General features: G+C 46.0%; 1 protein-coding gene across 1 annotated transcript; it reads left to right on the top strand.

Annotated features, from left to right (window-relative positions):
• Nucleotides 1-20,791: 20,791 nt before the first annotated feature.
• LOC129783368 (radial spoke head protein 9 homolog) lies at nt 20,792-38,094 on the top strand. Its single transcript, XM_055793353.1, has 2 exons — nt 20,792-21,149; nt 37,852-38,094. Exons 1-2 carry the CDS (start codon nt 20,933-20,935, stop codon nt 38,010-38,012), a joined length of 378 nt encoding a protein of 125 aa, XP_055649328.1. The 5' UTR covers nt 20,792-20,932; the 3' UTR covers nt 38,013-38,094.
• The last annotated feature ends 33,794 nt before the right edge of the window (nt 38,095-71,888 follow it).

Raw genomic sequence — 71,888 nt, 5'->3', positions numbered from 1 at the left:
TGTATGCCAGTATAAGTTAAGGGAAGCTGGAAAAAATATTTCACTGACCTAATATTTAAATGAAATATTCTGAGTTAGAGCTGATTTCAGGGAAAAACTCCAGGCACCTCTGTGGACAGCACAGTGCTGAGAGAGAAAACTCAGTGCAGAGCAAAGCGAAGCCAAAATAAGATGTCGTGTATTAAATAGGTCAGGAATGTATATATCACCGTAACAATTCCAAAATAAATCAGCTATGCATCCCCACTTTGAAATCAGTGTTAAGTATGGTCACTTCCATAACAAAAGGGCAGAGAGGAATAGAAAAGGCAGAAAAAACCTGGCACCATAATCACTGGGACAGTGGAGGCTGTAATGGGAGAAGGGAATGAGTGAGCAGGACAGTTTAGCTTTATGAAGAGTTGAGTCAGGGGAGAGACTAACATAATGAATATCTAATTTGACCTTTAATAAAGTCTCTTGTCACCTGCTGAACACCCTTCATGACTTGACATGGATTATAATCTGGGAGTTACACAACACCTGATGTAATAAAGAAAGGAAATGTAATTTTATGATGCATAGAATTCTGAGATAAAAAGAATTGCTGAAAAATGTCACCAAGGCAAGTAGCTGTAATCATAAAATTAGTATTAATAAAGTTGGTGATGGTGAAAATCCGTCAGTTCTTGTGCCTCTTGTTTTAGGATTTCCATTCAGGTTTGTGTGGCTCACTGAAGCTGAGATTATTCCTGCTGCTCTTTAAGCACAGCAGCATCCACATGGTGAAATACACTTTAAACACGGAGAGTTAGAGCTCAGGATGGAGAGCCAGAAAAAGCCAGTGTAATCCTGGTTTCTGGCACAAAGGCATCACTTAAAAGAGTGCAGAGTTATCCATTCCACAGCTCTCATGCGGTTGCAAATCTCTGTCCTGAAGACACTGGATGGTTTTTTTAAAGCTGCATCTTCTCTCTGGAGTAACCACCTGAGGGCAACATCACAGATGCAACGGGACACACAGGGTTCCTGTGCCTGGAATATTGCGCTCACTTTGAGTAACCCCATTACCAGAAAAATTGTGGTGACTGGGAAACAGCTCAAAGAACAGCAACAAAGATGATTAGGAGGCTGGAGCTACTATGCAGAAAAAACATTACAAAAGCAAAATCTAGTTTGCCTAAGGGATGACTGACTAGGAGCAGGATCCTGGCCTTCAAATATTTGAAGAGTGAAGAGAAATTATTTAGCATAATAAAGGGAGATAGAACTACCAGTAACTGGTGGAAATGAGGCAAGGAAAATGTGCCTGCTCTTCCTCTTACATTTTTCCTACCTGTGAGATACTGGGTTGTGAATTGGAAGTATTCATATTCTGACTCTCTAATGAAAGATCAGGGTGAGGACAGTGCGGGCCAGGAGCACAGACCCTTGGTCATGGAGATCAGCTCACAGTCTACGTGACAGTCAGGAGATGACTAGTGAGTAAAGCAGACCACTGTTGTGTGGGCAGGAAGATAGGGGTACCACGAAGTAAGAAATTATTTACAAAAGAGAAGTCATTCCTTCAAGAAAGTCCCAAGAAATCCAAGCTGTTCTCCCCCATCCACAACTTTCAAAATACATATGGCCCCAAGAAGGATCTTTCTTCTTTGCCAGCCTGCGACATATTTGTGGGGGTGCTCTAGAGCAATACTGTTTTCAGGACAGGGATACTTCACCTTCTCATGCCTTTCCAAGGAAGCAGGTGTTGGGGCCCTTGATCAGGCATGACAGTGGTTGGAGGCAGCCAGTGGGACACATCACCATATGCTCTGATTCTGGACAATTATTTTTCTGGTGGAGAGGGTAGTGGAGGCATCCTGCCCTGTGCAAACACTGAGCTGGTGCTTAGAACACGGAGTGGAAGGGAGCGCTGAATTTATAGTATCGATGTGAAATGCCACCTACGTGTGCAGAGAGGTCTAGAGAGGAGACAGAGAAGTCCTGCCTGCCCTGCAGTCCAGGTTTGGCTTCTTCACTGCATGGGTTTGTGTACCATAGCACAACACTGGCAGAGCCTCATGGCAGTGGCTGATGAGGTGTCCAGGTGAACCAGGAGCAAGCTGTGGGCTGGAAGGGCTTTGCTGGAGGGACCCAAGGGGACTGGGAACTGGGCACTGTGCAGGTGCACACAGCTGAGCACCTCCAATGGTCCACAGGATGGCCGTGATGGAAGTCGTCCAGCCTGGTCCCTCCTCAGGGGCAAGCAGCCCTCCCCAGCTGCCTGACCAGGTGGGAGGGAGGCACAAGGAGTCACAGTAAGGGGCTGAGAGGGATAAGGCAGGGTGAGCTGGATGCACTGGGCAAGCTAGCAGAGCTGTGACACTGCGAGCCCTGGTGCTGCCTGAGCCTCTTCAAAGAGCGCATTTAGCAACCTGAGAACATACATAGTCGGCAGGATCATGCTGTGCCGGGGCTGAAGGCAGAGCTAAGCCGCAGAGCTAAAGCTGTGGCACTTGGGCATAGGTTAGTATCCATTCTTTGCTCGGGAAGGGAAAAGCTTAACGCAGTGTTCAGGGGGAGGGGAGGCTCTGAGTGTTGCTGTAAGCACAACACGAGGAAATGGTGCTAAGACAGAGGCATGACCCATCGTTTGGTAGGAGGTGCCAGCCTGCCCAGGCTAGCAGTGCTCAGTAAAGCAAGTGTGACAAACCAGGGCAGTACAGGGGTGGCACCTCCTGTCTGCTTGTCCAAGCCCAGCCTGTACTTCTGCCATATCCTTCTCCCTTGTGGCACCAAGTGGGTGTTTTTGTGCAGGTTTTGCAGTTACTAACTCTTACCACACCAGCTTTCCTGCTCTGTTCCCCTCTCAGTATCCCTTGCTGGTGAGGTCTGAGGGACACTGGTATAGCTGAGAGACATCTCTTTCCCTACTTTTCCCTCTGCCAGCTGTCAATCACCCACCTGGCACTCAAATTCAAACCTCCCCATATCAGGCTCTCCTTTTCTTCCCTTTCTGTCCCTCCATCTACCTCCTTTAGCCAGTGATGGGACCACACCAGCCCCTGGAACATGCCAGCATGAAAATGAGCTTTTTGTGCAGAGCTTCCTGCGTGGGTTTGGGTTTCATTTGCTTAAAAAGCACAGAGCCAAAAACTTCAGGGTGATCTGGGGCCACTGGAGAGCCCTGAAAAAGGAGCAATTCTGGACCTGTCCAGCATGTGGAGTGCCCTGTTATACATCAGGACTTTGCAGAAGGATCCACAAGATGTTTCTTATTTAAAATGCAATTGGAGAAGGGAATGCTACACCAGCAGACTCATCTAGCCCCAAGTCATTGGGATGCCAGCTGCAGTGTGGTCTAACAAGCTTGCTCAAGCCCCTGACTAGACTTGACTGGCCTTCCTGAAGTCTGTCTTGCTGTTACTTCATCCTTGTTAAGAGTTTAAATACAGTTGCTACGCTGCAGTTAAACACTGATGCTGTGGTAGGCATGCCCTAAGTGTGATGGAGCCTGAAAATTTGGGAAGCAAATCAAGCTCAAGTAACTACTCCAAACGGAAAGCAATAAAAGACAGCAACTCCTCCTTCCCTTCACAGATCCCCTACTTAAAAAAGAAAATCCTAATTCTTCTAACAGTCCCATTATAGGACTGAACTGCACCAATGATGACAGGCCTTTAAAAAAAAAAAAAAGATTGGCAAATCTATTGTCTCCTCTTAGAAGGCTTATTTGTAAATACGGCTAACCAGATCCTTTTCCTACAGTCTGCAGCAATATTTTTGCCTGAGATCGAGGAGTTAACACTCAAATACATCAGCCTATCTCAGACCCTGGAGGCAGACTAATGCACCATCTCTGCTAGAGCATTATCCCTACCATCCACTGTTTTCAGGTTCCTGTTAAAGATTAATGATCAAAGAGCAAACAGCTTTTGCTTTGACTAATTCTGATTCAAGCCTGAATCTCTGTTTAAGCAAAAGCAAACCAAGCGAGTGTTCATTTGTTTTGAGAACCACTGGTTCCCAGGAAAGAGGACAAATTTCTTTTTCTGTCTTCTGGGTAGTTGGTGTGGGCAGCTCTGTGCCTCAAAGGCTTTCCTGCCTCCATGGCACAGCAGCTGGGACCCGGTGGAGCACATAAACACGTAAGACAGGTCCCTATCCTGCAAAGTGAGGAGATGTTAGGAAAAAAAAAAAGTTATTTTCCAATAGAGGGCACTAACTCATGGCTTTTGTGGCAACATAAAGCCCTATCTGTTCTTTACCAGCACCCTCTGCAGGCTCCCAAACGGGGTATGTCTGAGTTGAGGATGAGAAGGGGAAAGGAGACCAGTACTGAAGTGCTTATGGCTCCGTGTTGGTTTCTAGTATCTTCTACTCATAGGTTCCACTGTTGCAAAGCAACATACAAAGGGTATCTGGCAATGCATTCAAGTACCTGACCTGTGCAGTGACATGAAGAGGGAGATACAAACTATTTTGTTATGGAAGACATGGCAGAGGCTTCCCTAGCTGGAGGGGAAGTCACTGCTAGGAGACTGTTCTGTTTTTTCCTGGCAGTTCCTTCCTGGCTTTGTAGGGTCCTTGCCCATAGGCTGTTTTCCTGGGAGAAGCAGTCAGTGAGGTTCGTTTGATTTCATCATATCCTGTTTTCACTGGCTTCTGGAAAATAAAGCTGTTGTGAGGCTGAAAGAAAAAAAAGGATTGCGTCCTTGAACAATGACCTGTGGAACAGCAATAGCTTCCACACCTATATGTGCTCCCCAGCCATAACAACCCCCCCCTGCTGCACAGACTCTGAGGGAGGAGGTGTGAGAAAGTCCAGAATCCTCCCTCTAGCACAGAGATGGGGACAGGAAAAGGTGTCCAAATATCCACTGGTGCATCACGAACAGGTCACGGCCATTGCTGGCTCCTGCCTCTTGGACACATGAGCAGGTGTCGTGGTTTAACCTCTGCTGGCAGCTCAGCCCCACACAGCTGCTCGCTCACTCTCCCGGCATCAGGATGGGAGAGAGAATTGGAAGAGTAAAAGTGAGAAAACTCGTGGCCTGATATAAAGACAGCTTAACAGGTAAAGCAAAAGCCACACACGCAGGCAAAGCAAACCAAGGAATTCATTCACCAGTTCCCATCGCAGGCAGGTGTTCGGCCATCCCCAGGAAAGCTGGGCTCCATCACCCGTAATGGCTACTTGGGAAGATAAATGCCATAACTCCAAACATCCCCCCTTCCTTCTTCTTCCCCCAGCTTTACATGCTGAGCATGATGTCACATGGTATGGAGTATCCCTTTGGCCAGTTGGGGTCAACTGTCCTGCCTGCGTCCCCCCCAGCTTCTTGTGCACTCCCAGCCTGCTCGCTGGTGGAACAGTGTGAGGAGCGGAACAGCCCCTGACGCTGTGTAAGCCCTGCTCAGCAGTAACGAACACACCTCTGCATTATCAACACCGTTTTCAGCACAAATACAAAACATAGCCCATGCTAGCTACTATGAAGAAAATTAACCCTATCCCAGCCAGAATCAGCACAGGAGGGCAGCAGCACAGCTTTCCAGGTGTTTTTTCGCTCTTTTACTTTAGCTGCAGAGTGCTGTTATCCCACACTACCCCTTTTTGACTTCAAGAGGAGGAGAATGCGTCCACCAAAGCAAAGACACTTGCCAGTGTGAAATTATGTTGGTCTAGGAAATCTGAAAGAGCAGATTTCCTCTTAGGCTTGGAGGCCTCATGCTTCATTCATCCTCCCTTGCTCTGAGTTTTGGGAATATAGATCCAGCCAGCTTTGTCTTACAGCTGGACATGGAAAAGGGTCATTTCACAATCCTTTGGAGCTGCTCTGGGGTTTCTAGCCTCCATTATCTGTCCCATTGTGTATTCCTGACATCCCTTTTCCATCTGAACTGCTCTTCCATGCGCAATATTGCCATCATTACTGCTTCTGAGTGCGGCACGCTGTCGTGCAGAGGCTGGTGCCTCACTGCTTCAGCCAAGTTCCGTTCTGTGTACGTTCCTCTTGCTGGTGATTTCCTGGATGACAGGCATTTGCATGGATCCTGGCCCTCATGTTTTGAAAGGCCCAGAGGTGGAAGACGGTTAATACTATCCTCCTATGCTTCCTGACCTGCAGGAGTTGCAGGACACCTCAACCACCAAGGCAGAAGGAAGTTATCTAGAGTTTCATACATTCTTTGCAGAGAAAAGCACCTCCCCTCCTGAAGTCTGTCTAAATCCTTTGTATCACAAGCCTTCACACTCCAGGCTGCTGCCCTGGATGCTGCTTTGTGAGTTCCTTCAGCAGGGGGTTAAATGGAGAAAGATGCCACAGAGTATCTGTGACTGCTTTTCTCAGCGGGAGAATGTCTTTGGCTCCCTTCCCAGGGTCACAGTGAACTTCTGGAGGCAGTGGTGGAAGCAAGACCTTTGTGGAAGACTGTTAGTATATTATTCCCCTCTTTCCATTTCTCCTAACACAACTGAGTATGTTCAGTTCAATGCATAAGCATGAGGTTAAAAGTGTCAGTAGCTCCAGGCGAGCAGACCCTGCAGGCGCAGACACTAACTGCATAATGGGGTGTGAGTGAAAGGAAGCCCTGGAGGTTGTCCTGACACAAACCCCTTGTAATCAAAACAGCTGGAAGCCGTGACATGAAGGGGAACTGACTTACACAGTTCAGCCTCTTCCTCATGGGGTCTGGTAAGCCCTGGGACTCCTGCTGAATCTGGTGGGGCAGGAGGAGCTGGGCCATCAGGAACACACTTGAGTCTGTAGCCTGCGCTGTCTCCTGACGCATCCCAGCCTCCGAGAGCTCTTCACTCCCAGCAGCACTGCGTGCCGGAGGAACCACTGTCCAGGAGAGTGGCTGGGGATGTGCCAGAGCATGCAATTCATTTCATTACACACAAAAGTGCTACACCAAAACATAAAGGAACAAGAGATTAAAGGGGAACAGATGTTGGCTGATCTTGCCCACCCTACTCCTGGGAGGCAGCCCTGGGCAGCTGCTGTCTGACTCAGGCTCTGCTAGCTCAGGGTAGCAAGGCTGGGATCTTTGCAGTCTTGCATTGCTCTTCAGAGGACAGTACTAAGTATGGCACTGCGGGTACCCTTTTCTGCTGTGGCAGCTTGTTTCATGGGGTGCCCTTTCTGTAAAAATTCATTTAAATGAATCCTTGTCATCATAAGGCATGAGCATTTAACTGTGGAATGCTGGGCCCCGCTGAGGTGAACCATCCAATCCATAATGAGAAAGGAGATCTGAACCACTGGATCATTAGTCCCAAACCAGGTTAAACCTCCTGTGGTGCAAAGCTTGCCCATCAGAAAAGCCAGAATGGGTTACTGACACTGCCTGATTCTATACACAGTTCAGCTGCCAAAACTCATTTTTTTCACTTAGTGCATAAGCCACATTATTCCCCATTTTTTTATCTTTTTCCTGCCTTCCTTTCATTGTCCGTAGCCTTCCTTTCAATACTCTCTCTATCCCTGCCTCCCTTACTCTGCACTCTGCTGTATCAAGCCACCACTTACTCATATAATGGCTGGACTCCCTCTCCTCATATTCTCCTTGCCCAGCCTCTCTTTTTTTCTGAATCTGCACAGAAATGCTGCCACTCACACTGACATCTCTAATAGATGTTTAAAGGTACGTCAGCCAACTTCTAAGGAACTTATGCTCCTGTGTCACTTAGCACAAAAAGGCCCAGTCTTCAGTCATTTAAATTTCTTTCTCTAGAGGGATGAAAAAAACAACTAACCAAGAAGAAACAGCCCAAATTGAACAGTTTATTCCTTTTTTAATATTCTCAATATTCTCCCTCAATATTTCTAAGCCCTTTTCACTGTTCAGTGACCCCTTACTTCTGCCAGTACCCACCACTGGGAGCTATTGTCCGCCTAATGCAGAGCAGAACATGCCAGCAAGCTCCAGCCAAATTCAAACAATTAATTGTAACGTGCCCACCACTACAGTATCTGCAAATAGCTGTGAAATCCCAGAGAATTAAGCTTGAAGACTTAATGGGTGAAACTGGCCTCTTGATTTTTATTTGCATGTAATGGCTCACTCATACATGTTTGGTAACTGAGGAACTGCAGCTGTAACCGTGCAGTGGAGCTCATTGCCTTCCAGCATTGTTTTTTTTTTCCTTAAATTGCCTTGCAGCTTTTCCTGCAAGTGTGTCCTGTGTCCTCCCTTCCACATCTCCTATATAGTCAGAAACAGGAGACGGGGTCAACCTTGCTGGTGCACCTCTTGGACTGTCTGTCCCCTCTCCTTGCTGCACGCTCCAGGCTTTTGCGCTCACAGGGCTATGCTGAAACCCAGCGACACGGCTACAGCTCTGAGAGTGCACCGTGCCTTCCCTGCAGGGCCACCTTAATAGCTCACTGCATACCCCTGCTCACAGATGGGACTTCCCCAGCACCCAACACCACCAACAGCACCTTTCTGTGTCTCTCCTGATACAACATCATATGCTACCTGATCCTTGCAAAAAAGAACATCTTTCTCAGCAGGTGTCCTGAGCCACCCAGGAAGTGTTTGCTCTTCTCTGTTTGCAGATCTCATTTATCAGGCCAGCCTGGTCACTCATCACCTCCTGATGTTAATGCTGGGAGATAGGGCCACTGAGTCAAGAGTGGCAAAGCTGTCATGCTCCAGCTGGGCAAAAGTGGAGCCTCACTCAGTAAATATTGACACGTCATCAAGCAAACAGAAGGCAGCTTTCAGCAAGCAGCTCTCTGGCTCCCTGAGCTGATGCTGGACCAGAGACACTTGGTGCTCTGTGGTTATGAGCTGCTGTTTACAGGATACAGGAATGGATCTCCAGCAGCTGTGATGACAGTGGCAAATTGATGGGCTCACAGGAGCCACCAGCTGCGTGCCCGCTGCCCACCTGCAACACAAGAAGTGGCTGCAACCACTTCAGCCCGTGGAAAAACAAGCTGTCTTTTTCATTCTGCAGCAGCTTCCAGGTGGGATTTCTTCAAGAGGATATTCAGGACAATCTCCATTGAAAATAGATAGGATAGCACAAACCAGATTTTTGTTCCAAGTCTTTATTTCTCTGGTTTTCCTGTTCCAAAACAGCGTCCTTAGCATTTAGGTGGTTATTGCACCTCCTGTAAATTGTTAGATTTAGGCAAGTCACAGATGCAAGTGAGTATAAACATAGAGATAATCTGATTGAGTCCTTCTTATGGGTGCATGGAATTGAGTAGCCAGTCGTTAGCAGCATCAGTTCTTACAGAAATCCCAAAGTTTAGTTCTTATACCTTATTAAAACTAACTTGCATCCTAAAATGGGAGATCTATGCCCCTTTCAGACTATTGCCTGTTAGCTAAGTGACCACACTCCCTACACAGGTGGAGTAGAGTTCTTATGCAAAGAGATGGGATTGCAAGCGAGGGCTCATGATGGATTGGGTTCACTTCCTGGCTCACCCTTTCTATGACTTTGGGCAGGTTATTTGACCTTTTAATGCTCTAGTTCCTATCCATGAAAAGGAGGTGATAATGCTTTCCAGCTCTTTCTTTCATCTGCTTAGACTGAAAGGGACTTTGCTTTTTCTGTGCTTCAGTGTTTTCTGTTTGTATTATTCCTAGAACAATTAGATTCTGATCCGCTGCAGAAGTTCCCTGGCACTGCAGTAAATGCAAGTAATTATCTGTTCTCATTTAGAGCCTGTGGGCACCATCAACAGCCAATAAACAAGAGGATGACTCAGATCCTTAACTGACACTGTGTGGGTCTTAGATAGGGAACTACGAGTGGGACAGTAATTTCAGCAGTAGATCCCACAAGTCACCATGCCATTAGTCCCTAGTCCCTTTCACCTCCTTTTCTGAATGTCCAAGCTGTTTCTTTACATTTGTTTTCCACTCTCTGGTTTGTTTCTACTACCTGCCTCTCACGTGCAGAGTGAAGACAACAGTTAATCTCCATTTCCTTTCCCCTGCATGAAATAAACACTAAGTAATGTGTGTGCTTTGGAGACAGGGCAGATCCCTGCCATGAAGGACATCTCTCTTCTTCCTTACTCTCTATTGCCATTTTTCATTTCTAAATCAGACTGACAGTTTCTTAGAGCAGGGACATTGTCTGTGTCAGGGAGTAAGCACAGCATGCCTAACGCACTGCAGTATGCTTGACAGGCCGTTGGTGTAGACCGTGCTAGGAAGGGTTTCTTATGTATTAATTTCCTAGAGCAAATCAGTCACTGAAAGTTTTCTGTCAGACAGCTCCTTTGCTGAACCAGGTGTTGGGTGATGACAGGTACCAGAAGTGTGAAAGAGGATGGTGGAACTGCAGCCTAGGGACAGTGGAAGAGCAACCAAGGATTTGGTTGGTGCAAGACCAAATGTCTCTGCTACAACTACAGCCCAAGCGCCATGCAGGGCCAGAAAGCACCTAGGCACTGCTTCAACAGCACTGGTCATCTGATCCAAACCTCAACTTGTACAAAGCAACTGTTTGATAGTAAATCGTTTCAGCTGTTCCTCCCCTTCGGCCATCCCTGCTCTGTGGGGCCTCTGCAAAGCCCCATAAGGAAACCCACAGCTCCGGGATGGGGTCATTTCTTTTGTCAAGATCACTGGAGATCGTGCCAAAGCCAGTGCCAAAACTGCTGTGGGCCTCCAGCACTGGCAAGTCTACCAGTACAAATGAATTACAGGGAATGAACGTAACAAGACACATCGATGGAGATCCAGGGGAGGGACAGAGACAGGGGAGGGAAACATGGCAAAGGATGAAAAAAAAAAGAAGGGACATAGCAGACACAAAATGGATGTAAGGGTAAATGAGAAAGGCAAATTGGTGATACCTTTTGTTAAATATTCATTGAATAATGGTTTGCACAATTACAGCCAGAAGCAACATTAACAGCAGGCAGCGAAACTTCACTGTGCTGGCAAGCTGCATTCCTCTTCCAGAAGTCACTGATTCCGACCACTGCAACAGTATCAGTGTAGGGCTGTCAGTACATGCGATGCCGAAAATTTTCTCAGGCAAGTTTTTCCTACAAACTCCTTCCAGTATAAGAACATACAGGTGGAGAAACTACACTGTATGTCACCTATGCATGGAAGACAAAATGAAGAATCCTGTTATTTGTGGCTGGTCTCCCCACTCAATGCTGGGAAAAGCTGGATTGCACTGCACCTCTGCCTTCCATGCTTAGAAGAGCATGAGCAGTAAATAATTTATCTGGAAGCTTTTTCTGGCACGGACAGATGTGTATAGACACAGAAAGGAAACCCTGCTTGTTAGAAGGTCAGCATATATTGGTTATGAGCACAGGAATGTTCTCACAGGAAACACTGAAGGCTGTGCAGAAGTAAACATACCTCCAGTGTGGAGTGGCACGGTGACCCAGCTGAGATTCCCCCCCCTGGGGACTAGATTCCCAGGGATGATGCACAAGGCCCTTGGGGTATTTACACAGCCTGTTCTCTAAAAACCAGCTGCCATTCAGAACAGTTTATCTTTTCCTGATTATTCAGCCTGTGTTCTCTTTGCTCCTCCTGGCTGCTTTTTCCTCCAGTTCCTGGAACTGTGAGGAACTCAGCCTCTATAGCACCTGTGTGTGCATGCCAGGCACAGCAGCTGCCGCATCCCCTGATGCTCAGTGCTGCCTGTCCACCACACACATTTCCACACCACTGGGCAATAGGCTACTTCCAGATCCTTCCCATGCAGGTTTGTTTCTAAGACCAGAAACTTTGTATTTTCCTTGAGCATGAAAACTCTGTTCTTAGCCCTAGGCACCTCTGCATTTTGTGTTTCTTTAGATCAAGAGGACTACCCGAAAAGATCCACCTTCTTGCCGCCAAAATTAGGAGAGACAGTTCCAGCTTGTGACAAGCCTGGACGAACTCCAGTAGAGGCAGAGGGAATAAAAAGAGCGAGGGCCTCACTGGATTCCTGCATTTAGGTCCTGCAAAAGGCTCCAAATTCCAAGAGCCTTTCAACAGAAACAGCATTTAAAGTGGACACAGTTCTAGTGCTTCTGCAGAGGGTCAAAGCCCTTCTTTGTCTCTGCTGGCAAAGGCTTGTGTGTCCATATCTGCTAGATCTCCCTGCAGGGACACAAAAGATGCTCAGATACTTGTTGTGGTCTCCACTTGGGCTGGAGGAGCACTGACCTCCACAGGATTTCCAAACACAGAAAGATTAAGCAGGCCAGGCTAAATGGCTGGCATCTCTTCAAATTTTGCTTACTTCTTGCAACAGCAAGGCTCAGAGGGGTGCATTATTCTTTGTGGAACAAAGAGGGTACTATCTACCAAGCTTTTGCTGTATAAAATCAGTTCAGTTCAGTGAAATTCACGTTTGCTGCTTGCATGCTCCCTACTTCCACAGGCTTGCTGTCTCAACTGCCTTCATTAGTCCCATTATTTTTTGACCCAACTGCTGTAACAATAAAAAAATCAACATGAATTGGCCACAGAACACAATTCACATCTTTTTTCTGGAACCCAGCACCTAAAAGGGAGATAGATTTCTTTATCCACCCAGGCTTTATCTAGAGTCATAAGAAAAATGCACAGAAAGAATCCTTATAAAATATGATCTTCAAAAAGAGAAGTACTTATTAAATGTGCAAACAAAAGCTTCCCTTGCTACTTTCAAGTTCTATTAGCACTGAATATCTCCATTTAAGAACAGTGGAGGAGAGGAGAAATGATAATGTTACTATTCACGAGTTGTTCATAGCACCCAAGGATGTGCTGTTTAAACAGAAAAAAGATTTCTTACGTGCTGCCTTCTCCCGAACCAGTTCTTACAAGGTAGGAATGTGTGCCTTGGTGTTCTTACTACTGAGGGACCAGGGGGGCTGCCTTGGTGGGTACGAAGTCTACGGATGTTTACAAGGTAGGATTTCTACAGCATACAAGGGAGCTAGTCATCAGCCAAGGTTACTTCTGGCTTAAGCAATCAGTTCAATGGACTTTAGCACTGTTATAGAACTGTAACCTGAAGTCCTCTGGGAGTTTGAACCATGCTGTTGTGCTCTCACAACAAGTAATTTGTGAGGCATCCCTCCCCTTAGGAGTCCGTATTAGTCAGTAACGTGAAGCAGCTGTGAGCTCTCTTTGGGAGAGAGGTACTCCCAATAGCCAGAACCTAGGTCATACTCTCATCAACTCCCATGATGTTATCTCACAGCTTTTCAACAAAGCATGTAGCCACCTCTTGACCACTTTAACTTTCTCATCAAGTTCATATTGTAGATTTATAATTTTGTTTCTCCACACAAAACATCCAGGATCATACCCAACTTTACCACAACTCTTTTACTGCCATTTCTGCTACTGCCGTTCCATTGGCTCCTCATTTGCACTCCACAGATGAAATCCTGATCCAGCAAAATCAACGAAAGCTTTGCTACTGACTTCTGCCAGACCTAGCTTTCAACTAGTAGCCTCTGGCTGTCACAAAACCTGTATCTTAACCCAGATACTGTTTCTGATTTCAGATATTTTCACAGCACAATTCTTCTAACCATTCAGCAATACACACATCTAACAGCCCACTTGAGCTCCTATTTCTGCTTACATCAAGTAGATAATGTTTTGAAATAGGCTGCAGCTTTCACCTACCCTCAGCCAAGTTCATACAGCTGTGGCCCATCAGTTCAAAGATAAATGAACTCAAGCTGCCAAGATGTGATTCTGGGTTAACAGGGGCAAAAATAAAGCTATGACCAAATGAGAAGGAAACATTAAGTTGTTTCGTATTTTGAAACTGATTAGGCATTTGTACAGAGAGACCCACTTAAGTCCTAGAACTAGGCATCCAGATCAGTCAGTACTGCCCAAACAGCTCGCTCTCTCTCCCAAAATAATTACACCTTAACTCATCCCTGCTGGTAGTGTGTAGCTGTAAAACAAACGGTGCTTGAAGTTGCCTCGTGGTGGTTCTCTGGGAAAGGAAATTTGGTTCACAAGCACCACCGCAGTCGAAGTCTGCATGTCTCAGGTGCTCAGAAGTTGGCAACAGCCCATCCCACAGCGATTCTACTGTGCCAGGCCAAGCTTTGCAATGTGTTGTTACTAGTCTGAGGTGAACTGTAAGACACACTATGGCTGTCTAAACCAGTAGTCCACCACAACACCCACTCCCCTGCCCTCAGTCCCAGTTTTCTTTTGAATGGAAAGCTGGAAGCATGGCAGGGAAGAGAAGGCAGACCATTACACATCCAGGCTGCATCCTGTCAAGCAACCAGGATGTGACTGCAGTGCGCATCTGGGCCTCTGAGCTGGAAAACGGTCCCACGACTCACAGTTCCAGTGTGCCTCTATGCCTCAAAGGTTGCTGTGAGCATGAAATTGCCCTGTGGCTGGCTATAAAGCCTGAACAACTGACTGTGTGAGACCCACCCCATTTTCCATTGGCATAGTGCTGTGCTGCTGCATTGACAAACTCACGGTGGGGGCTTGGGCATGTGATTTCTCCTGTTGTTGTTGAGGAAACTTCCCTAGTTCAGATCTACAATGACCTCCAGCCCTTGCTGGCCAAGCTCAAGGTTACTGTGTTGCAGGAAATTCAGAGGTAGAGGCCAGCAGAACTAAAGGCACATCTAACAGCAGGAAAGCGAATTGGTAGTCATTATTATGTGTGACACCACTTGTATTCTCATACAGACTAAAGGCCACAAGTGAGACTGGGGGGAGGATTAATTCTCCTAGGTGCTGAACAAACCCAGAGTGACCCTCCACCCTCGCAGTTTACAGGTGTAAACCAGGCTTACGTAAAGGAAAATTTCTGAAGTTGCAGCATTTACTTGCTCGCTTTTTTTGCTCTGAATACTTTCACTTACTTAAAGACCAAAAACTTGAAAAGAGATCAAACCAAGAAAGGCTGGAGTCTGCAAGGAGCTGTGTGGATCAAGCCTACAAATTATGATTTTATAGAGTTAATCTGGTTTTGGGAGTGATGCAGACAATTATAAACAAATCAAGGCAAGAAGGAGAGAGGTAGGAAATAAATGTCAAAAGATCATAACTTGGGTTATTAAGAGAAGTCTTCATGCATGCCCATGAAACCACAGACTGCATTCTCTCTTTAGATCAAGTAGGAGTCTCTAAGCAGACAAGAAAGAAAAATTTCTCCTACCGGAGCTCTGTCAATAAAGAAATGTCAATAAAGGTTCAGCTGATTAAAACAATTGCCCAACACAGAGGATAAAATGAATTTGACAGGGTGGTCTATTACTTCTTTCAGTGACAACCCTTCTCCTCTCAGTTACAAATAATTCCTTAGCTTTTCATTAGCTATGTTGGAGGCACGCATCCATTTAGTATTTGGAATTTTTCACATATAATTCCCTTCTGAATGATCAGTGTGTGTTTAAGATTTTACTAAAGGAATAGGGACAAATTCTGCTCTTTGAAAATTTGATGTAAATCTGAAGTATCTGCCCTAATATAGACTTACCCTTGTCGTTAAATCAGAGTAAATGAGAGGACACTTTGGCCTCGTGGTACCTAGCACAGGGCCAGGAATATAATACAAGAAAGGGTTACTTTCTAACTGCTTGTAAGATTTAAGTCAGACAAATAAATAATAATGGTAAGTCTTTGTTTCTGAAAGGAGATATTCAGTCTACCCAAAGCACCATCCAAGTCATTAAAGGATTCCCAGGTGCCAGTATTTGGAAAGGGTATTAGCTATTCAAACAGTTTAGGCAGAGGTCTCTGCTGTTCTCTCTCCTGGGTCATCTCAGATTTCCTCAATCTCTGCCCAGAACTGAGTACAGGCAGCAAAGAAAGGCTGGAAATTTCAGAGGAGTAACATTTTCTCCAGAACTAGACAGAACATATTTTTCAGTCTTGCGGTAAAAAGGAGGAAACCCCTCCTTTATTAGCGCTAAGCAACTCCAAGGCTGGCAGGGTGAGGGCCATACAGTGCATGTGGAGGGACAGACTCTGCAGCAGATGCTGTGCAGGGAGCCCTCTTTTCCTCCCCTTTTCAGATATAATTTACCTGGTTCCACTCCATTACTGGGAAAAGAAACCACATGAAAGTATCAGCATGATGCAGCTGGGTTGTTCAAACAAAGCAATTCAGCAGCAGATTGGAGGAGTGAATCCACACAAAGGCAAAAGGCTTGCTGAGGAGATGACTGAGCTCCGCTGACAAAAGTCAGTGCCTCAGAGACAGGGATGCAAACACAGCAGAGAGGTCTCTGCGTGTTTGATGCTTGGAGGGTGCAGACAGTCATCTGAAGCCACCCACCCCACCTCAGCTGGTGTCTGGCTCCTGCACATTTTTAAAGATTAATAGTTCTAAGCAGGTGCCTGAGACTGAGCAGAAATTTCAGACTGGGAACTATTTTCCTGAGGAGGAAAAAAAAAAAAAGGTGTTGGAAATGGCAATCACTATAGAAAGTGACATGAAAAAAGGCCAGTGGTCTCTGACTATCTGGCAAAGGGAGGGATGCAGATATCTCCAACGGGAATAACCTCTGCCTAGATAAAAGCAAAGCTAACTAGAAGGAGCATGTTTTCTGAAAACGTCATCTTTAATTAATGAGATCTGCCTTGTTGATTACTCTGATCCCAGAGCTCCCCTGGATTCGCTTCCTTACTTCTGCTCTGGGCTCTCAGGCAGTAGGCCAGAAACACTTATCCCATCATCAGCTTGCCGCATGCTTTTCTCACGCATCACCCAGGTCTTTGTTGCCCCTGTGCTTAAATGGTTTACAGAGGTTCTGCCTGGAGCCATCTGCAAGCTGCAAACTTGTTGGGCTTTCTTCAAGGACAAGTTGACTAAACCTTGTTATACCAAGACTGTGCTTACTGATGGCTGCCGATTCATTCCTCTCTGTCATATGTAATCTTGGTCATGGCTCTGAAAAACCTAAATCGTTCAGGTCCCTGCCACTATAAGACATGCTCTTCCACCACTTTGCTGTAGCAACTGCAGCTTGTAGAGACAAGATGAGCGTCAGTCATAAAAACTGAACTTGCAATGACGAGGGATCATTGTCAGCAAGCTGCTTCCAGGGAATCACTAAAACAATTTGGCAGTATTTCATGCAGTGCCTGTCCTTGCTTAGGATGTCTAAAACCCCCTTTATTATATTGGAGTATATATTTGTGTATATATTAACTGCTAGTGCCGAGACACTAGGATGATGGGCAGCCTGAAATGCGGCTAATACCTATACCAATGCATTAAATCCTGCTGAAGCCTAATCACAGCCAGGACTACACTTACGTAGCAGTTTCTCACCGTCCTGTTTTGTCTTTCCCAGGGTTCCTCAACAGCATCCTCCTACTCAGACTGCTGGCAGTTTGACTGGCAGTATGGTGGCTGCAAGGTCAGAGGGCTGCATCTCACCCCTCTGGGTACCTGAAAAACACAAAGACAGACGTGTGTGTTCAGCTGCCAGCTAGAAGAATCACAGCTGCTCATGTGATGCCTGGGCAAGATGATATAATCAGCACATTAGTACTTCTTACCCCAGTAAACTCTTTACCTGTCCCCTGTGCCAAGAGCAGTCAGGAAGACAGAGGCTATTAGGGGAGTGATGAAAAATACGAAATGAACCTTAAAGACATAGAAAACTTCATGTCACAAAATGACAAAGCGCTTTGGCTCTTGTGCCTTCTTCCTGAGTAGGGCAGTATAACACATAATATCTGCCCCGGATTACGCCAAAGAGAATCTCCAGGGAAGACTTGTCACAATCATCCCACAGATTCCTCTTTTATCTCAGCACAGCTGTTCCCATCCTGACCTACTAGCCTGATTCCTTGCTGCCTTCTTACTGAGATTGCTACTGCAGGGATTCGATTCCAGATGTGGAGGAACCCAGCCCACAGCACACGTTGTACCTTCACCCCTTCCTTTCCGAGTCTCCCAGTGACGGCACACAGCTAGCTCCGGTCTCAGTAATGGAGACAATGGCACTGGTCCCAGACAGGCCAAAAGACCCACATTCTTTGGACAGCTTGTAGTCAAAGTATTCCCAGAGTTTTGCCGTATTCAGTATGATCTCCAAACAAGAGGAAAGCGTCTATATTATACCAGGTAGGGACACCCCTGGTCCCTTCCGTTCCTGTTAAACTGTTACTTGGCTGCAGTTCCTTACTTCATGCTCAGCACAGCTCAAGGCTTCATTTTGCAGCTCTTGAAGTTTGTCCAACTGTTCGTCACCCACAATCTCCTCCCCTTCTGTCAAGCAGCCACCTATCATGCCTTTCTTATTGAGAAAAACTGTACTTTTCCTTCTGGTTTCCTATCTTTTACTATCCTTACACAGTAATGACTTACACGCAGGAAAATGATTCAAACCCACACTGTTTCTGAAGCCAGACAGTCCAAACTTTTGAGTTAACTGGAAGGAAAACCAGACCTTATATTCAACACACCTGGGAGGAATAACCCCAATCTATTTCTTGGTGCATCAGAACCAACTGCAGCCTGTCCCCACCACACTGAAGTGACCTGGATGATGGATAGCAGTATAACTCGTGAGCAGTGTCAGTCTAATGGGTGCCCAGGACAGTGAAACAGTTTGTCCTGCAAGAGTATTTTGAGGGTAGCCTTCTTAATCTGTACCAGCAGAAATGCTGACATGGATTAATAACTATTTTTCTTTCTCTTGAGATCAGGTATACTACAGAATGCAAAGGAAGGTGAGCTAGCTTCCTCCTAAATCACTGAAAGTTTTTTCAAATGTTTTATAAAGCTGCAAGCATACAGGAGTCACTGTGCACTCAGCATTAACTTACAGGTACTTCAGGATTTTTAACTCTGATGCTGTAAACAGTTCTGTGAGCTTCAGTACCTTGCTCAAGATGAGCGGAAGGGAACCTGAGTTTGATTTCTCACCCAAAATGATGCCAGCTCTAAATGAGTGGAGCTGGGAGGAGCTAAAGCTGTTTGGCACACAGGTACACACATGTTCTGTGCAAAGGCAGGAGAGCTCAGTCCTCTGACTGGAGCTGCTGGGCATTGCTGGAGCATGGCACCTTCCCTCCCTGAAGCAGGTGTCCACGCAAAGCTGCCTAGCCAGCAGCCGGCTGAATGATGCCTGGTGCCTCTCTCCCCTCCTGGCTGCCCGAGTGCTGCTCCAGCCTGGGATGGCAACGGATGGGAGAAACTGCTTTCAAACTGTTTAATAACAGTGATGGTAACCTTTGACCTTAGTGAATAGCAGCACTTTTGACCTTTCATTTGTTAAATAATGCAACCACTTACTTCCTGATCCTTATCAGTGTTTAGTAATTGGGGTCAAGACAAAGCAAAGCAGAGTACAGTTACCCACCAGACTTCACTGAACCAGGAAGAATTTCCTTAAGCTATAGATTTCCTTTTTGATAATCTTCAATCAGGACTGGCAAAAACTAGACACTGGGTGGCTTAGAAGATCCATAACAGGCTAAAGAGCCTCTCAGCTGTTAGCAGCTGGTTTGAATCCAGCTGTGGTTGACAGTGGCAGAAAATCACTTAAGATCTCAGGTTGACTCTGACTGGTTTGCAGTTCTGTTTACTAGCCAGATAGCCATAGCATATTAACATGTGATTCTAGAGACATCAGTGATTAAATGAGCTCACAAAGCCTGAAAATGCCAATTCCCATAGAGAAAATCAGACTATGGCACAGTGGTAGGTGACAGCATGGACAAAAAGTTTGCAGTCACTCCTACATGTTCTGCCTGATTCGTGTCTAGGAGAGGTGGTTAATCTTCAGGAATCTGAGTCACTTTTTGTGTGGCGTACATAAAACTAATGGGTCAGATTGTGTGCTGCACAGCTCATTAAAGATTTCACGTGACAGATCAGCAGGTGACGATTGTTACAGGCAGCAGTTCCAGGATCACTGTTTTCCTTAGAAATGAACAGGGAACATATGAAAAAGAAACCCAAGAATTTATGATGTGACAATGGATTTAAATGTAAGTGCATACACATATATTTATTTATATAATGCACACATATAAAAGCTTCAACTTCCTGAAGATGTCAAACAAATTCTGTTTGTTTAAACAGCCACACAATCTCATTATTTATTGCATTTTGTATTAAGTCAGATTGCAGGGGCAGGGACTGTTTCATGGCTGTCTGTATGGGATTCAGCAAAATGAGCTCCCAAAGAGTGACAATCACAAAGAGTGAAAGCACAGAGTGCTGCTGTTTATAAACAAGCCACTTGATTATAGAAGTACACGAGCTAGGTAAGAACTGTAAAAAAAGACACCGCAAGTAGTGAGATTCAGAGGTTTGGATTTTTTAATTTTTTTTTTTTTTTGCTGCCGTTCATGTAACAAATGAGGAAGGTGGAGCCCTTTGTGGTATCCTTTCTGGTGTAATTGTATGCCCTCCTGCTTTTGGACGTACATTTGGATTTGGGCCTCTTGAAATGGAGGCCATTGACCTAGGCAGGGCAGCCACCCCTAACCGCATTCCGAGCGGGCTGCTGCCCCTCAGGGCCGGGGCTGGCTCCCCACAGGCCCGGCACAGCCTGCCCTGCCTGCCCAGGAAGCCCGCAGTGCCCCAGGCCTGCGCACGGCCTCCGGGCCGCGGCCACCCCGCTCCCCTCAGCCCCGCACCGCGTGGGAACGGCTGCCGCCTCACGCCAGGCACTGAGGTACACCGGCCCCGCGTGGTTCCCGGCCCGCCCGGGCCCTCAGCCCCGGCACACCGGCCGCCTGCGCCCGCCGGCGCCACCGGGAAGGTGGGACCCGCCATTGCTGCGCATAGTTTATGTCAGCGGTTAGCACTTATAGCTGCAGTGAGTTCTCTAGATATAGGGTGCAACCAAATGGGCACAGAGGGTTGGTCTCAACTCAGTGCCCATTGCTCAGCTAGGACTGCACTTAGCATGGCGTGCAATGCACATCATTGATGACTGATGCCACCCATTTCCGGCAAGTCTTTGGTCTTCTGTGGAGTCCACTGAAGAAAGATTGTGATTTTTTCCTATGTTGTGGGCATTAGAGAAATGATATGATACTCTATGGTGTGACGAACGTTAGCCTAGCTCACTCTATTAATGGTCATCAATGGCTGTTTGCAGGTCTTTCTTTGATGGAGGCAAAAAAGTTAAGTTCCTATTTCCATTTCACTGAGCCTGTTAACCTGAAGAATAAAACCCTGCTGGAAAAGGCTGACCTCGACCCATCCACTGACTTTCTAGACTCTCTGGAGCATGATATCCCACAAGGTAAAGGTAGAAGAATCAACAGATGCAATGAAAGGGAAGGCAGTCTTGAGTAGTCTGGGAAATGCTGAGGTGACAGGATGCAGGTTACTATGGACTTTGGTATGCTTGTGAGGAGCTTCTGCAAATCTGTAAAGGAATTGTATCCTTTACTAAATATTGTACTTAATTCCCTTCTTAAGCAAATCTAAATGCTTACAGTGGTAGATGTAAGTGTACCAGAGCTGTTACATCCTCACAACAGATCTGACCACATCAGCAGTTAATAACCCCTCTGCCTGAGTGGCATATTGTCTCTTGACTTCTGTAAAGCCTGTGACAGCTGGTGTCCCTATGGGGAGAGATAACTCCACCAGTGATAGAGGGAATTTATGTGGTTTGAAGTATTGAAGAGACCTCTTGTCTCACCCAGTATTGCTGCTCTTTATCTAAATGGGCTCTCATTAACACTAAGCTGGTATCTCTGAGAGGCTGAATTCAAATGTTCCTTTGATAAACTGTGTTAGATGCTGCAGTGTGGAATAATCTGTATTCTAGTGGGATTACACTGGAAGCAGAAAGGAAGATGTGCCTACTGGAATATTTTCAGTTCACATCTCTATTGTTCTGCTGGACAACTGTTAAGTATATTTAAAGCTTCTTCCTCTGACAGGATATTTCTCTAAAGAGATGGGCATGATTTTTATTTGCTTCTAACTACCTTTTGCTGATTTGTTGCGTTTTTTTGGATTGGGCCAAGTGTTTTCATGGCCTGCTGTCTAGAAAGAACAGAAAGAAAGGTTCTTGGGTCATAGTCAGAACTTAAGTTTGCTATTTTATTCCTATCCTGGAGTAGCAGGATAGGATAGTAGGTGACCTGTGCCTGATGGATTTGGCTGGAAGGACAGTGAATTACCAGTGCTCTGACTTTCAGACTTTATGTGTGTGTGATTAGACAAGATATATATATATCTTGTCCAATCTTTCCTTTGACTGAGAAGGAACCTAGTGAGCTCCTGCCTGAATTCTGAACATTTCTGACTGTTCAGAGCATAAACAGTGCTAAAATGTAAACCATTGTTCAACTTACTGGGAGTGTCCTTGCTGCAGTCGTTTTACAAAGGTGTAGTCTGGAGGGACTGCACATTTTTATGTATGCTGGCCCATTGAGCTGGCCCTTTTGACTCAAAAAGGAGTATTGCAAGGGAGATTAGGTCCTAGATACCTCCTAAGAAAATTTTAGCTGCAGTTTTGATGGTAGTTCAGGCATTGCTACTGTTTGCATTCCCTGCCCACCCTTTTTTTCCTAGGGTTTGTGGTAGGGAGACTTTTTAATTTTGTGAGGCCTGAAACCATAGAGCCACTGCAACAGGCGATAAATCTGGGGTGCTTTCTATGTTTCCACTAGAAAACAGGCACCAAGGGCTAAGATCCTGGCGACTAATTTGCATCACAGAGCTGGTTTTAGCCCCCTTCAGCTGTGATGAAGAATGGCACCTTTGAAAGATTACAGATACAATTCTGCAGTGTTTCACATCTAGTTCAAGGGACCAGGCAACTGGCAGGTCATGCTGTGTGTTAGACATGAAGATGGCGGTTTTATTGAAGTCTTTAAATCAAATTTGACTTGTAGTCAAATTTTACACAGTGGCAGATAGAAAGTGAGGCTCAGCTGTGCCACTGTTGTGTTTGTCTTCCTGTCGCAACCTGCGGTCTGAGTAAGTGTGAACCTTTGCCCCGTTCCTGGGAGGTTGTTGCTGTTAGTGCAGATCTCTGTCTCCTCAAAAAAGTTAATTCTCAAAGACTACCTGAGCTCAAGTGCAACTGAGTGCTTCTTAATGGAAGAAAAGAAGATTCATCATGGTGCCTGTGCAGCTCTGGCTGCTCTGTTCTGCTCCTTTTTGGACTGAACCTGAGGACTGATGGAATGAGCTTGTCAGGTGAAGGAAGTAAGGCAGGAACTGGTTACAGGATCAGCAAGGCATGTAGCCTTTCTAATTGCACTCTATCACATGCAGATAGGAGCTCTGACATTAAAGAAAGATCAATCCACCCCCCTTTAACAAGCATTCAGGTTGCCTGAAGTACTGGTTGCTTGTGAAAATGTAGGGGGAAAAAAAAGAACAGGAGGTAGACACAGGCTTTCTGCTGACTTTATCTGCACGGCTCTGCCAATGTCCCTCACTCCAGGTTGCAAGGTACTCAAACTCTGGGTCTTGAATTACCCTCTTTCAATTCTGCCAGTTCATGTTGGTCCTGACCCAGCGCAGACAGTGCTCTTTCTATTTCCTGACATGTTGTTCATAGCTCTGGCCAATCCCCTCATTTTGACCCGAAGCTTTTCTTGTCTTTCTTGGCTAGATCCACTCTTGAACAGTTATTGTCAGAGCAGAAGTAGGAATTCCCAAATCTATTGACTCTAGAATTGTGACCGAAGCCAAAATCATCTCTGCCCTCAATAAATACACAAAAAATTGACCGGGTTGAGTAACATGTGAGTGATGCTCCCAGCGTGCATTAGGATTCTCCCTTAAAAGACCTAAAGAACAGGACTGAGAGATTAAGGGCTGATTTTAACCTGTCTAAAAGTAACAACTCTTTTGGAATAGTTTTCTTGATTAATTGGAAACTGAACATCTGTGGTGGCTGTCAAGGGTGTAACTGTCATCAAATGTATGGGGTGTCATAATAGGAGAGCAGAGGTGTCTTACAGAATGGAAAATTGGAGGCAGAGAGAACATTTTATATGACAGCTGAGGGGTGGGAAGAAAGGAAGTTAAACCAGATTGAATAAAGGAAACAACGGTAAAAGCAGAGAGTTTAGTGCAAGATTGAGGAACCTGGAGTTTTGTAACAAAACTGTCTGCCACCCTCATCTTTATCAGTGATATCTGTGGTGATTGCAGGTTCCAGATTCTGTCCGTGTGTCTGTCTATTGGGTTATCTGTGCACTTCAAGAGTTCAGACTATGTTGCTGCTCCTCCCCTAATCATACTGTGAGTCTGCCTGGTTTTTCTTGGTGTCTCAGCTCCCAGAGACAAGTGACTGTGTAACTTAGATTTTACTTTAAAAATACATTTTTGTAAATGATTGTAGAGAAAAGTGGGAGAATGCAAACCCTGTCTCAAAAGCAAATTCAATTGGCTTATCCCCTCTAAAGTCGCCAGCTCTCTGAGCCAAACTCATGAATTTGAGTGGCCTGACTCATGATTTTTGAACATGGAGGGGTTGTGATACTGATCTTCTGTCACCACAGTATCAGATCATGTAATGCTTCTTTCTGATCCAAGTGGCCAGCTGGCCATAATGTTGCATGCTGGGATCTGTAGGTTTTGCTGGCCATATGTCTGCATTAAAGATAAGCTTGTTTGCTCTAGTCTAAGCAGACAATCTGCTCAACTTTATGCACAATTAGATATAGCCTTTCAGCTGCTGGCAGATTGCCAGTGTGGTCCTTTCTGTTGCGTGGAGTTTGGCACCCTGGGTGGTAGCATCTCAGGAACTAGAGTTGTGGCAGTTTTACATGTGCTTGTAGGTAATGGAATGGTGAAAAAATAGCAGAAATTCCTAGCATGCCTACAGCATTTTCACTTGATGACCTAATGTTGCATAGGTATGAAATAATGGTCACCTGTCAAGCATTGACATGATGGGAAAAGTGAAAATGGAGGGGGAAGGATGATTTTACTGTCACCATAGTATCAGATCAGGCTATGCTACATTCTGCAAGGACAAATGAAAGGGGATGGGAGAAAGCCTAAGGTACTAGCATAGACTGGAAAGCTTGGGAGGAAGTAAAACAGGGGATGCAGAATTCAGGTCTTTGGTGCTTTCAAAGTACAGTTCAGAAAAGCAATAAATTGACTCTGAGTTTTGTTACAGATTGCTGACTCAGATCACTTTGATATGGAGATAAGGGACACCAACAGGTTAAAAAACTGATGCAGTTAAAAACTGATGCGGGAGGGGAGGTATGTTGGAGGCAAAGGAAAAGAAAAATGTGGATAGGAAAAGATATGAGTGGAAACAGGATTTATAAAAGAAGACTTTATTCACAAGTCATGACTCCCAGTCAATAAAGAGCTGCTTCTGGCTGAAAGCCTACCACAGTTCACTGGTGGAATAAGGGTAGGAATTAGAATTTAAAAAGCAATATAAAAGAAATACAGAAAGTTGGGAACAAGTAATGATTGATATAATTTGGAATTTATATTGAGTAGAAAATGACAAGGAAGCCAGGATAACCTGCAGTAGTCCCTGACAACTATAAGGAGGACTTTTTCAACTATATTGATAGGAGAAGAAAGCATAGTAATGGTACCGGAAACTGTCACTAAATGGTGAAGGTAAAAAGGCTGATAAGAAATGTGGAAGAGCAGAAATGCTCAATTTTTTGTCCTGGTTTGTTTTGGGGAAGAATAAGGACTCACATGAAATGAAGACAATAAAATACTCTTTCAGACAGTTTTCAGACTGTTTGCTATGGGAGGGTAGTTAGACAACCTTTACTGTGTGTCAAAAAATGAAAATGGCTGAGCCAGATAAGTTATTGCTGAAATCATTATCTCAGGAGACTTGTGGCATACTTACAATGTTAACCTTTAATAAATCCCAGCATTGCAGAAATATTCCCCTAAACTTATCTTAATTAGTAGTTGTGATTTAGAAATCACTGAACGGGCATATTTCTGGAGAGGGTCAGAAGGGGATTCAGCTGGGACTAGTGCCAGTACTGGTATTCTTCAACTTATTTATAAATGATCTAGGAGTAAAGAATTGGTGGAGAGGCAAATAATGACAAGGGCAGGACAGCTACAGAGATCTGGTAAACTGGGCTTGCTTAAAGAAAGTACATTTTGATGTAGCTACTTGCAAAGTCACAGACCTAAGAGCAGGGACTGGAAGCCAGACTGTGAGTTGTATTCTGGAAGCTGTGGCTCTGAAAGGAAATCCAGGCACAACCCACTGAACATCAGCTCCCAGTCTGATCCTGAAACTTAAAAGGCTAATTTGATCTGTAGATTTATAAACAAGGGTGTAGCAAATAGGAACAGGGAGGTGATTTTTTTTCTGCGCAGGCTGTTAGTGGAATCAGGACTGGATTACTGCACATGGCAAAACTGGAGAGTTACAGAAAAGAGCCACAAAAGGATTCAAGGGCTGGTGAGAGACATAAACAGTTCAATCTGTTTATCTTGCAGGAAAGAACATGAGAATGACTGTATTACACTGTGTAAATACTCCATGGAGTTTAAGTATTGATTATTGAAGATCTATTTAGTATAGCAGAGACAGGCATAACAGGAATCAGCAGCTGAATATTATAGCCAGAAAAATGAAAATGAGAAACTAGGTACAAATTTTAACAGTAAAATTACTACCGGCTAACAAGGATAATGGAGGAATTCGTGTCTCTTGGTATCTTAGCATCATTCCGGATGTCTTCCTGGGAATTGTGTTTTAGCCAAAGGCAAATCTAAGTTGCTAGTCCCAGACATGAGTAACTGAGTTAAGTTTAATGTAGGAGTACAGAACAGGTGATTTCCTGATATGCCTGGCTGTAAACTTGATGACAGCCATAGAGGGTGATTTTTAGTTTGGGCTTCTTCATTGTCAGTGACATTAACGCAAAGGTGGCAATGTGTTCCTGAGACAGCGACTCTAAGCACAGGACTCTCAGTACAGCTGGCTTTACACTCTGAACTATGACACACGAAGGCTCAAAAGAGGACTGAGGAGATTCCTGACATTGCCATGCATTGTGTAGGGTAGACTGGGGAGCTGAGACCTCTCAGATGTAATTGCTCTGGCTCTGTTATGCTGGGATTTCGTAGCGTCATTCTAAACGGGTATACAGTGGCAGGGTGGATCATAGTGGGTCTTGTCTAGTTGCTGTTTCATGATTCAGCCAGAGAAGTGCCTAGAGAGAAGATCGTTTACCATTTTGACTGCGGAAGAAGTGACAGCCACTCAGTCTGTAGCTCCATTTCTTCACCTGAAAGTGCAGTGATTTTGAGGCATTCCTTACACAGCACTGCAGACAATGGGATTTGTGGCTGTTTCCTTGGCTGAATACTTTGGGCACTAGCCTTTCTGCAAACTTGCTGAACAGTAGCCTGGGTTAGAACACTCATAACCTCCTGTTCTCTGAGCTTCATTGGCATGCTTTTTACCGGTTTAGCAACAGCTGGTGCTTAATGGGCCCTTGAAGATAGAGAGGCTGCGTTTCTAAGTGGGAGATAATTTCCTTTGGCCACTCTCAAGGCCCATTTTGGTAGCTCCATCTTGGTTGCCCCAAAAGTCCAGGTGCTGGAAGTAAGGCGGCCAGGAGGCACGAACCTGCTTTATCTCCATGCATTAACACAGCTAATTAACTCCCTTTCGACCCACCCTCCAGGCGATTAATCCTCTATCAGCCTAGTCTCCAGCCATTTGAAGAGTCTGTCTGCAGAGGTATTTACAACCCCCAGCTAGCTAGCAGAGAGCAAGCCTGCCCGTTATCAGGGCTCTAAGACAAATGGCTATCTCCCCAGTGGCCTTGCAAAATCCAGCAGTGCTATGCTGTGCTGGCCACCTACTTTCACCCAGCCTCCCTTCTCCGCTAACATTTCACAGATGTGACCTGAGCCCTCCCCTTTCATTGCTTAACAATAAGCAGCACCTCCCCAGCTCTGTGAAAACTGAGAGCAAAAGCACTTTACTTCTTAGCCTGCCAAGAGCCACACGGGGACAAGGCTTTTCAAGCTGTCTTGCTGAAATTCAAACTAAAAGACCCATAATGAATGAGAGGGTAGTGCTTCATATTAGCAAGGATAAAAAGAGGTAGCCAAAACATAGAACAAAACTCCTAGTGTGGCTCACAGCTATCCTCATTCCTGGTTAGGAGAGGTGATCTGTAGGTCTGGTAAATGTGTGAAACTGAGCTACAGCATCCCATGGAGTTACCTGACATTTATAGAAGTGTTTTTGACAAACTTCATAACACAGTAGTACAGAAGGAGTAAAACAGATTAGCGTGCATCAGAACAGTCGGCTTTTGGATGTAAAAATCGAACCAGTTAGCTCAGTGGGCTATTACTTAAAGCATTGGTACCTGAAGTTCTCTGTTAAAACTGAAGTCATCCATCCCTAGAAATAGTTCCAGGCTGGCCGTAGCTGCTGCTTTCCAGCAGGGCGCACTGTGGTCCAGGCGTTGTCAGTGCTGAGCACAGAAAAGGAGACTATAGAACAGCAAAACGAGAAAGAAAAGCACCGAGAGCAGCATCAAATTGAGGAGAAGGTATGGCCTGAGTTTCCAGGCTGTGTGTGGTATATTGACCTTCTGAACTGTAGGTATGGAGAAGCTACTCTGTCCCTTCCAAGCTTAGGCAATTTCTGGAATGGTCCTGGGGCTTTTCAATAGCTTTCTTCGCACCCTTAGTGATTACAGGCATGCAATGAATGTACACAAATACGTAAGCATGTCTCCTACATCCTTCAAAAGTAGAGACACTCTTCATGTTTTTGGACTGAGGAGCCTTTAAAGGCTGTTAAGGCTACGCCTGCAGCGACCCAAGAGCATTGCCTGGGAGCAATACAAGATGCTGTCCCTCTTACAAGCTGGGGTGCTGCCAGCTCAGGAGTTCAAGATCAGACTGGAACCTCTCCTGCTATGTTGCCACGTGAGGACTCCAGAGCCAGCTGGTATTATAGCTTTTGACTGGCTGTCTGTGGTCTGCTTTGATTTCTGGAAAGGAGTCTGTTTTCCTTGGGCTCTGTGTCCATGGGTAATAAAGCCGTGCATTCACTGCTTTTGGGTCCTAGGTCTGTATCACCGCAGGGGTCTTGCTTAGTCAGAGACCTTGGATGAGTTTATACTGGAGCAGGGCTGCCCATCAACCGAGAGCTGTGGTGGAATCCTTCACTCTCCTGACTGCTGCAGTGAAAGGAGGAGGACAGAAGCAGAGTCTTCCGTAGCAACTTTCCAGGGATTGTATTTGAGTTTTTTCCTTCTCAGTAAAAGAAATCATGGCCCACCCTGTCTCCATTTCAGCTCCTGGTTCATTGGACATGAAAAGGAGATGAACTTCTTGCTGAACTGATGGGAAATGCGGGTGAAGCCTCTTAGAACCAGAAGTTGTAGTTTTATCACCACATCGGTCAGCCTTGGCCTAGCCCTTTCTCTAGGGAATGATGAAAAATTACTTGCAGGGGAAAGCCCAGGGCAGTCTGTATGTCACTGAAGTCACAACAAGTTGAGCTTTTCCTAGGAGTGATCTATTTCTGAGTGGCAGCTCCTGCCTGTGCAGCAGCTGGCATTGGTGCCAGCCCTGTTTATAGCTTTGCTTTGCTGTTTGCTGCCCCTTTGGCCATAGAACATTTGCAGGGAGGAAGTAATGGGCGTTGTCTTGCTTTACTGTATGCAAATGTCATATAGATTGAAATTCTGCAGGCTGAATGGGTGCGTGGCTGGGTGTAGAGGGAAAAGGATGAGACAGTTCATCTATGGGTATATTTGTATGGCAGTTGTGCTGTGCAGGTTGTGCTGTGCAGAGACAGCTAAGATATCCCAGGCATTAGAAGACGCTTAGCCATCTTTAGTGTTCAGAATTAGCTTGAATATCAACACAACTGCACTGTGCTGTGTGGATACGCTCAGTGTGACAGTCTTCTCAGGAACTGGTAAGCTCTTCAGGTAATTCGGGCCAGAATTTAGTATCTAGTTTAGTATGAGAACATCAACAGTTAATAATCCATGCCATCTGTTCCTCACCCTAAGCCCTTTTAACTAGTCCTGCTAATTTGATGATGAGCTAAGAAGTACAACTGGGGGACTGACAGGGCTTGTAGCCTTGCCCCTCCTGCAGGAGAGAGAATTGGATGTCCTCTAAGCATTCGATGGGTTTTGAATCCCAGCATCGACTGCTTTGTGTTCTCTCAGAATTCGGAGATCGATGTGAGGTTCTTTGCCCCTAATCCAGCCCCCGTTCATCATTATCACCTCCTCAAAGTGGCCAGTGCTTTGTTATCAGGAGAGGCAAAATCTTACAAGGTGGCCATAATCTCCTCTGAGAGTCAGACAGATACTCTCCGTGGGTAAGAAAGTGACAGTGACTGAAAGCTCTAGGGGGAAGCAGGCTAGAACAAAGCTGTCCATTGCATCCTTTCATCAAACTGTTGATCTTTCTTTCAAAGACATCACATTTGTTTGGTGACAAAAGCCCCAAAGAAGCTGAATTGAGCCTGAAATCCTGTAGCAAGATTTAGAGGAAGCGTCTTTCATTCAGAGCAGGGAGGGGCGAGAGTCCTTCGTTTTCTTCCTACCAACCAATGGGCTCACAGAAGCCCACGAAGGTGACGGATTAATGCAGGGGCTCCCCAGGTAGATGCTACGTGACTCATGCCACGCTCCAAAAACGATTCCACAGCGACCAGCTGAACAAGAAATACGGAGTGTGACAAGATCCAGCATAAACTTGTGCTTTGGAAGGAGGGTGCTTTGCCTCTCTGAGAGATTTGTAAATTTACTACAGAAGACCCAAGATACAATGATCAGTATTACAGTTGTCAGAATCCAAATAGCACAGATTTTAACCAGTTTTTCTACTCCTAAGTTTTGATTGTATATTGTCTTGCTGTTTCCTCTAGTGCACAGCCCTGTTCCAAATCTTTGTTCTGGATGCTTTCTGTGCAAAGTCTGCATCTTTTTCTCAAGGACAACAACAAAAGTTAAAAGGATTCTAGCTCTATTCTAATTATCAGGTGGATTTAGGACTTAAGGGCAAACTAACTGGGCTATGAGGGAGGCTGTAATTTGATGTGTGTTACTTCTGTGCTAGCTTTTTCAGTCTTTCCCATCCTTTGCTGCTCATTTATGTCTGTGTATTGTCCCTTCTTTTGTGTTGGCATTGCTGGCTGTGCAGCCAGATTTCAGCTGGAAAAATAACTTTATTTTTGGCTAAACTATTTTTCAGCCAGATCGTTCCCTGACCTGGTTCACTGAGCAGTAAATAAACACTTTTGTGGTCTCTGTGATGGAAGAGTGATGAGGAGGGGAATAAGGGTTTGGGGGCAGAGCCTGCTTCAACCGGATTAAGCAGCACTGTTGTCAGATGTCTAAGTACGGCCTCATTTCAGCCAGTACTTGGAGGCACCTGAATACTGTGCTCCTGGGACAACATTGCAATGCCTGGGTCTTCCTTGTCAGCAGGAAACAGGTACTTTGTGCGTAAATGGAAGGCCCAGGGCTGTCTTAATCATTTGTGCTGCAGAGGCATCCCCAGTGGGGGAGGATAATGGAGAGAAAAACCCTCTGAAGCGAGACCATTTTACTTTGAGGTTTGGGCATGGTTGTATTTGTGTGTCAAAGATGTGGCAGGCATTAGGACCACGCAAGAGCCACTTGGAAGCATCTGACTGTTTGTAAACTGTGCTTTCCTGGCTCTGGAGGCTTTTAAAAATAGTACCGAACCTGCAACCAGTCTGTGTTTTTGTTTAATTATTATGAAATAGTTATATGGGGAATTGGAAATATTGACAGCAGTGTTAACGTATGGGGTGCAGGTGGTGTGTCAAGCAAATGAAAGAGATTTAGTTTGTAGCCAGTAAGTGGCATGAAGGAGTCTGAGCCCCACATGTAAGAGCGTTTGGATGTGTGTCCTTATGGCTGGTAGGCTGTGCGTCAAATGTCTGTGCAGCAAAATTTCCTTACAGCTGCTCTGCTTTGCAATTTGTCTTTGTTTCCTATCGACAGCAAATTAGAAGTAGGAAGCTCTTTGCAGTGCTAGATTTTCTGTTGGAGGGAAATGGAAGCTAAATCCCATGGGTGTAGTGTAGCTTTGTCAGAGCTAAGTGCCTGGGGTCACGCAGCCAAGCAGTGGCTGCTTTTGCAAAGGGAAGCGGTTATGTTACCCCTCTGTGGGTGTTAATATTTGTGCTATAACTCCATACTTCACCCTCACTCAGAACTGAACTGCAGCAAGGTAGGTTATAACCTGCTCATGTGGCAGCATATTGCGTTAATGGTAAGAGCAACCATGCTGACGCTGCTTTTCCCTTGAGACATTTTCTCCTTTGAAGAGGAATTGATAATGTCACTTTTATGACCCTCTGTGAGCTTTTGCGACATGGAGCCTCTCTATCAGCCTGTCTAGCTCTTAAAGCTGTTTCTTCTCAAGCTTGTACTGAAACGAGGCATTGCTGAATCACCTCCGAAGCAGCAATGTTATGAGGTCATACTGAAAGTGGACCAGTTCCCACAGGAAAGTTCTGCAAACAACCTTCTTAAAAGGCTTTTGTTTAAAAGCTAATGTCTCACGCACACTGTTGCCTCTGTGAGTTAGAAGATTCAGCCCATAGCTGAGACAGACATGGGGGATGAGACAGGGATTTCTATTGGCAACTGGAAAGGAAGAAGAAGCTGAGAAGTAGGCTGACTTTTGAAATTCAGCTCTGGTGTCCTGGCAGCTGTTGAAGTGCCATAAAAAAGGCAGTGGTTTAACACTGGGTGAGCATCAGAATCTTCAAAGCACTTTCCTGTTTGGGAAAGATGTAAGGAACTCCTCAGAATTCCTGTCTGCGTTTGGAGGGGTGGAGGCTGCAGCCTGCTCTAAAGAGGGAATAGGAAGCTCCAGATCTTCATCCAGCGGATATTTTTCCCATGCTCTTTCCTCCCACACAGCAGCTCCCTCCCTTCCCTTCTGGAGCAGCAACAGGCAATAGTTTCAACACAGACAGTGCTTGGCTTCCTTAGGTTTGCTGGGTGCAGCTTCAGAATTAATTTGCTCTTTTAAAAAAATGTATTTTGAAGAATGGAAATCTTACCAGAGCGGTGTTACTGTTAGAAATCTCTGGTGTGAGAGCAATGACCTCTGGTTCCCTGTACCTTAGCAAGCATGATGAGTGAAGTTAACTCTGCTGTCTGATTTAGGGATAACATAGGCTACAGCTCACACGTAGATGCAAGTAAAAATCAGTATTTAACTCTAGGAAAGCCAGCTTTTACTTGCTGTCTCTTAGTTCTATTTGTATTCCCTCCAATGCAAATAACAGTTCGTAAATTTTTTTTCCTGACAACTTTTATCTAGGAGTCTTGGTGTACCTTACAGACTGATACTCTGAGTTTCTCAGCCTCCCAGCAAGAGACATGTCGTCTGACACAGGGGCAATGAACAGTACGGGGACTGCCATGGGGTATTCTGAGCCAGTATTAGAAAGGATTTGAACCCAGCATCCCACTCCTGCATTTTTATAGTAATAGAGACCTACAGCTACCTATGCAATGATTTTACTCCAAGAACCATTTGTAATAGCAGGGAGGTTTAAAAGAAAAGAAAAAGGATAAAAGAAAAAAAAAAGGATAAAAACAGCATTTCATTTTTGCAGTTCTCAGCTATTTTTATATTTTATTATGAAAATGCATTTCTAAGGCATTTTCTTGAAGGAGGAAAGAAGGCATATTCATTTTAAGCTATTATTTCGTGCTGTTCATTAGCTTCTGATTAAAGTCCTTTTAGAGTGGTTTATGACATCATTATTTCAAACTCCTACAAGAAAGGTGGGCCTGAAAAAGCATTTTTTATTAATATAGTGAGATTTGAGCTGTGATGGAAGAGAACACAATTGTCTTGAAGCTTTCCAGGAGAATAACTTGCTCCGTGTCTCATGAGTTCAAATAATTTTGTCTTCTGGACCATCTCCTCAAATGCTGCTAACGTGGTGAGGTATGGGAAAAAACAGACTGAGATAATGGGCTCTAAAAGGACCAAAATAAGTGGTTAGGTTTCACAACTTTAATGTGCTGCCTCCTTAGAAGGCAAACACCAGCACTGTGTATCAGTGCAGTTTCTGAATTGATTTTGTCTGTTGCAAAGGTCCAGCCTGGAAAAGTATACTGAATAGATCACCTTTGATTGCTGTGTTAGAAATATGTCCCCAGTGATGTGGTTAGTAAAAGGTAGAAGGTGGCATGGCTGCTGCTTTTTTGGCTCTGCAGAATAAAGAGCAGCTCTATGACTAATTCTTGCTGAAAACAGGATCTGAGTGAAAATGACATTACAGTTTCAGACAGTTTCATGTAATTTTTTTCCTGTCTTCAACGAGTGTTGTGTCAGTCCAGGTGGGATTGCCCTGAAGTAACCTGCTTGTTTTGTTTAGGTCCTTATTTCACAGGAAGACTTATGAAGCATCAGCAAAACTTTATTGTCCTTATTTGCATAGAATTAGATGCAGAATCAAGTATCAGAGAAGAGCTAGAAAGCTGTAACAATTTAATATTCCCCAAAGGTCTCACATTTATGAAATGACAAATCTGAGCCCTTTGGGAGTTTGCAGCTTGGACAGACAGTAGGGAAATGAAACAGCTGCACATCACAGCCTTCGGAGATCAAGCATAAAAGTGAATGGAGCTGTCTTCAATTACTTCTGTCCATTTCTGCCAGGTGTGAAGGTACATGGGACGTTCCTTTGATCAGCAGAGTTAACTGCTGATGAATACTCTGCAGAGATAGATAAGCCTGTGTGACACTATGGATCCACGTACTGTATTGCCCCAGAGCATAGATAAGGGGATTAAATCAAGTTGAACTGTATTTACTCTAGCTTTTCTCTGAATTTGTCCAGCAAAAAGGAGTCTGAATCCAGATATAGTTCATGAGAGCATTAATATACCTGTTTTCCTTCTCACCTTTCCCACTTGTCATGCTCCAGGCATTTCTTTTTGTTCTTTGTAAAAAGTTTTGGGCAGAGGATTCATCTGTGTACATGAACATATACACACACACACACACACACAAGCTATCACATGTACCCAGGCTGCTGGATGCTTCCAGTATGTTGGGAGACATTTAGCAAACCAGATAATCCCTAGAGGCTCTCACCACCCAGCAAGGCAAGGCACAGTCCTATTCTTGACAGACTTGCTTCTCAGAGGACTGGTCCTAAATCAAAGACAATGAGAGTTCCTCGTTCCATTAGCTTTTTGTCAGAGAAACTCTTTCAAAAGTTTACAGTCACCCCCCTGCAAACCAATGTGTAAAGCCGCAGCAAGAACCACCAGTACGTGATAAAGGGCTTGCAGATCATTTCTGCAAGCGCAAGCTGCAAGAACCCTGCACTGAAAGCAGAGTCGGTGTTCAAAGGAGAAATGGAAGAAGTTATTTGTCACATATTCAGACCTATTTGCTTGCCACTTGTTGCTCAACTCCCCTATGCATAGTCTAGCTACCGCCACGAGCAAATGGTGAAAATTTTTAGAGGCAAAGTTCAATAAACTGTTTGAAAGCTTGTCCTTTGACAGCAGATGGCTGTAGTGCTTCAGCCACTGGATGATCTGGCTCGTCATGAAACGTTCTTCACCTGGGTTTCCATGCTATCCAAGTAGTGAAGTTTCTTAAGAACATGCAGATTTTGTCAGAGACCCAGTCAGTTAGAATTTGTAATCCCAGTGGCTGAACCATTAATATGTGGTTTTACTCCAGCTATGACCAAGGTCCAGTTCAGTTTGTGTCCACATGAGTAGCACTGGAGAGACTGCATGGGAGACTGGGGTTGCCTTGTCTGTGAAACCACTGTGTGTGAAGACACTAGCTCATGCTTTAACTAGGACGTGTGCAAGGAATGTCACAGTGCAAGGAAGATGGCACACACCTGTACTGATCCTGCTCTGTATGAAGTAGCGCTTTGCTTTACCGAGATTCCAGCTGTTTCTCTTTAGTGGCAACATGGAGCTGAGTGAGTCAGAAGTAAGCTCTCCGGTATGGAAATCTCCCGAGTCCTTAAAAGAATGTGAATGTCTCTTTTGTACTTCTATCCTGCAGCCAGAGTCACTTTGTTAGAAAGTTCAGTGACTGCCATGGAAGGCAGGTGTTGCTGTCCATTTAGTTCCATGTTTGCACGTAACTGAAGAGGGTACTTTGAAAGGTAACAGATCAAAGACGACACGGTGCATATTATGATATAACCAACCTGTGGAACTTGCTACTGAAGGAGACAGGGGAAACAGTGGTGCCCAAGAAACTTTTGAAAAGTACAGAAATACAAAGAGAAGAGGGAGGTAACAGGTGAGCAGCAGAACTCACGACACCTGGTTTTACAGGGCTTTGAATTGTGGTGTTCCTTTCTGATTCTGCAGCCACCACATATATTGTTTCCTCTCAACCTCCCCCCCCCCCCAGCGAGCCCTCAACTACTGCAGTTTGCCATGAACTGCTTCAGAGACTACATGTACCGCAAGCGAGTGTGCAAGAGCCCAAAGCTACAAGCACTGATTGCCCAGATAGCTGCTGCCGGGCGAGCCAAACAGCCTGTGCTTCCCCACAGCTGCTGGCAGATAAATAAATAGCTTCAGGAGCTGCAGGCGACCCTTGGGCCGTGTCCTGTGGAGACCTGTTGTAGGAACCTGTGGTGTTAAAACACTTCAACCCTTTGTCGGATGCCACTAAAATTGGCCAAGAGTCAGAAGTGAGTGGGAAGGGGAGGACTGGCAGCTGACAGCAATCACAGAAGCCCTTCCCCAGGCTAACCATGACATAAGTAAGCATGAGTCACAGCATAAATTGATGAGCCTAAAATTATCTACAAGGATGAATACCGTCTAACTGTCCCAACACATTACGGGCTTTCTGCTTACTCTGGAATTGGCAGATTTTGACTTTGGGTGCAGACAGCCTGACCGCTTGACTCCAGGCCCGTAGTAGTATGACAGCTCCAACTGCACTTTTTTATTTGGGCCTGCTGCTTTTGCTTTTAGATGAAGATTCAGCAGGAACCTTCTTCCTTACATTGTAGCCTCTAGGCGTTACTGATTTGGTGCTGAAGCTGGTATTTTCTTCTTTTGGCAGCTCCTTGCCCTCTGGCATTGAATCCAGGCTGATGCTCCAGCCCCCTCCCCTCCTGTGTTGTTCCCAGGCTGTTGTGTCAGATGCAAAACAAACACTCAGTGGCTCAGAGCTCCTTGCATCCAGGAGAAATTGCATTTTCACACTGGCTCTGAACCTCCTCCGCAGAGCCAAAGCAAAATCAATGCGGAAACTAATCCCTTTGCCCCTACCACGCACATCCTCTTCAATGATGGAGCCAGGAAAGACTGAAGAGAATTAACCTTTTCTGCAAAATTCTCTGAGCTAAGAAATACCCTGCTTTTCGTGCTCTCTTCCTCTTTCCCAGTTGCTGCATCAGGGAAACCAGTCTTCTCTGGAGCTGAAGTGTCTTCTTCCTCTTCTCACTACTAATGCTACAAGTTTATTTTAAAAATAAATTCCATACTATGCAGGATTGCTATAGCTAGTCTTGGCTCTCTATAGCTAGTAGCTAGACCAAGTAGGTGGCAGCTTGGTAGAGTAACTGCTGCCCGCTCAGAAGCATCCAAGAATAGCTCTAGCCTCTCCTAGGGATCAAGTATACAAGTCTGGAGCTCCAGGGTCCCTTCCTGTGACGCATATGGCGTTACTATCATAGCCATGGAATATGCTACTCTGTGAAGCTAGACACAGACATCTGGAATTGAGGGCAGCCTGTAACGCTGAACTGACAAAAGATAAAAAGGTATCAAGGTTTCTGGTCTCCCTCACTTCCCTTTTCTCAGGTGTCACAAACTCCAGTGCAGCCTTGTGCACTGTTAACTGGTCAGGCAGAACGCACTGCAGCCCCCCTCTCAGCTTAGGGACAGCTTGCTCCAGGAATGCTGCCTCTTTCTCCCTTCCAGGGACTGCACTTGTGACATACTGACAAATGGCATTTTCTTGCACAGGCTCCTGGACTGTCCAGCTAGAGAAGGGAGGCACTGTGGTGGTGCTGCGGAGCCTGCTGCGGCTGGGACTGATGTTCTACCATGTCCCAATGACCGAGCAGTACGGCTATGTCTGCTTCGGCACTGGCGAGAAGAACTTGGATCTGCCCTTCATGCTGTGACTCGCCTGTCTGGGATGAGGGCTCGAGAACATTTAGATTTTATACTTAGGAGACTTTTGTTTACTGCTTGTTCTAATAAATGTGTGAAACCTCTGCACTTTGAGCAAGATTCTTTTGTGCCTGGATTCTGGCCCCAGTTCTTTTCTTCGGACTTTGCTGTGTGCGATCCTCTTTCAGCTCCAGGTTGAATTCCCTGTTATGTGTCACTGAAGATCCTTTAGATACTGACAGATGGCATTTTCTTCCACGATGGGTGAAGCCCCAGGTTAGAAATCAAACCTAGGCCATCTGGTTACACGTGCTTACACAACCATGACACTTCCTTGACACCATGCTTACACAAAAACTAATCTGGAGACAGCATGAATGAATGCCTACTATCACCCATGAACGACAAACAGAACAGGGCTGCACTCAGAGTAGAAAGCTCATGCATACTGTAAGGGATCTGTACTAAACCCTGAGCTCAAGAAAGGCATATTGAAGAAAGTATTCTGTTTTTCAAATGTTAGGTTTCATGAAAATTAGAGAGGGCTTTCCAGCTCATGGCACTAAACTGTAGAAAACATTAACTGTGGGCATCACCTGGTCTTTTGCAAAATGTGCTCATTCAGGTTCATCTCAAGGCAGTGGTTTAATCCAGTGACTTTTCCATTAGTAAAGCTCACTGAGCAGAGCTACCTAGGCTAGAAGACATAGTAACTTCCGTATGCAGGAGAAGAAAGAAAAATCTTTTCCCTTCTGAAGGGCTGCAGGTTTCAAAGCTTCATAAAATAGACGGTCAGCCAGAGATTTTATCTCAGTATAGTTAATGAAGTCTTAGCTCTGCCTCCCAAAGCAAAAAGATCTTGGCCAGCTCAAGGGGCTGAATGTAGGGCTTCCATTTCACAAAGTAAGGCTAAGAAGAGCCATTATAACTTGGTTTCCTGGGTAAAACGTGTTTATCCGTACTCTCTGTTCCTGTCCATGCTGATAGGTCCATGCAGATGATTCTGATGAAAGCAGTACAAGGTTAAGTGGCATAGTCATATATAAATAAGCTGTGTTGATCTGTAGCCCCCAGACAAATATCAAAGAAACGGAGCCAAAGCCATAATGACCCTGATAAATGTAATGACCTTTTCATACCAGGCCCATAAGTAGCACGTCTCAAGTAGCAGTGGTCAGTAGGTGCAAGGTACATGCATATACTACTATACAAGGAGAGAAATGGTGCCACCTTTTAGTTAGAGCGTGGAAAATTACGCGCATCCATCAGGCCCAAACTATCCCAGGAAGCAGCCGTACCACCGATATGGACGACTTAAGGCAAATGTATTTCCATGGGGAAAAAATCACAGGCCAAGTCATCAAGGATGTCAACATTCTGTATTTCCTAGATCCAGGAGTGAAGCACGAGCCAGAAATCCTTAAGGGGACGTGTAAGATACACACGTCTGTTTACCACTGCCATAGGTGTTCTGCTGCAAATTATGGATAGGACAGATAATTAAAAAAATTAATTTCGGTAGCCATAACAATTTCTGTTACTGCCAAGGAAATACAGTTCTGCAGGAGACTTTTTCTTCCATTAGTGTCACAGGTATAAAAGCCCAAATGAGGCAGATCTGAGTTGAAACACAGGTTAATGGGGAATCACCATTCATTGTTGGAAAAAGCGGGAAACATGCTTTTCCAAACCCAGTCGTGAACCACGATGAAACAAAAGCCTTCAGATCCTTTCCAGCTTTGAGGTAAAAGTCTTTGCCCCTCCTTTCTCCAAATCGTTCTGCACACTGAACTTTGCTTTGCTAAATCTTGTATTCTGCTAGAGGAGCAGGTTGCAGCTCATTCACTGGAGACAGTATAGAGTACTAATGACAGTTTTGGCATAAGAAAATTGGGGATACTGACAACCTTGCAAAAAAAGCAGAGCAGTGGGGAACAGCTGTGCTTACTGACTATGCCAGTTCTGTCCACTAGTGGTTTAAACAGAGAGGCTTGTGTGTATGTTTGACATTATCCTTCAGCAAAGGGTGTCCCACTGGCAGAGGTTTTTTGCACCACTTAGGGCCCCTCTTCCAGATAAGCTTTGCAGATCTGACGGACCAGCGGGTCAGATACCTGTCAAAAAAACACAAATGCATTTCAGCTTGAGAGTGATCACAGAGAAGAGGTTCCAACTGAAGCAGGAGCAGGCACTGTAGCCTTTGCCTCCACACATGCCTCTTTATAAAAGGAATAACCATGAGCAGAGCCCCCTCAATTCAGAAGGGGCCACTGGAAAGGAATCTTTCTTTGTTTTGGAACTTCTGAGCTGCACCTCTGCACTGAACCCCCTGGCACCTGCTTGACTTCCAGTCTTACAAATCAGGTGTAGTCTCCAGGCTGCTGGCAAGTTGTCCACCTGTAGTGAAACTGGAGTGCCAAACCCCTTCATTGCAACTAAGTCCAAGACTGAATGCATCCAGCCTCTATGGGAGGTGCTATTTCAACAGCTGGCCTCAATAAGGTAAACGAATTACAAAGGCTAAACTCTGTGAGAAATAAAGTCTCTAAAAAAGGGTTAGTTTACTTCTGGTGGATAATCGGTTATTTCTTCTGCATGTGATGGGTTTCTGGCCTAGTCTTGTATTTTCATGCATTCAGCTTTGCTTTAGTGTTCTCTGTACAATACTACTGCAGCTTGCTGGTGCGGGAAGTCAGAACCTACAGTGTAAGAGGTACTAGAATGGAATTATCATCACAAAACTACAAATCTCTGTGAAGAGCAATGTCTGGCAAATATCCTCTGTTTTTTACCATTTGAAGTTTTAGGCTTGGCTTTGCAAACAGGCAGGGGATTTCAGATCCAGAATCAGTTACTGGAAATCTTACCCTGTGGCTGGGTGGCCCAGAGTTTTGTTAGGCTTTAAATCTTTTGTATCAGTAGAGAGGGGAAGAGATGTCCTTAGAGAAAGAGGAGTCTTTTCAGACAATAAAGATCCAAAGTAAAACCCTAGCATAATCTGCACAAACAATGCTCTAACAAATTAGAATTTGGAACCGACTGATAAACTTTGTCCAGCGATGTTTGCATGCCTCTGGTTGAGTAATCCCATGGTCTTAATGTAACCTCAGTCAGTCATCCTCTCCCCAAACAGCTTTGTTACCTTCTATTTTGCATCGTGCAAATTTGAGATATTAGGAACTTTGGACAGAGACCATGTAGTGCATTTGTTTGAAGGCATTTGGCACATTCCTGAGAACTACAAAGCAAGCTTGCTATGCCAGGCAGCCGCAGACTATGTAACAGCAAGCCCGTTTTCCTAGCACTTTTCTTCCTCAGCAATCCTGAACAGCACAAATTGAAAAAAGAATCATATTTGGAAGTACCTGCTACTGAAACGAAGCCACTTCCAAAAGGCTTTGCTTTTGCTTTGAGAAGTTTATGTTAGTTAACTAAACACCTAGAAGCAACAGCAGGAGGGATCTGGGAAAAGGTATCAAGCAAGATACAGCCACTTCTTCTCCTATGCATGCATTATATTAGTCTCTTTTGACCTTCAGTGTTATGCTAGTGCATTAGTGGAATCCCTTACATAACAACATCAGGACAGGACTCTTAATTTCTCTTGCCTTTAATTTCACATGCAAGGGGAGTTCAGCGAGACCAAACACAGGTCCCCAGTCTGGAATCTGGCAAAGGCAGCTCCTTTGGGAGAAGCTGCAGGGGTATTAGATGGGCACATGGGGCTCAGCCCTTCTTTTCATATTCCCCTTGCTGCAGGGGGAGGCCTATAGCACAAGTTTTGGTATCGCAAGACGGCACTTACAGTGAAAGTGGAAAAAAAAATCCCCAATTGTTTTAATGCATCAGCGTGCCAAGTGCAGTTCTGGTCACGTGTCCACATGCTTATGGGACAGTGCTCCCGTGATAATAAATGATCTCAGTGGGAGAGAAGTGAATGTGTGAATGTGAGATAGATACACATCAATGCTGTGTGCAGGTTTAGACAGACAGTGGCTTTTTAAGAAACCCCTCTGTTTCTGTGTGGGGGCTGGAAGTGCACACCCCAATTCTGCATAGGAAGGAGGATTTAGTACTGGCCTGTTTTTAAAGCTTTTGTTATTTCTCTTTTGAGCAGGTCTAATGATTCAAGATTTGGCACTTTCTCTTGCTGAACCCGATGTCACGTCCTAGTGCCAGGAGAAACTGTAGGCTGTAGGAAGTGCTATCTTCCGGCAGAGATAACAGACCTGTCATCTTCCTCTTCATCAATGAAGAGTCCAGTGGTACTTTTTGTGAGAAAGTAAAACCCTGTTTATAGTATCCTGACCAAGACGGTGTGTGGAAGTCTTGCGTGTGTGTGTGTGTGTGTAAGAAACCATCTGATTTTCCAAACTGCAGTGGAATCTCTCCTCATTTCAGACACATCTTGCTTTGTGCACATACATTGATTTGTTAGTGTGTCTGAGGAGCTAGTTCTCTTGCTCACTAGGACAAGATATGTTTATTCTTTTTGTTATAATTCTTACAGCCTTTTTTTTCCTCTCTTTGAAGTGCTGAGGTGCAGTCACTCTTATTGGCTGTTTGTGGACAACGCCGTGGTTTGGTTTGTGCATTTTGCTCCAGATGAGGTCAATTTCCTTTTGGGGAAAAATATTACTAGCAGGAAGCTTCTTGTGACACTTTATGGATGCTGTGGACCTCAACTGTTGGGATGTAATGATGTTAAATAATAACAGCAACTGTTATTCTTCCTCTGCTGATCATTTTTGGAGCAGTGCTCTGCTATTGTGCTTCTCCAGCTGTCCCTCCTCCTCTCCCGTTCCCCTCTGCCCATCCCTTGGCTTGCACCTGTACGTCCCACTTGCCCACTGTCCAGGTACCTTTGGGGAAGCACAGATATGTCTATAGTCCAAAATCCTACTGTGACTTGTTGAAAGTGTTCCAGCAGTGGTGAAAATGCTACATTTCATAGCCAACTCAACAAAAAGAAAGGGCTTTGCATGGATGACTCAGTTAATTTCCCTTTGCCTACAGCAGAAGCAGCTGAAGGATTTCCAGTTGGTTGCCCCATTAGCCAGGGTGTCTCACTGCGGGTCTATTGAAATTGCATACATAGCAGCAGCCATGGCTGTTGCACCGGTGAGCTAAAGAGGGCACTTGAGGCTTTCGAGCAGCAAAGACAGAGTCCTGAGAATAACATACGGAAACCAGGCAAACCATCCCTGGCCTGCTGGTCTTAGGTCTTAAGGTTAAGTCTTAGGGTTCAGTCTGAAGGTTAATTCTTAAGGTTAAGTCTTAGGGTTCAGTCTGAAGGTTAATTCTTAAGGTTAAGTCTTAGGGTTCAGTCTTAAGGTTAATTCTTAAGGTTAAGTCTTAGGGTTAGATCTTTAGGTTAAGACTTATGGTTAAGTCTCAGGGATAAGTCTTAAGGTTAAGTCTTAGGGTTAAGTCTTCAGGTTAATTCTTAAGGTTGAGTCTTAGGGTTAAGTCTTCAGGTTAATTCTTAAGGTTAAGTCTTAGGGTTCAGTCTTAAGGTTAATTCTTAAGGTTAAGTCTTAGGGTTAGATCTTTAGGTTAAGACTTATGGTTAAGTATCAGGGATAAGTCTTAAGGTTAAGTCTTAGGGTTAAGTCTAAAGGTTGAGTCTTAGGGTTAAGTCTTAAGGCTGAGTCTTAAGGTTGAGTCTTAGGGTTGAGTCTTAGGATTAGGTTATTTGGTTAAGACTTAGGGTTACGTCTCAAGGTTAAGACTTAGGGTTAAATCTCCCCCAGCCGGAGGGCCTCCCCCAGCCCTCAGCAGCACAGGGGTGTGGGGGCAGGAGAGGAGAGGAGGGTCTCCCTGAAACCCCCATCTCAGCTGCTTGCCTCGCCCTGGCCTTCAGGACAGCAGGCACTGGCCCCTTTGGGGATCTGCTGGCGAGAGTCCCAGGGCACTCCCCCTTCCCCTTCTGGGGATGCATCCCATTCCCGCAGCGATGAGCAAAGCAGCAGAGAAGAAGCCAGCAGTGGCCCCTCTCCCCCAGTTCCGACACACACATTCCTCCCTCTCTACCAGTTCTTGAGCCATATGCCAGCCTCTTCCCCAGTTCCCAAGGCCATACCCCTCTCACTCCCCGACTTGTGCAGCGAAGAGCAACCAGACACAGAAGAAACCAGGTGTGGCCCCTCTCAGCATCCCCAGTGTTTTTATTTCAGGGGGGCCCTGGAGGGCCCGGCTGCCTCACTCGGTAGCGGGGCAAGGGGAGGCGGCGCGCATGGTCCCCTGAGCCCGGCTCTTCCTCCAACAACCTGCGCAGCCATTGCAGATCTTCGCTGATGTCCAGCAAGCGGCGGAGGGGGCTGCGGTCTCTGTCCTGCGGGCTGGACATGCTGCGGACGCGCTGGCGGGGCACGGGGGGCCTGCGCTCCCCACGGTCGTCAGAGAGCCTCCGGCGCCTGGGACCTCCGGGGCCCCGCTGCTGCCGCCGCTGCCACCGCCCCTGCCACCGCCACAGCTCTACTTGAGGATGGAGCCGGCCGTGATGATGGTGGGCTGCCCCATTGTGGTCCACCTGTCCCTGCAGGTGGCGGATGGCCACGATGCGCCCCCGGCAGATGGGGCAGGTGGCAGCGACGGTGGTGTCAGCCCAGTGCTGGATGCAAGCGTGGCAGAATGCATGCCAGCACGGATCCACAGCAGCGGGGCCCTCAAGGGGACCCAAGCAGATGGGGCAGGTGTCCTCCCGCCGGGAGATCCCGGCGGCTCCCAGTGCTGCTGGCTCATGCCTGGACGCCTCCATCACTGGTGCTGGAGGTTGGTGCCCTTCAGCTGCTCGTGGCACTTGCTATCTCACCTGCCACTGGCAGGGCTGGATGGGTGCCGCCAGCAGGACTCGAAGGCTCGGGTGCTGCTGGTGGGACGTGAAGGCTCGGGTTCCACGGGCAGGACGCTCTGGCTCCTCAGCTGCTGGCAGCTCTCAACGTCCGGTGTGCTGTGGCAGGACTCGATGGCTTGGGTGCTGCCCACAGGACACTCTGACGCTGGCAGTACGTGATGCTGGCAGTGTTGCTGTGCAGCCCAAGTGAAGTCAAGGGTGACTGTGACCCTCTGGTGACATCACAGTGGTCTCAGGGGTGCACCTGCAGGCGCACCCAGGCACTCGCCCAGCCTCAGAGACAGACCCTGTGATGCAAAGCCCCTCCGGCAGCATTGCTTCACACCTCCGTGTCTGCTCAGGCCCCTTTCAGGCGGTCCCTGCTGCTGCTGGTAGTTGTGCCAGCATCACACACTGTTGGAGCAGTTGGGGCTGGCAGAGCCCTCTGGGGGCCAGCCGGTGCCAGCCCCTGTTGAAGGAGGGCCACCCTGAGCCGCATGGATGCTGGGCACCACTGGAAAGAGCCAGGCTCCATCTTCTTTGCACTCTGCCTTCAGATAGTGACCTATATGGAGAAGGTGCCCTGGGCCTTCTCTTCTGCAGGCTGAAGAGTCCCATCTCTCTCAGCCCCTTCTCACCGGAGACATGTGTTGTCCAGATGGTTGGCATCAGAAAGTTTGTGAAAAAGAAATATCACGGCCCAGGCCTTCCCTAGAGCCACACACCCACCATAGAAAGCCTTTGGAGACAATTGATGGAGAGACACGTCCAGAACTCTCTCCCACCTCTGCCGTGGGCCAAAGGCAGTGCTAGACCTCCACCTCCCTCACTGATGAGGGACTCCAGGACACATTTCACAAAGGTCAGAGGCTGCATCATCACTCCCATGCTAGAAAAAAAAGAGCTGCCGAGATCAAACCCACTGTGGGCAGTTTCTCTTCTGTCTGTTGGCTCGCAGTTCTCACCCAAAATCTCGTGCTGTTCTGCACTGAAGCTAGGCAAGGTCTGGTCCTGACTTTCAGGACCGCCCCAAGTCCTCTCAAGTCAGCTGGACGGCACCATCAGAACTGGGTCCTGTGACAGGTCTCCCGGTCCCACAGCAAGATGTAAGTGCTCCCTCCAAACATTTGAGCCGAGTTTCATTAGGCAGGAGCTGCAGTTTTCAGGGTATGTCCCTGCCACGCAAATCCATTCCTGACCCTGCTGCTGCTTGCAGCGTTATTCAGGTGGCGGAGAAGGGTCCAGGAGCTTGGATTGCAACCCAATGCCTACTAATGAACAGGCACCAAAACGCCCCTCTCTAACCACTGCCAGAGCAGAGGGATGCACAGACCACTCTGCAATCACACCCAAGGACACAGCCAGAAAAAGAAAAGCTTTTTATTTCCTTTTTTGGGGTTGGGTTTTTTTTCTGTAAATATACAATTACAGATACCTCTGCGTAACATTCTCAACAGGACAGGCAGCTCCTCAGCCCTGGGGGCGAGCACAGGCTGCCAGTTCCTGGCTCTGCCGTGCTGTGCTCCGGAGCTGCCCCTGCTCTCGGTGCACGATGCCCCGCTCCTCGCCCTCCGCAGGGAAAACTGGCCCTCCTGGTGTCAGGGTGTTGCCTTTTTGTAGGTGACGTGGAGGTGCTGAGCCATGGGCTGCATACCATTACAGAAACAGCAGGGAATAACTGCTGCATCTGTCACCGCATCTTTACAAATGGGACATAACAACTCCTCTGGAATGGGATCGTCTGAGGAAGAGGAGGAAGGCTCTTCTGGTAAAAAGGGAGGCTTTCCTTCTTCCCTCTAGCATAAGCTTCCCTGGAGGAGAGGGGGGGGGGACGAGAGGAAAAAGACAAAGTTGAAAGATGGGTAAAGGAAAACTTTTACAAGCTTTGGATTTTATCAAACTAAGGTGATAGATGGAAGCCTTCTCACGCCACATTGGCCTTCTACAATGTAGGCATTTAGGTTAAATGACTTTTCTAGAGCCACAATATCAAAAGAAGGAGGGAGGAACAGTTTTCCTTCTGCAGAGCTCTCCTATCCATTGGATCAACTGCAAAATGAGCTCAGACTGGAAAAATGATTGCTTGGCAGCCAGAGAGCAGGGGAAAGGAATCCACCCGCTCCTTTGCCAGAGGGTAAATGTAAATTGCTGGATCAGGGTTAAGTTTGTCCCCAAGTAATTTCATTTTGTAAATTAAAGAAGTCTGTGCTACAGCTTCTACAAGAGGAGATCCACGATAGAAAAAGGGAAGTGCTACCGAGTGCATTTTCCAACAGCCACTCTTGAGAGCACACAGTAGGAATTTCTTAGTTTATAGCTACAGGAAAACTTCACTAAAAGTTGGAGGGGGAGGTAATCTCAGTCCAAGGGCTATTTGTTAAATTTTGCAAGAAGCCTTTGAAACATAAACCAGAAGCAAAACGAGTTTTCAAAAAGAATGACACCAACTGTAAACGCTACTGAAATGTCTTGCAGAAATACAGGTATTTAGCATATCCCAAGGTCAGCCAGCTTCCAGGGGCATGAACATTAAGACCACCCTATTTTAATATTGTAAAGTATTGCAGGTCTTAATGTTAAGATACGATGATAATGTTTCCTCCCTCGTAATGGCAGAGGCTGGCCACCTCGGCTACGTTGCCACTCAGACATTTTTACATGGTTTATCTCATTCACTTTTTGGTCAGGCCAATGAATTCCACACTTACACATTAATAGTTGGTATTGCATTTTTCCTAGCCTTTGTCAGCATGGCACCCTTTGTATTGGGATCTTTCACCTCCATCATGGAACTTGTTGGAATTCCTGTGCTTCTTTTAATCCGGGGAAGAGACTAATTTTTTTTGTCCTGTTAAGAATGGAAATGCAGACATCTCTCATCTTAAGACCCACACTTAATGTGACATTGCAGTGATTATTTTAAGCACTGAAAGCCTTTAATCCTCCCCTTTTACCTAGCATAAGGGCTGCTCGACTGAAATATCTACTTTCCTCAGTGAATATAGCCAGGACATACCAGAGGTTTGAGCAGTGTTTTGGACTCAGTCAACATTCTTTGGCTTAACTTCAGGACCCTTCAGGGTGAAACAGCCCTTTGCTCACCATCTGTTCGGAGCAGAGACACAAACCCGCTGCCCCTCCAAAACGCTTTGCAGAGTGAGAGCTTCATTCAGGGCTCTGAATCAGTCCCTGTGGCTTATTGATGCATGGACTCTGAGAGCAGATTGAAGACTTGAAGACAATCAAAGACACCTCAAAGACACTTTACTAAAATCAAGCAAGCCTTTTTACCTTTACAGCAGGCTGACGTATCAGCCTGTGATTGTGCTCAGTAATTTTCCACTGTAGCTCTTTTTTCTATTGCAGACACAGCAACTTAGCAACTGCCTTTACCTACAAGGCCACGAGCTCTGCAGACAACTCCGTATCTTAAAGTTTCTCTTCTTGCTCCCATGACTTCCTTCCAACAAGCATAACTGTGTCTCTCTCCCAAGGTCAGTTTTTGCTCACTGATGCTGTCGAGCTAGCTCGAGAAATATCCACAAGTCCCTGTGTTACCGAAATCTCGGACTGAAGAACTTATCGACACCAATGTGATGCAGATAAGCAGACACTTCTTTATTGACGGCCGGGTGCGTGAGCGAGTCCTCTCACAATCAACGCAAGCCAGGTCCCAAAATCAGATTCCATAGATATAACTTATTCATACATATTCATTAATTATTCATACATAATCATAACATTTCCCGTAAATCATTAACATATTCTCCTCCTATATCCGATTGTGCGCAGTAAAGCTTAGAAAGGTCTAGAAATGGGTCTGGGGTACGATTTGGGTAGGTGGTGTATGAGTCGGTGGTCGCGATCTCCCCCTGCCGGAATTACCTTTTACTGAAGTTCACGGTTTCTTGGCAGGTAACCACAAGCTGTTCCAGTCGACTCTCCCCAGTTCCCGTTCATCTCATATTCTGACATTTCAGTACACCTCTGCATACAGAAGACTGGTCAAATACAATGGAACCTTCCAACCCTAGAGTTATTACAATAGTTCCAGGCCCTTCTTCTAGCCTTGGTACAAGACGTACAAAAGATTCCATAACGTCTCTTATTGCGTAGATGCAAGTTTCCTATAATTTTTTTTTCTTAACCTTCTACATTTTAATTCTATTAAATGATTTTATAAAATCAATTAATTAATCAAATAGAATCAATCAATTTTAACTTATTAACTAATCGGTAACATTTCCCCCCTTTGAAAGTGTTGAAAATCATTATTTCAATACTTTCACTTTATTCATATATCTTTTGTTTCAACATATTTGGGTAATGGATCATGTCTTGGTGAAATAGTTGGTACTTCTCTCATAATCATACGACTCACTGCAATTCTATTGGTAAACTGTTTCTTCAGACATGCATATATCAGCATGCTCATCAAAAAGACAACTAGTAACAGAAACAAAGTCTTAATTATAGATTGTATCCAAGAGCTCAAATTCCATCCCAGTTTGTTAAAAATTTTCCCAAGCCAATCTTCTGACATATCCTTCTGAATTGTTTCAGTTTCTTTTTCAATTTTTCCCAATAGATCTAGATCATGTTCCACATCCTGAGTGACATTTGGAATGTGGATACAACAGTTGTCCAGTTTATCCTTAAGACATCCACACACTCCATGTTCTTTAAGTAGGAGCATATCTAGTGCCATTCTATTTTGTAAAGTCATTCTGGAAGTTGCCTGTAATTGTATATTCAATTCCTTAAACCCCTTCTTGGTAACATTTGCCAATTTTTCCACTTGACCAGTTAAATGATAGAGCCACGCTCTGTTTCTATATGAAGCTGTAGGATTTAAAAGTGATTCCAGTGCCCAGCCAATTTTCACTCCTGTAGATGGTTCATTCCAAATATCATCACTTATCCCTGATCTCTTTATTCGTTTCAATTCTAGATTCTCTAGAGATCCTTTAAATGGTGATTTCTTCCAAATCGGACACAATGTTGGCATGCCCAATGTGATTTGTTTTACCTTACCATCTAATGGTAGGTGTGTTGTCCAGGTTCCATCACTTAATGCCCAAACTAAATGTCCTGGACTTCGAATAGAAGATTTTCTACAACTAAACAAAGTTCCTCTTCTGACTGTAAAGGCGCTGGTTAAATTGAGAGTATTCTTAAGACCTCGACAAAAAATAACCATATTTCAAAGCAGCAGCCAACGGAGGAACTCTTTGAATTACTAAGTCTGCATTACTACAATCATACACTTTTTCACATTTCCACCATGGCACTATTTTATTTTCCTTCTCTCCCGATGTAGTTGACCTATCATTGACCCAGGGTAATACTGAAAAAAAACTTTCCTATCCCAGGTAAACACCAAAAAGTTCTTGCCATATACTAAAAATGAGAAAATATGGACATAGACCATATAGAGTCCCGTTGTTCTACTAATTGGGTGCTCTGGCCAGTTTCGTTACACTTCCATTCCATAACACTTTTGCTCACGTTGATTTTAAATTGTTCATCATAAGAACACCATCCCACAGTCTTAAATCTTCCTATTTTGGTAAAAACATAATTTAACAATTTTTCACAATCCGCCAGATTACCTGGAGTTTTCCACTGTTTTCTAGTGACTTTTACTTGCTCATACCATTGAGTCACTGGCCTCTGTTCACAATAATTGGTTTCATTTTTATGTTCCAGGTTAGTCAAATTCATAGTTAAAATTCCCCATGGAATAGATTCACCTACTGCCTTCGGTATTGGCAAACAAGCAGTAATCTGCGTGATGTTTTGTAAATTGGCAAATTCTTTAATCAATCCTACCATCAAATTTTCCTCAGCCATCTGTTTGGGAATGTCAATCACTTGTTCTGTTTCTATTTGTCTTTTGTTCCTGTCCACCAAGTCAGCCCATGATCCCACCAACACTACCAACCAAAAGAAAATCCAAAAACCAATCATAACCTGATATGAAAAATTAGACATGTTTCAAAGTCAATTTTTAAGTCTCTGGGTCATGATTCACAATCTTCCACGGAGTAGATGCTTTCTTCACGGTGCTTTCTTCACTCGAGTATAATGTATCCAAGCATCCGATTCTGCAATTTTGATAGCTGTAAAAGTGGTTAACAGTATCTGGAAGGGTCCTCTCCAGCGCTCCTGCAAAGGTTCGGAGGTCCAGGTCTTCACATAGACATAGTCTCCCGGCTGGAAATCATGCACTGAATTTTCCAGAGGTAAAGGTCTATTTCAAATTACTACACTCCAAATCACAGCCAAAGTTTTCCTTAGAAAAAGCAAAGAGTTATACACACCTTGTTTTCCTTTTACATGTATGTTTAGATTTGGTTCTAGAGACTCACATGTTTTCCATATAATAATTCATAAGGACTGACTGAGGTTCCACTCTTTGGCTGTACCCTGATTCATAATAATGCCAATGAAAGTGCCTGAGGCCACTTTAGACTGGTTTCTTGACAAATTTTACTTATTTGTTGTTTCAAAGTTTGATTCATCCTCTCCACTTTCCCACTAGATTGTGGCCTCCAAGATGAATGTAAATCCCAATTAATACCCAATGTTTTGCTAACACTTTGGACTACTTCAGCCACAAAGTGTGGACCTCTGTCAGAGGAAATTCCAATAGGAACTCCAAATCTCGGAATTATTTCTTGTAATAACCATTTTACAACCTCTTTTATTTGTGTAGTGCAACAGGGAAGGGCTAATGGCCATCCTGTAAAAGTATCAACCCCTACCAAGATGTACCGGTACCCATTGTATCTAGGCAACTCTGAAAAATCTACTTGCCAGTAATCTCCAGGTTCTGTACCAGATTTCAGCCTACCCATTTGAACCTTTTTCTTAATCACTGGATTATTTTTCAAACATACTTTACACTTTGCAGTTACCATTTTGGCTATTCCTAACATCTTAACTGATATTACTTGCTTTCGTAAAAACGTTACTAAGGCTTCTGCCCCCCAGTGACACTCTTGATGTCTCATTTGAATTATTTCTCTCATCACAGGAGGTGGAATTACTACTTGTCCGTTAGGAGTTACCCACCATCCCGCTAAGTTTTTCTTAGCATTTAATAACTGACCCAATTTGTCATCTTCCTCTGAATATCTCGGTTTCTCCCTGGGAAGGGTTACTGTTTTAGAAGGAATTATTGCCATTTGCAATGCTTGTTTCTTTGCTACCCTTTTGCAGTCTTATCAGCTAAATTATTCCCAGCTATTATTTTTGTATTGCCAGTCTGGTGTGCCGTACAGTGCATGATTGCTACTTGATCTGGCTTTTGAACTGCTTGTAATAATCGTAAAATCTCTGTTTGATGCTTAATGTTTGATCCTTGAGAGGACAATAACCCCCTCTCTTTCCACAAAGCTCCATGGACATGCACTACCCCAAAGGCATATTTTGAATCAGTCCAGATATTTACTCTCTTGTCGTTGCTTAATTCTAAGGCTCGAATTAAAGCGATGAGTTCCGCCTTTTGGGCTGATGTGGTACCCGCCAATGCTCCTGCTTCTATGACTGTAGTCTCTGTTGTTACCGCATATCCGGCGTATCGGACTCCGTGTTCCATAAAGCTGCTTCCATCAGTATACAGTTCCCAGTCTGGTCTCTCCAATGGCACATCCTTCAGATCCTCAGGACTGGAATAAACATACTCGATGGCAGCCAAGCAATCATGTTCCAGTCGTCCTTCTTCCTGTATGGAACTTAAAAACACTGCAGGATTTACCAGGTTAGTTGTCTTTAGAATCACATCATCCTGTTCAGTCAATACCACCTGGTATTTCATCATTCGGCTGGGGGACAGCCAGTGTCCCCCCTTCTGTTCTAGGACAGTTATCACCATGTGTGGCACATAGACTGTTATTGTTCTTCCCAAAGTCAATTTCCGAGCTTCTTGTATGAGCATCACTGTTGCGGCCACTGCTCGCAGGCAGTTTGGCCACCCTTTACTCACTGTGTCCAGTTGTTTAGAGAAATATCCGACTGGTCGTTTCCAGCTTCCTATCCTCTGGGTTAACACGCCCGGTGCAAGGTGTTGCCTTTCATGTACAAACAGCTGGAAATCTTTGGTTAGATCCGGCAGTCCCAAGGCAGGTGCAGACATTAAGGCACGCTTCAACTCTACAAAAGCCTTTTGTTGTTGTGGGCCCCATACAAAGGAAGGGTTCTTTTGGGCCTCGTACAGCGGTTTAGCTATTAGCCCATAGTTCATGATCCAAAGGCGACACCACCCAGTCATTCCCAAAATGCTCTGAGTTCATGAATATTTCTCGGCTCAGGTATACCACAAATAGCTTCTTTGCGATTTTTTCCTAATTGTCGTTGTCCTTTTGAAATCTCAAAGCCCAGATATATCACAGTCTGGCAGGCTATCTGGGCTTTCTTCCTGGATACCTTATACCCATTTAGTCCCAGGAAATTCAAGAGGTCAATAGTCACCTGTATACAGGTAGGTCTTTCTTCTGTAGCTATCAATATGTCATCCACATATTGTAGGAGTAAATGCCCAGGTCTTGGTTTGTCCTGTTTCCAGATTTCAAGTTCCTTTGCTAAATGATTTCCAAAAATAGTTGGACTGTTTTTAAATCCTTGGGGTAATCTAGTCCATGTCAGCTGCATCTTTTGCCTGGTTTGAGGATTTTCCCATTCGAAAGCAAACAGTTTTCTGCTTTTCTTTTCCAAAGGTATACAAAAGAAAGCATCTTTTAAATCAAGCACTGTAAACCACTGATAATTCTCCCTCAATGCTGTTAACAGTGTATAAGGGTTTGCTACTACAGGATAAATATCCTTAACTATTTTGATTTACTGCTCTCAAGTCTTGTACCAGTCTATATTCACCCGAAGGTTTTCTGACTGGTAAAATAGGAGTATTATACTCAGATTCACATTCTTCCAAAATTTTATACTCCAAAAATTTACCAATCAATTTCTTCAATTCCTGTCTCACTTCCGGTTTGATTGAATATTGTTTAATTCTCACTGTTCCTGCGCCTTCCTTCAAATCTATTTTAACCGGTTCTGCTAGCTTCAATTTACCAGGAATATTTGTTTCCCATACAGTAGGGATCACTGCCAAATCCACCTCTGGTGGAATTTCTTGTTCCTTTACCTTTTCTTGTATCATCAGGATTTCTCCCGTTTTTGACTCAGGTATTTTCAAGAAAAGTTCTCCTTCGTCAAAAACAATCTGTGCATTTAATTTAGATAACAAATCTCTTCCTAAGAAGGGTACCGGACATACTGGTACATACAAAAATTCATGTGTAATTATCTTATTTCCAAATTTCAAATCCAGGGGTTGCAGGAATGGCCTGTTTTTGTTCCAGTTTTTCCTTTACAGGTATTTAATAAAAAATGTCGCTCCTGTATCCACTCCCAACCTCACAATTTAAACAACAATTTTTCCACTTTCTTATTATCAGAAGTTATAGCCATTACTAAATTATCTCTAATAGTTAGCTTACATTCACCCTGCCAATCCTTTTTTTGTCTTAAGTAAAAGAACAAATCCACATATGGCATTTTATTCCATTTCCCTTCTCTTTTACAATACAGCATTAACTGCAAAATAGTGTTATAATTCAGTGTCCCATTCGTGGGCCACTTTTCCTGATTTTCTAATATATATATAGTGGCCACCAATTATTACAATATTCAATCATCTGGCTCTTTGGCAAATCCTCATATAAATCCCCCCAATGCGCCAGTAAACATCCCAATGGAGAATTTTTCGGGATTTTATCATTTAACACAAGATTACCCAAGCTTTTACTTTTAAACAACCGAGTTAACTTAGTTGCCATGGTGTAATTACCCACAGTACAATACACAATTATTCAACTCTGTCACTCCGATCCACGGATCCACACTCCACAGTCTCACCCTTACAGCCACGCTCACACTTTCCCACAGTTACTTTAAACAAACATATAACACAATATTATACCTCTTAATTTTCTTCTTAATACACAAACTCACAGAACAACAAAGAAAACAAACATATAACACAATATTATACCTCTTAATTTTCTTCTTAGTACACAAACTCACAAAACAACAAAAAACCCCCAAAACTTCTTCTAACTTCTTGTTAGAGGCACTACCTTAGAGAACACTAAAGCATGTAGTTTCTCTTGTCTCCACTTTTGTCCAACCCTGCAATAGCTTTCGCTTATGTCTTACGGGCAGACGCCTAGGCTTCCACTTCCACAAGGATCCTTTTAGTCCAACCCTGCAATAGCTTTCGCTTATGTCTTACGGGCAGACTCCTAGTCCTACCCTGCGCAGCTCTTTCACCGCGTCTGACAGGCAGACTTACTCAGTGGGACTCCAACCCACTGGTGGGACTTCCTCCCACTCTTTCCCATACAATTATTATAGTGGGACTCCCCCCCACTTTCTCCAGTGCACTTACTTACTTACTTACTTACTTACTTACTTTAGCGGGACTCCCACCCACTTACTACAATTAAGAAAAGAAGTGTCTTACCAAATATCCAGGGAACGTCGCGAAGAGCCTTATGGATCGGGGATCGATGGGTGTCCCCGAGAAATCCTCGGTGCCGGCCGGAACCGATCAGGTCCCCGACTCCTCCGGTCTCCTTCAGCGAGGTCCCATCTGGGTCGCCAAAACTGTTACCGAAATCTCGGACTGAAGAACTTATCGACACCAATGTGATGTAGATAAGCAGACACTTCTTTATTGACGGCCGGGTGCGTGAGCGAGTCCTCTCACGATCAACGCAAGCCAGGTCCCAAAATCAGATTCCATAGATATAACTTATTCATACATATTCATTAATTATTCATACATAATCATAACATTTCCCGTAAATCATTAACATATTCTCCTCCTATATCCGATTGTGCGCAGTAAAGCTTAGAAAGGTCTAGAAATGGGTCTGGGGTACGATTTGGGTAGGTGGTGTATGAGTCGGTGGTCGCGATCTCCCCCTGCCGGAATTACCTTTTACTAAAGTTCACAGTTTCTTGGCAGGCACCTACAAGCTGTTCCAGTCGACTCTCCCCAGTTCCCGTTCATCTCATATTCTGACATTTCAGTACACCTCTGCGTACAGAAGACTGGTCAAATACAATGGAACCTTCCAACCCTAGAGTTATTACAATAGTTCCAGGCCCTTCTTCTAGCCTTGGTACAAGACGTACAAAAGATTCCATAACGTCTCTTATTGCGTAGATGCAAGTTTCCTATAATTTTTTTTTTCTTAACCTTCTACATTTTAATTCTATTAAATGATTTTATAAAATCAATTAATTAATCAAATAGAATCAATCAATTTTAACTTATTAACTAATCGGTAACACCTGGGGAAACTTATATTCACCATCTATGTTCAAGGTTAATCATAGATTAATAGCAGTATTGTCTAGGTTAAAGTAGCAAGATTAGTTGTTAGCAGCAGTGAAAACACAGGTGCAGCAATAACAATATAACCACATCCGTTGTACAATTCTTTCCGTGATTGATTTAGTCTTCAACTGAATTAATCAGTAGATAAAAATAAATGGGTATGTTAAACAGTAAGTAATAATCAAATAAGCCTGTCAGATGATTATGATTGGATATAAATGACTTTTATGATTTTGAGTCAAGAAGAGAACAGCATGACCTACACGGTCAACAACTGGATTGAATGACAAGGATCAGCTGATGGATGAGAATTCAAAGTACTTTCCGGCTGACCAAGAAGAACAGAACAATCGAAAAGATGATGAAACTTTAAGTGGACTCTTATGACTGGACTTCAGGGATTATGTAATTGCTTTAAGAAATCTACGATGCAAAATGAAAAATTTCAAGTTGCCACTCACTGAGGTGATGCCCAACTCTGTATTGTGATTAAAAGCAAACCTAGAGAAACCCATTCGGCTTGTGGAAATTCTTTAATAATCCATCTATGAAAGCTGAATTCATACCTCTTGCATATACATTCAGTGGCTGATGTTAAACGGCATGAATACTCAGCCTAGAGGCTTCTGGTAGTTAAAACTCACAGATATTCAATAGAGGGGGTCAACAGAAACATCTTGTTTTTATAGGAAATACTAAAAACTTTGAATGGTCATTGAACAGAGTTAGGAGCAGAACAATTTCCAGTCCTACTGAAACAGACAAAAATAGGTGTGAAAGTTCACTGAGAAAGATCTATGGACATCTTTAATGACTGTGAGCTAGAGAAAAGAAAATTTCACATTCAGAATTCCAGGCTTCCCTTGAATATGGAAGGGCTTTGCAACATTGCCATGTAACCTCTGTATTTCACCCCAAGAGAAACAATTCTTACTAGGAGTGTTCATGTCTTTGTTACGTAAATGCCAAGGTAAAAACCCTAAAAGGTTCAGTAACACCAGAAGCGCCCCACAACCCTACCCATTTTGTTGGGCAGTTCTTTCTATTGTGGCCAGGTTTTCCACAACGAAAGCAAATGTTCGATGGTGGAGGTGGATCCCAGGGGTCTTTCATGTAACTAGAAGTTTTTTGAAAAAGAAAAAAAAAAGGAAAACGTATGCATGTATCTTTCCTCTTAAAACAAACATCTCTACAATGTTCCCATAACCTTCAAAGAACATACCTGACACTTCCTTGACTGGGTTGTATTCACAGCAAGACTGTACCATCATAGCCTGTACTTTATCCTCTTTGGAAGCACTGTCTTCAGCCAGGTTGTCAGTCTGTTTAACAGGTAATGATTATTTGACACTCATGTTAGGCTACAAATAGGCTTTGTTTGTACCTTACATAAAGACTTGTTTAACCAATCCAATTTTCTTCCAAGTGGACTGAAGCTATGTTTAGAAAAAAGTACACCAGCCGGCATTTTGAAGCTGAACTTTAAGCTCCAGACTGGTTGAAGAAGCTAGCCACGGTACATTTAACTGGGATGCATGCAAGTAGCATTAGTTATGTTTTGCAGCATTAAAAGGACACACAGCTTAAGAGTTGTTGCAGATGCTTTTGCTTGCTGAAATTCAGCTTCAGACCCAGAAGCACTAAAAGGAAATCAGCTTTTGATAATCCCTTAGCATGGGATTTAAGAATTTTCTGTTGGTACTGGATTTTCTGTTGGTTTTTGTCTGCCCACAAGCTCTGCTTCTGGCCAGGAAAAGGAGTCCTTAACAGCAGCTATTGCCAAGTGCAGTGGAACTGCAGGTCCAACACATACTCAGAAGCTGCTCTTTGTTGATCTTAAATGATTCCAAAACCATCCTCAGCACTCCTTTTCAAAACAATCGCCCTTTGACACCCAAAAGGAAACCTTTGGGATCAGCGTGTCCCCAGGGAGGGCTCGACACAAAACCTCTGCCCAGACCTGCTGCCCTGTGATGCCTGCCAGCAGAGCTGGTGACGCGAGTGCTCCTTCCCCGTCTCCGTTGAGGATACTAAGGTTAGCAAAGCCCTCCTGTTTGTCTTGTTGACAGGCGTGCTCAGCCTGAAAGGCGGTGAGGGAGCGCTAACCGGCAGCCCTGCCAGCCAGCCTGAAGGGCAGGGGGGATGTGAAAAGCAGCTTGGGGCCGCCTGAGAACTAGCACAGGCATTTACGGAGGGAACGCGCGGGAGCAGGGTGTTCTCTCGCTTTCACTCGCTGGGAATGTGCAATCCATTCCTTCCCCCGGAATCTCTCACCTCTAAGTGAGAGACAGTCAACGTTTTACCTAATGTTTTACAAAATGCCTCTTTGTAAATACCTACACATACATACACGTACACGTTCTGTTAAAGTAGCAAAGAGTATGTTTCCCAGAAAAGATGTAGCTGAATTTTGAGAAATTTTGAAGACTCTTTGATGGCCATCTGAATTGTGCACCGCATCATCTGATTTGTGGACCCCATTTTAAACTCTATTTAAGGAAAAGGAGGTATGGGAATGATACCACTATGGAAATAGACAGGCATTTCACAGGAGTCAGAAAATGGTGCGTCAGCCACAGCTGGTGACTACCAGCTCCAATGTTTTGAAGATTAGGAAACTATTTCAAAAACTTGTTGACAACTCTTTCCTAGAATTGTAATGCTCTTTCTAAGAAATCATTCGCGCAGTGCATTGCAAGAGTTGAAAAGCCCCTCATTCTTCTTCCTTGCAAAAAAAAGAAAAAAACTGTTTATAGTTCTCTTCCTCTTCATTGTACTCCTCATTGTCATCTTCACCACTGTAGATGACAGTGGTGAAGACGTTAATCAGTGCAGAGTGTGTTGGTCTTAAAATATTCTCTGGAATTCTGCATGATTGTTTATGATGGGCTGGATGCAGAATCCCTTCCTGGAGACCCCGTTGCAATGGGGCATCTACACCAAAGAACATTCTATTTATTTTGTTAGGAGGGAACTAGAACATGAAATCCAGGTTCAGACCAGCAGGCACAGTTTTTAAATCATTATCAGGCTGATGGAATACTTAAATGGACAGATTGAGCCTTTTAGGAAAACTTGTCTGTGGTGGCTGGCAAAAACACTTCTTCCAGCTACAGAAAATCTGAAAAAAGATGGACATGACCTCCTCTGAACGGACAGGGGAGGCACTGCTGATTAAAGCCTTTAGATAGCATGAAAAGCATGACTAACACCTGATTTCTCATTTTTATAAAAAAAGGAGTAATCTAAGGAGTTCTATAAAAAAGAAAGAAATGTTGTGGTTTATCTGTTTTTAAGCTTTTTGTGAGCTTTCCCAATCTTAATGGCTGTCCATTGCACGTTTAGTTAGAGCTCACAAAACAGAAGCCACTCTGTGTAGCTGTACCCTCAGCCCTCTGCACTACTGGCTTCTGCAGAAGCAGCAAAGGTACAAAGAAAAAACCCAAAACTCCATTGGTGAGGGGTGTATGTATTTACTTGACACAATGTTATTATTGTCCAAGGAATTGCATTTTAAAGACCGATCTCCAGTTTTTGAAAATCACAGGCTGTCTTTACACTGCAGGACAGTGAAAATGTCACAGAGGTACCTTGGTGCCAAGAACCCAGCTCAGCAGAGTGGTGGGCTTCTCCTCTGCTTCATTTAACCTGCTACCTCACAGACCTTGGGCTGGCCAAGTTCCGTGGTTCCCAGTGATGATCCCAGACTGACCGGAGCCAGATCAGGAGCTTCTACCCTTTAGGGCTTAGGGTTGAATATTAGGGTTAAGTCTTAAGGTTAGGTCTTTAGGTTAAGACTTATGGTTATGTCTCACGGTTAAGTCTTAGAGATAAGTCTTAGAGACACGCTGTAACTCGCCAGTATACTTTATGTATTGAGAGTGAACATTAGAAAGACATGGCAAAACCACAAGTCAATAATATCTACTAATGGTGGAGGAGAGGTCTGTCTTGAAGAAGCCTTGAAAACATGACCATTCAAACCATGCTGATGCAGCTGATACAGAACTGGACTGGACGAATACATCGATGACAGCGATAATGCTGTAGTCAGGCTTACATTTGAGTATCTGCAATTGTAATCAGATTCTCTGTCCTCCATAAATCTGAGGAATACAGCAGTAATACCTGGAGCACAGAGAGCAGCTTAGGCTGAAAACAAACTTAGAAAGGTAACTACTAACATTTGGGAATGTGCTCAACTGCTTTCTGAGCTTCAGGTTTGGAAAAGATCAACTGTTCCTTCACCGTCCTGGCACAAAAGGCAATACGCTGTAGGATGTTGTTCTTTTTCTCTTGCCCGACATAGACATTGTCTTTAGGAATCTAATAGGAAGCACTTAAGAATGAAACTTCTTGTTTGCATGGCTTGCCAGCTGGCCACTCTCAGTCCTTCCTCTGGAGACAGCATGCAGCCCACACACACACACCCCCCTTTGGGGTGTAAGAATACCCTGCCCCCCTCCCCCAGACAAAGGAAGCAGTCAAACACGGAGACTCGGACTGCTGGCAGATGGGAACAAATCACCGGTTCACACTGCAATGTGTCTCTCCGTTTACTCTAAAAGCACTAAAAGCAAAAGCAATACAATAAGGAATCTCTCTGCATAGAGGAAACAGGATGGAGAACTTGACTCTCAGAAAAACCAAGCCCAAGAACAAACCCAATTCAAACGTCTGAACAGTTACCACTGTTGGAGCTTGAATGCCACGTCCCAGCAGGCTGAAAAATCTAAGTCTGCTTTGGGACAGATACCTTCAAATCTGCCCTGTCACAACACAATTTAACAGCAGCTTTAACAAGAAAGATACAACCTGAATGCCTCCGTAAACTAACAGCCACAAAGAAGGTGAACGCACTGAAACCCCTCCCAAAGAACACAACGTGTTATGGCTACTTACCCAAGGTCTGTTTTGCCGGTAGCTTTAACTCCTCTGACGGGGACTCCCCTAACAGTTACCGATGAGTTCCCCGGAATCAGGGCATTATCATCTGTGTATTCTGGAAACAACATCAATACAGAGAAAGCATCAGTCAGTTTGTAAGAGTGATATTGACATGTCGTGACGTAGCACTTCAGGGAATCCCTTTACAGATACAAACCCAACATTTTACACGCAGCGTCATGCTTTTATCGTCTCACGGTACCTTTCCAGAAATCTTCAGGTCTGATAGTCAAACACAAGCAGCAAAATCTTTTCCATTTTTTTGGAATCGTTTCAATGCCAACAGCAAAATGGTCTCTAAAGTCACTAAAGCAGAGTCTGCTAAAGCATGAGGTTCTTTCCTGATCTCACTTACATTGCTTTTGCTCCTGTTAGCTTACAAAACCCTAGAACATGTCTCTATAACAGCGAGCACGGAAGAGGACACCCCCACCCTGCCTCCCACCTTTTCAAACACATCCCAACCATCCATTTTGCCTTCCCACCATCTTCAAAGAGAGTCCACCATCTCTTTCTTTTTTTTCCCCCAGTGATGTTTAAAATCCTGTTTACTTTTAGCTTCTATTAGCATTGCTGCTATTACGAGATTTCCGTGATCACGCGGCCCCGAAAAATCTGAACAAGTTGGCCATCTTCACTCAAGGTTCACTGAAGGGTCTTTCCAAGATCACGTCACCATTTAGTCAGGACTCCTGCACCAAGTTATAAAACCCACGACCGTATCTCCACAGGGAAGATCTCCGAGAACCCCCTTTAGGCAGAACATCCTGGCCGAGTTCTTTCCTTCATCTTCTGAAGGTGACTTTAAGCACGTAGAGGCTGTTCAATAAAAACGGAAATTCACGGTTGTGTGTAAAACCCCAAAATCTCGCATACATGTGTATGACACTGAAATGTATTCCTTAGCTTTGCTCTGACAACCACTGGGGGATTTTTGCATTTTCACAGGGAAGACACCCTTACAGAAGTTCCACTAAGTATCTGTGTCACAACCTGTACATCTGCCTCTACCTGCATGTCTATCTCTACCGCCGTATGACACGCGATCCCGTAACACCCCCAAGACCCCTAACACCGTGCTGTTAAGTCTCCTCACAGATACTCTCCTGAACATACTTTACCTATCTGCAGGTAAACAGCGTGCTTAGGTCCAACCACTTGAAAGGCTAGGGCCAAAGTTACAGTTACCGCAGCAGACATGTTATTCTGTTTAAGTTTTAATACATCAAACAGGAAGAGGGAAAAACCCTATGAGTACACATTGTAAAGAAAAGACTGTTGTGAGAATGTCACAGAACCACAGGAAAAAAAAAAGAAAAAAACCAAAACAAAACACCCGATAAAATTTGAATGTTTAAGGAATGGCAACGGTTTCCAAGTCTTTTTATTTCTGTCATATCCCAAAGTCTTTATTCACATGCAAGCTTTGCCAGATGGTAGATTACCAAACTGAAACAGCACGCTAAGTAATACGAAACCATTACCGTCTCTGAGAATCAAGCACCATTTCTGAGATTCAAAAGAACTTAGGGCTTCTCGAAGAACATTTCTAGGTATATTCACCATAAGTGATCTGCCATAAAACTTCAGTATTGCCCTGACACCGTCTAACACGCAGTACCAGGAAAAAAATGCACCGTTTGAAAGAAACGAAGAAATGATGCTCAATAACATCTGAATGAAAATGTCTTTGGTGTAGCAAAGAAGCTGTATTAGCAAGAAATGCCAAGTATACTTGAGACAGAACACCCGTCTACAAGATGGCTTTCCAGGGTCTGCATAGATTCTCACTCACAGATACACTCTTGATCCAAAACGTTGCTACTGAGCAGTTTCTGCAGCAGCCAAGCGCCACTTTTGCAATGCGGTGGAGTAAAAGTAGTTGAAGACAAATTTCAGTCACCAAACCCACTTTTTTCCCCTTCCAATTGGCCATCCACTCCTTTTCTATCACGTTCAGCCTTCTCTGCCGGGTTTCAAAGAAATCTGGCAGGTTTGTGATTACAAGGCATTGTCCCACATTTCCTTATCGTTTTACCTAGAAGGGTTCCCAGAAACCAAACCTCTTCCACGCGCGGTGCCGCACATCGACCCCGTACGCTGCTGTGCCTGGCTGCGCACACAGCCCTCACGCCAGCTGCCAGCGCACAACCACGGAAGAGCAGCTCTGAGGCCCCAGCACGAGTCACCGCTGCCGGCCGCGGCCCAATCGCCTCACTGGCCACCTGCGCCACCGCCAGCCGGCCGGTCCCCGCATCCCGTGCCCGCCGCCCCCCACGCGCCTTCCATGGTCTAGGCGTTGGTGACCCGCAGGTCGCAGTGAGTCGCCTTCAGCCTCTCGCGGCCTGATCTGGCGCCTGAGGTCCTGTCACCGCCAGGCTTTCAATACCTGCTCTCCCCTCCTGTCACCCCCCAGGCTGTCCCCAACAGCTGTCCTCTCCTGTACCCCTCCCCCAGGCCTGTCCCCACCTACTGTCCCCTCCTGTCACCCTCCAGGCTGCCATTGCCTGCTGTCCCCTCCTGTCACCCCCGGGCTGTCACTACCTGGTGGCATAAGCTACGTAAGATAACAAGACAATAAGAAAAAAAAAAACCAAACCGAAAACCTGCTTTGGCGAACACCAAAACACCCATGACTTTCTCAGGCTCTTCACTACCCCACATGTGAGTCAAGGGACAGGGTCTCCCACAGGCTCTTTTGCGGGCACTTCCTGAAGACACCCCCACCCCCCAACCCCCACCCCACCCTGCTTTTCTACAAGTGCACAAAAAGGTTAAGAGGAGTTTCATGTCTAAGTTAAAGGAGGCAGTTTCTGAAATTAGCTTAGGTGAAAAAAGCAAGGTGGTGTATTCATGGATTTTCTCCTCTGCAAAGCCATGAAGAAAACATGAACCGCACTCCCCAAAGGCAAAGGAGCAAACTGAGGGAGAGCAGCTCACTGGCGCCTTTCAGAGCTTCAACAGTCTGGAGAAACGGGAAAAAAACCCATGCAAAGATAAAGAGCAGCCAAGATGCACTTTTATAAAATGCACATTGGGGCCTGTTCCAGATCTCAGAATGACTTTCAGTATTGCTTTGCATGACTATTAGACCAAGGCCTAAAGTGGCGTGATAGCTTCTGCTTGCCGGGGCACGGTAAGATCACTCAAACGAGCGACAAGGTAACAAGTAAACACCAGAGGCAATAGCGGAGCTTACCGTTTCCCTCCACTGGTGACCAGCTGTACATAAACCAGCTTAACCAGCCTCCCTAAGGGTGGCTCTAAAGTCGCTGAAAAGGAAAAAAAAGAAGGTAAGTGCTTAGCCTGAAATGCAAAGGCACCATCTTGGCTCCCAGGCAGGTGGCACAGATGGCCCAACAGGGTCATGTCCCCACCTTCCAGGGAAGATAAAAAAAGCGCAGGACGTCTTAGTGGGGTGGGTTTGTTGCATCCTTTCCGTTTGCTGAAAGCCTGAGGAAGGATGTATTCCACGGTAGGACCGGTGGCACTTTAGACCTGAGGTTAAAAAAGTGCTGCACTTCAGTGACGCTCCCCAAGCTGCTTTCACCACCAAACAGAAAAAGATTTGCTTTCTCCAGTATGGTGGGAATGATACCATAAAGTCGGTCAGGGAGAAAAGCCCTCTAAGACTTGCTTGCAAGTTTCAGAAGGCCGGCATTCTTTATGGCAGTGCTGGGAGCACGGGGGAATGTTTCCTCTGAGCGTGCTCACCCAGTTCCTCGAGGGTACGCACTATGGACAGCAGAGCACTTGCACACTCATAGCGCATTACACATGCATTTTCAGTCAGGCACGGGATGGGTTACAAGTTGCTTGCTTTAATGCAAACGAGCACACACCCTCAGACAGCACTGCTGAGGTTTTTTACTAGCTCCCCGTGCTCCCCAAGCGGGGCCTTGCCCTCTCTCGGGGGGCTATCTGAGTCAGAGGTCACGATCTCCCCCCACAACAATTACCTTTGTCCGAATTCCAACCAACATTCTGCGGATCGCAGCACTCTTATCGGCTTGTCTCCTCCTGCGACCACAACGTCCTCACCCAGAGGCTCTTTCTGCATCACTGAAGAGAACGCCGATCTTTTCCCCATCCATTCTTTGTTCCCCATCCTTCCCAAGGCTGACTCCCTGCATGAGAGGTCCCTTAATTCGTCACTTCTAACAGCTTTAGAGAGTCAGCTTGGCCTAACCTTTGTGCGCAGGTGTGTTTAACGTAGAGCTACACAGCAAATCAGAGCGTGGTAACTGGGGAGCTCAGACATCTTGTCCCTTTGCCGAGCCAGCAGCCTTCCCTTAACAGAATCCCTGGACATAAACGTATACACAGTGGAATCTATACAGTGGCATCAAACGTCCCGCCAGACACCACAACCTCTGTCCCTGGCATGGCCCAACTGCCCAGCACCACCAGACCACTCCGGCCCAAACACCATAAGGCAATGGTTCCCACCTGACAACAGCAAGTCGAGGAACATTTTTTTTTTTTTTCCTAAATAGAGAGAGTTTTACTTCGTATGCTGCCGACTACATCAAATTATGTTTTGCTGGCTGACTGGATAGACAGCAAAGCTGAACTCCACATCAAATATAATCAAATCTATCAAGTATATCACATAATGGAATATATCAAATGCAGTTTCTTATATTGCAATAAAAGAAAATAGCATGCAATATGATAAAAGGAACCAGTGGCAGTTACTGTGAGCGATATGATAAAAGAGCAACAGGAGCGAAGCATCCATTTGTTATCCCAAAGTGTTAACGTGACTAAGGAAAGGAGACATCACCAATTAACACCCCAACAACACCCAGGCCCACCCTTCGGCTGGGAGCCCCCTTGCAGCCAGTGCCAGGAGTCTCTCGGGAGCTGGGAAATTCCCCTGGAGAAGGTACCAGGAAGGAATTCTCTTGCTGCTTCCCACCGTGCATGGTAGCCATGTGAGGCACAGCACAAGAGTTCTGCTCCCTGCTTTCTCTGGTGAGAAAATTGACACAGCACTTTTGAACTCATGGCCTGGGAAACCATGAACCAAAAAACATGGCCTGGGGAAGTGCAGGGCTGCTCCCCTGGAGAGGGTTCCAGAAGGAATTTTATTGCTACTTCTCACCATGTCCTTGCAGCCACGTCAGGCAGAGCAGAGAAGTTGTGCACCCTGCTCTCTGTGGGGAGAAACTGGACACCTTTACACTGGCAATAATGCACAGCCCAAAAAACTCACCTTGACAAAGTGCAGCCCTGCTCCCCTGGAGAAGGTGGCAGGAAGGAATTCTCTTGCTGCTTCTCACCCTGCCCTGGCAGCCATGTCAGGCACAGCACAAATGTTCTGCTCCCTGCTTTCTGTGGTCAGAAAATGGACCCCTCACCTTTGAAATTGCGCAGAGCCCAAAAACCTCACCTTGGCAAACTGCAGCACTGCTCCCCTGGAGAAGGTGGCAGGAAGGAATTCTCTTGCTGCTTCTCACCCTGCCCTGGCAGCCATGTCAGGCACAGCACAAAAGTGCTGCTCCCTGCTTTCCGTGGTGAGCAAAAATTAATCCCTCAGCGGTGCAGTCGTTAAGATCCAAAAAAAGTCCCTTTGGCAAAGTACAGCACTCCTCCCATAAAGAAGGTTCCAGGAAGGAATTCTCTTGCTGTTCTCACCCTGCCCTGGCAGCCATGTGAGGCACAGCACAAAAGTTCACCTCCCTACTTCCTGTGGTGAGAAATTTGACCCAAACATTTTGCACTCATGCAGAACCAGTGCTCACTTTGTGAAAGGGCAGCACTGCTCCCCTGGAGAAGGGGCCCAGGAGGAATCCTCTTGCTGTTTCTCACCCTGCCCTGGCACCCATGTGAGGAACAGCACAGCACAAAAGTTCTGCTCCCTGCTTTCTGTGGTGAGCAAAACTGACCCTTCAGAGCTGCAGACCTTAAGAGCCAAAAAAAAAATACATCTTGGGAAAGGGCAGCACTGTTCCCCTGGAGCAGGTGCCAGGAAGGAATTTTCTTGCTGTTTCTCACTCTGTCCTTGCAGCCATGTGAGGCACAGCACAAATGTTCTGCTCCCTAATAGCTGTGTTCTGAAAATGAACCCCGCACATTTGCAATCGTATAGAGCCAAAAAACCCCTCACCTTGACAAGTGCAGCACTGCTCCCCTGGAGAAGGTTCCAGGAAGAAACTCACTTGCTGTTTCTCACCGTGCCCTGGCCGCCATGTGAGGCACAGCAGAAAAGTGCTGCTCCCTGCTTTCTAAAGTTGGCAAAATTGACCGTTTATAGTTCTACTCATGTAGAGACAGGACTTTCTTATTCAAAAGCAAAACCCAAAAAGCCACGTAGCCGTGGGAAACCCTTTATCCTTCCGTGTGGCTGGTGACTTCCCATGGCTCTTCCGCAAGGCAGGAGAAACAACCATGAATTTGGAAGCCCACGTAAATTCAAGTACACTTAGTCCTCTGACAGTCACTACTTATGGGCCAGCAGTCCTCTCACCCCTCCACAGATCTGCCTCTTAGTCCTCTAGCAGTCATCCTCCATGGAGGGACCACAAGTCCTCCATACCTACCTACCAACTCACCAGAAATGAGTCAGACCACACCAGAAGTGACACTGCCTGACCTGCAGGAGATATACTAGGCCTGTAACGATGGTTTCAAGACAGAAAAAAACACCACCGTCCACCAGCACAGCAGAAAAACAACCAGAAGAAACTTGGTACACAAACCAGAGGCCCCCATGCAAACCCTACAAAGGCAAAATAGCTGCAAAAAGGCACTCTCCACAAAAAAAAAAATCACCACACAGAACACATGATAAAAATGCCATAACCCCAGGAACACAGGGCCAACAAACACAGGTTCTGTCCATAACAATAACACACTTTGACACTAACTCGCCTGACCTCTGGCATACCATAACCTTGTTGCCCCCAAACCACAGCACACTGTAGCCCTAAGGCAACACAAAATGGAACGCAAAGTCCCTGAAGATCTCCGCCAGGGCAAAAGCAAAGCACAGAGCCACACGGGAGGGTGGGGTTGGAAGGGACCCGTGGAGGTCCTCTGGGCCAAGCCCTCTGCTCCATCACGCTCACCTAGAGCAGGTCGCAGAGAAATGTGTGCCCTTGGCCTTTGAAGATCTCCAAGGACAGAGGCTGCACACCCTCCTTGGACAACCTCTGCCAGCATTTGACCGCTCTGGGGGGGAAAATTTGCCATTTCTATCTCTCATTTCACTGTACCACATTCCAGAACAGCCATGACATTACAAGCTCAGGCTTGAAAGCCAGTGCTGTGGCTGGCCTGAAATTCTGTCCCCGTATTTTTCATCCACTGGTAGCTAAAGGAGGACAAACAAGGATTTCTTTCAAAGGAGAACTTCTCTTTTCCTCTGTCCTACTTCTCTACCAGTGATCTGGATTCTGAGTGCTGTGCCACTGTCCTAATGGCCTGGAGAGGGATACTTCTTGTAGGACAGGGAGGAGGTGACAGTGGAGATCATCAGGCTGGGGAAGCTGAAGGAAAACGCAAGCAACTGGAGTTGCCTGGAGCAAGAGTGGCCAGCTTCAGAGCTAGGTCACCTCGTGTCCTCAGCTCCCATGCAGGAGCTGAACCACACACATGGACTGCAAAGCAGTGTGGCCCATAGAAAAAAATCTGCTTTTGGCTCGGGATCGCCCAGGGGCATTTAACTGCAATTCCGCCCTTGTCAGCAGGAAGGAAACATGCCCTGCAAGCACACACTCAGGCATGACACCTTCACCGGGGCTAAAGGGTACCTCAGGAGACCAACATGGGACCCCCCAGGGGCACCTGGATTGCTGGCTGGAGGATGGGTAGGTCAAAGGACCCTGACGGGAGCCCTGCAGGCTCCATACATTGGACCAACGGGCACCTTCCCTTGTCACACAGAGCATCCTCTCGGATGCTTTCTGGTAGATCTCTGGAGAAGAGCTTCCCCCCAGCCCTCTCCCATGGGCTTGCTCACCCCCGGTGCCCTTCCCAAGCACAGCCCCAGCAGGTGGATGCAACCGGCGTTGCAGGGAAGAGCAAGCAGCAGGCACACAGTCAGCACTGCAGGAAAGCTGGGACCCCAGACACCCACCCAGCCTCCCCAATCCCAGCCTGGCCCACAAGAGTGCCTTAATATCCCTTTCCCAGAAGTGCTGAATTCCCCTTCCAGCATTAGCCACTGGACCCACGCTGCTTCTTGCTGCAGTGTACAACAGCCAGCAGAGAACTTGCTACATGTCTCTGATGTCCTGCATTTTTCCTGAAAAGGGCGGGTGTGTAACTCTCTGCATCACTTCTATTTGAAGCAAGGCATTGCTTAGGGTCAACAGTGAAACGAGACACGGGCCATCAAAAGCTGGCTACGGGTCCCTTCTTTGCCATGGTCATGGCCTACCCCACAAACTCGCCCCTGGCCGTGTTGGCCACCGGCTGGGTGAAGGTCATGGCTAACAGGGCAGGGGCTCCTGGGTGGTGCTCATCCAGCCCTGATCGCCAAGGGTGAAGCCTTAACACCCAGGTGGGATAAAGCCTTCCCAAGCAAGGGTGGTGCTCCAGGGGCACCACAATTCCTGCCGAAGCTCACCACACATTTCATTTCCCTGTGGCGCCTGGCAGGACCCGAGCGGCTCTTTACTGCTGCTAGTCCCCCCGTCTTTTGGTAAAAATGGAAGTTTTTCCTCCCGGTGGGCCTGCTCCAATTCCAGCGCCTTGGGGCCTGAGGCCTAGCACGGCCTGTGTGCCAGAGGCCTTCCGACCGCTAGGCCGGCCTCCACCAAGAGGAGTCTGCCTCTAGCCACAATGGTCATCTCTAGGAAAAACAGCTTCTTTTATTGAGCGGGACCCTGTCAAAAAGCCAGGTGAAAGCGCTGGCCGCAGGCGCAGGGAGGTGGCCCTTGCCCCCTGCCCTGTCCTGCTCGGGGCTCCCCCGGGCAAGGCAGGCCCGGCCATACTGGAGAGGGCCCCAGCCCCGCCCCCGCAGGCTCCGCCCACTTTCCGTTGGGCTCAGACCGTTGGTCACGGGGAGCCCACGGCCACCACAGGCAGCAGGGCAGAGCTGTGCTGGCACGCAGCGGCGCTGGCAGGAGGCAGCCTCTGGCCCAGCAGCGCTGCCACAGCACCAGCACCCCGCTTCCCAGCCTCCCCGTCGCCGGCTGGGCCCCCTCCTCGGTGCACGGCCAGGGCCCTCCTCTCCGGGGCAGGATGGGCCAGGCCAGCTGCTGCTGCAGCTCCAGGTGGGCTCCCCCAGGGCTCGGGGACACGCGGGCACAGCTGGGCCACGCAGCACTGACGTTGCTCATGCCCGCCGCTCTCTGCTCTGCAGGGAGGCTCTCAGCGACGCCGAGCCGGTGCTGAGCGCAGACGTGCGGCTGACCCGGGGCCGCAAGAGGAGCGAGAGGCGCCTGCTCCTCCTCCACAAGGAACTGGTGGTCGCCAAGTTGCGGTAAGACCCTCAGAGCCCAGATCCTTCCCCCCAGCCCCGGCCCAGGGACACCCTGGCACCAGCCCCAGGCCCCGGCCCCTCGGTGCTGGAGGCACCAACGTCCGTCCCAAGGGCAGGTGGGGGACAGGGCTCTGCGCGTGGGGACCCAGCCCAAGGAGCCCCCCTCCAGCTCAGGGCCGGCTTCTGCTCTCTGCAGACATGGCACCAGCCTGCGCCCACAGCTCCGCCTGGCCCTGGACCAGCTGTGGGTGCTCAGCAGCGGGAAGGAGGCTGCGGGGCAGGAGGGACAGGAGGAGGAGGAGCAAGGCACCGATGAGGACAGCACCTCTGTCATCCTCGCCTGGCCCACCGGCTCCTGCATTGCCACTTTTGGGTGAGTCGTGGTCGGGCAGGAGAGCTTCCCAGCCGTGCCCACGCCATCCCGTGAAGACTGGCCTCTGCCTTGCGTGCAGAGCCTGGGCAGGGAGCAGGCAGCTCGGTGGCAGGGAGGGAGGGATGGGGGATGCTTCCCCATCCTGCATCCCCTCGTCACCTTTTGGCCCCCAGAAGGGAAGGGCAAATACAGCTGCTCAGGCAGGACAGAGCGACCCAGGGCTTGGACAGCGCCTCTGTCCTGCCCCACGGGGCAGGGCTGTGCAGGCCCCCACCTTTGCCCAGGGCTGGGGGCAGCAGGGCCTGATGCTGTCTCTCCTCTCTTTCTGCAGCTCCCAGGCACTGAAGGAGCTGTGGGTGGCCACGCTGCTGGGGTAAGCCGGGGGGGGGGGGGGTGCTCCAGGAGAAGCTGGGCCCACGGGGGAACACAGCCCCCAGCTGGGGAAGGTGCCCCTGGGGCTGCAGGCAGCTCTCGCGCACAGCTGCCTGACAAGAGACAAGAGACGGCTTGGGGCTCACCCAGCTCTCTCCCTCTCCCTTCCCGGTGCACAGGACACCAGAAGGACGCACGGGAGCCCGCGTCACCCGCCTAACATCCATCAAGCTCCTGGAGAAGGAGCTGAGCCGCCGCCACGCCGTGAGTGTCTCTCTGCTCTGGGCCCTGTCCCCAAGCACTGCTCCTGCAGCCGAGCAGCAGACCCGTGGCTGCTCACCTTCTTCCCCTCCTTCTCTCCCGCCCAGTGGAGGACAGTGCGCGCCAGGAGCCTGGAGAGGCTGATGGAGGCACAGGCAGAGGTGAGAATGGCTGCCTTGCACCCATCTCTGGCTGTGCTGGGATGTGCAGCCAGTGGGGTGACCATGTGCAGGAGGGCGGGGGTTCCCACAGTACC

This window comes from Falco peregrinus, unplaced genomic scaffold, assembly GCF_023634155.1.
Source record: "Falco peregrinus isolate bFalPer1 unplaced genomic scaffold, bFalPer1.pri scaffold_35, whole genome shotgun sequence".
NCBI classification, from domain to species: domain Eukaryota; kingdom Metazoa; phylum Chordata; class Aves; order Falconiformes; family Falconidae; genus Falco; species Falco peregrinus.
The sequence above is the reverse complement of the archived record's forward strand: the minus strand, read 5'-3'. Positions and strand labels throughout refer to the sequence as shown.

Coding starts and splice junctions, on each gene's coding strand:
- LOC129783368 (XM_055793353.1), top strand. CDS start 20,933: ATGATACTCTATGGTGTGACGAACGTTAGCCTAGCTCACTCTATTAAT. Junction 21,150..37,851: donor GGAGCATGATATCCCACAAG/GTAAAGGTAGAA, acceptor TTTCTTGCACAG/GCTCCTGGACTGTCCAGCTA.